We start from the raw sequence: 68,883 nt of genomic DNA on the forward strand, positions 1-68,883 counted from the left end.
ACCGGAATTTTGGTGTTCGTGTGTCGGCTGAGCAAGATGGTACATCTTGCTCCGGTTCCCGTCACTGTTACGGGCGAACAAACCGCAAGGTTGTTTGTTGATGGCGTGTTCCGCTATCACGGTCTCCCGGAGACGATTGTCTCGGACCGAGACCCGCGGTTCACTGCTGCGTTTTGGATAACGCTATTCCCTTTGTTGGGAACTCGTCTGCAGATGTCCACTGCGGACCACCCGCAGACAGACGGCCAGACCGAGCGCGTCAATCGAGTGCTTGAGGACACTCTGCGCAGTGTGTGCGCGGCTGCGCCACGTACGTGGTCGACGCAGCTTCCGGTTGTTGAGCTTGCGCTCGACAACGCGGTGCACGCGTCCGCAGGGTTCACGCCGTTCTACTTGAACGGCTTCCGTCATCCCAGAGAGCCTCTCTCACTTCGAGGAGACACTGACTCCTCTATTCTAAGTGGGGGAGAGGGTCGTAAAAACCCCTTTCCTCCCAAGTCTCCGATGTGAAACCAGTTCCGCTGCAGAAACAAGTGGAATCCTTTGTGGATACCAAGCTGAGCGCTATCAGTAGGGTCCGCGAGGCCATGGCAGCGGCCCAGGACAGACAAAATGAGTACTTGACAAACATGGAAGAGGAAAGAGGAGTGTGTTTAAGGTGGAAGACTTAGTGCTATTAGACACGAGGCACCTACCACTAGACACTGTCAGCTCCGTTGGCAGCAAAAAGCTGAAGCATCGCTTCATTAGACCATTCGCAGGCCTGGACAGGCACGGTGCGTCGTATACCATCGACCTCCCTAAGTCAATGACGACGCACCCGACGATCTATGTTGGACGCCTTAAGAGGTACGTTGATCAGCAGGGGGTTGCTGACTCGCAGACCCACCTTGGTCCAGCTCCTCGAAGCGAGGGCCGGCCACAGCCATCGACGAGGGCGTTGGAGCAGGCACCCAACCCTCGGTTTGAACAGCAAGGCTGCGGTCAAGACCGTACGCAGGAGAGGCTCCGTACGAACGGACCCCGGAGCCATACGCCGCGTACGCTGAGTACGCCGGGTACGCACCATACGCGTACGTCTGGGAGTGCGTCGAAGGCGGCTCCGGATGTGGCAACAGAGCCTCGATCCGTCGGATCATGTGGAAGGCCTCGTCCATATCGGATGAAGAGGCCCGGCGATCCACCCACAGATGCAGGCTCGCGACCTCACGCTCCAACAGGTCCAGGCGGCCCACAAGACGACCGAGCTCGCCCTGATATCCGACCTGGGCGGCAGCATCTCCGCCAGTCCTAAGACCAAGTGCAATTTTAAGCACGAGGACGCGTTGACGGAAGCGGTCACCCTCAGGGCTTTGCGTCGGATCCGCAGGAGAAGCACTCCTACGAAAGTAGCGTTCCAGGGGCGCCTCGTACTCGTACCCGTACGGGGGCACCTCCGCCCCTGCTTGACCGGAATGGAAAAGTCCACTACCACGTGGAGTGGATCCTCCAGGGGCAACGGCATCGCGGTAAGCGACAGCTCCTCGTGAAGTGGAGGGGTTATGCCCACTCCGAGAACTTGTGGGAGCCGATTGAACGGCTCCTGATCGACTGCCCGAAGGCTGTCGCAATCTGAGAACAGAAGTGGCGGCGGCTTCATAAGTAGTCCGGGGCTTCTTGCGCTAACGGGGTACGGACGTTGATCACACTCCGTACCTGCGCTCATCGTGAGCGCTAGAAGCCGCGCGCTTCAGAATGTACCTTGGCAGCATGCGCTTGCTAGCCATGTGGGCAAACCGGACACGAAGATCACGCTGGCCCAGGATGCGGGACAACAGCTGATCTTCATGGAGTTCCCGTAACTCCGAGGGTGAGTGCTTGAGAGACTCAGCCCAAGATCAAAACATGTCCTCACGTGAGCTCCAGTTGGGACAGCTCTCGTGAAGAGCCCATGGGTAGCTACAGAGAGGGTAGAGACTACCTCGGTTCTCGGGCTTCTTACGACAAGTCGTGAAGTCCTTAAGAGGGATGCGGTGTGGCGCGAGAAGCACACACCGAGCCGCCTCCAAGTTGTCAACAAACAACTGCCCCTTCTGAACAAGGGTACGTTCGTAAACGCTCCTAGAGGTGTGGTCGCCAACAAGGCCACGAGGAGTGACGAGAAGCTCCAGAAAAGGTCAGCCCCAGAGCTCTCCTCGGGAGGCCAATACCCTCATGAGTTGATGGCAGCTCCCTGGCTGACGGGTGCCACCACCGAACCCCCACGCATACGCTGTGCAGCTTGGAAATTCTCCTGCTGCTGGTCGAGGTCGTTAGCGATCTCCCTGGGCTCAGGTATAGCACCCTCTTCCTCTTTCTCCTCGTCCTCTTCATCCGAGGAGCCGAAGAGGCCCCGACGGGAGTATCCGGTCTCTTTCTCCTCGCGGAGTGGAGACTTCGAAGCCGTGCACTTCTTGGAAAGCTTGGCGCCTTCGGCTTTAGCGGCCTTAGCACGCGCAAGACCCTCGGTAAGCGAGAGACGTTTGCGAGGATTCTCCTCCTCCTCCTCGTCAGCTTTGGGGGTGCCCTTAGCCTTGATGGTCGGACTCTCAGAGCGCACAGATGCCCTCGGACTGTGATCACCGTGATTACTAGCGAGCGACTGCACGCTGTCGTCCTTGTGCGCGCTGGGCACTGGGCTGTGCCCTCCCGAAGAGCCCACAGGAGCATCGTGCGTGCTCTCGGACTCGGCTTCGTCCTCACTGCCCGAGTCGAGCACACGTTCAGCGAACGGGGGGTTTGGACGGCTGTCTGGGGAGGCCGAGGGTGACGGACTGCGGCGCTTGCTCGTACGCTTGCCCACAGCCGCGCCACCAGTTGAACGGTCGCCTCGGAGTCCACCTTAGTAGCCTCCTTGGAGTGCCAAGCCTTTGCCGTGAGGCTTGGTGCTTTTGGCTTGCGCCTTTTCGGCAGCAGCCTTGGAGCGTGTCTTTGCACCGCTCTTCGCAGTGCCACGAGCATGGTTAACGGTCGAAGTGGAAGACCTGGAAGAAGAGCGCTTAAACTGCTGCTCGAGGCTCTAACGGTGAAGTGGGCCTCCGCCGCGCTCGCGCGGCCAAGTCGATGCATTTCGACTTTGAGAATGAACGTTTGTGACGTACACCTCTTCATTTTGATTGGTCGGTAACCCGAACCTAAGTGGGGGAGGATGTAACGGGGTACGTAGCCCTAAGTGTACCACTAGTTACATGGAGTGTGACACGTCATACTTCGGGATATTTGGCACAAGGTAACAAGGTCGTCCGAGGCCAACCATTGGCTGATAACATTGCTTCTAAAGGTGAATTATAGTTTTTATATTTAGCTCAAGCTTAGCCAATCTGTAAATATACTCAGCTTACAACTTACGCTAACAGTGATCGACAGCATCGAGGACGCTTTTTTGTGTAGCTGGAGCAATTAATGACCTTATTTGATGCGGTTTTTAGGCTGGGTAAAAGTTATGCTGATTCTTGTATGTTAAAAACGGGTGGGAAATAATATAAGTAATGAGCGTATAAATTGACTTTGTAGCTTGCCTCCTAGACTTTTCCCTGTTTTAGCCAATAATATGTTTCTATTTTAGCTTTATAGGTTTATGATATCTAATATTTTATGACACATTTATATTCGAATATAAAGGTTTAATGATTTAGACTTGAATAATATGAAGAACAGTCACAGCTGTGTTTTGAAACAACTACTCGACAGATCGCACTGAAACGTATACAAATATAATCTGTAGAGCTAGAGCTTTCGATTGATGTATTTTAATGGCATGTAAATTGGTCCCTTCGCTCCCTTTTGGTAAAAGAAGACCTGTGAACTGCCGTTCACTGAGAGTTTGTATATTCTCGGAAGCCAACTTCCTCTAGCGCAAGGTGCTGTGTGACCCCGTCACAAACGTGCTGCAGTGTGTTGTGGCACGGCTTGACCAGCTTGCTCGCCGAGTTGAGGGCTGCTGGCCACTCGCTGGAATGATTAATTACGGTGCACGTCTAATTATGGCGCACGTCTAATTATGGTGCACGATTATTTGTGGTGCATGACTAATTAACCCTTCTACACCGGCATTACGGATAATCCGGAATACAATTTATGGAGGTGTTATTATTCCGGGATCTCTGCTTCGCAAAATCTGTCATGTTATTTCCGCATATAGGTATTTGTAAACATAAACTTTGGCAGGGTAAGCATCGAACCCGTGACATGATTTTTTGCGGGAAAGGGTTTGGGTTACTGTATAAGAATCCACGAGGCCATGATCCGTCCATTTCAAAATCAGCGGCCACCCAGACAGACCAACACTCTCAAGATGGAGAAGCCGTTCAAGCAAATTTGGAGAGAGCTGACCAAAAAAGGTTGGAAATCCAGACGGCCGAAGGGATTGAGCGTCGACTACACCTACGTACCATTCGAGGGAGATGCAAAGGGCGTTGAAGGTGTCGACTACTTCGTTGGTACGCTACCGACTTGTATTGCTGCGTTGAAAGTGCCTAACTGTTGCTGTGTATACAAAGGTGAAGTGAGTCTACTACGCTACTGCCGAAGCCAAGGATGGCTGGAGCTACCTCCTCTACCAGCTTCAGTGCTTCCTCTCCAGACAGCAGCTTCTCTGGAAAGTGAACTACTGACTACTGTCCCCAACACAGGAGCCGGATTGGTGACTAATCATGAAGCGACTGTTGCTACTTCTACGGTAACCCCCCCCCCAGGCCCAGACAAACCAACTGCTGCCGAGAATGATATCTCTAATTCCGGGAAGACCTCAAATGGCAAACGGAAGGCTAGCTCGACAGGAAGCAATGCATCGAGCAAGCGGCGCCGGACTGGTATGTAATCGCTGTCCTGGTCTGTCTGTTTGCTGCTAACGTATTGACGTATTACGGATTATACAGACAGCACTGTTCCGGAGAGTAATGCTCCTGTTCCGGATAACACCGTACACACTATTCCGGATATGACTGGGGCTCTTCAGGATAATGCCTCACGTGCTGTTTCGGATGGATTCGTTGATACTGCTCAATGCTCAAACGATCACTGTGAACGCCCAACTCCTGCCATTACCCTCGATGACTTTGACTCGGATGATTTCTTGGCTGCTCTTCGTCGAGACAGTCTCTTTGACAAAACCAATGATGAAGAACTCTACTTGGAGGAAGGAGACTGGTTGCTATCTCTCGACTCTGATACCTAAGAATATGAAGATAGCATTTTGTTGGACAAGGACATGTGTGATGTCGATGACGAAGCGTCAACCGGATCTTACGAGGACGATGAACTAGACGATGATGTGAACTTTGGTTTGGGTAAGGAAGTCTTGGATGATCTGCAACGTGCTGGATGGGACACGTACGATGAACACACAAATGGTCAGCTACGTTTCGATGCTTCGCCGATGTATGAAGGGCCCTTTGGACCTACCAAAGCTGCGCTAGCGTATGCAGATAGCCCCCTGGCAATGTTTTTCTTCTTTCTTCCGAAAGAATTGTGGAGGAAGATTGAAGAGGAGACGAACAAGTTTCGAGATGAGTGTGTCGAAGAGGTAGCGCTGTCGATGCGTGAACGTGCACGTCTGCGCCGTGAGAAGGCTCCGTCCACTGTAGTGCTGTCAGTGGAGGAGTATAGAACCAAGCTACAACGCAAAACCGCCATCCAACCCCATGAGCTCATTCGGTTCATAGGCTTGTTGATCGCCCGTTCACTGGAGCCACGTCGGGAGAGCCTAAGCCGCCATTGGATAACGAAAGTGGAAGGTGCTCTATGTGGAGGGACGTTTGGTCAATTTCTCAGTCGTGATCGCTTTGAAGAGATCACACGGTACATACACTTCAACGACAACTCGCAACAAGCTACCAGCAACGATCGGGCATTCAAGATCCGGCCTGTGATCCAAGCGCTCCAGAAGACGTTTTTCCGCGGGTATCGTTTAGGAGCCAAGATCGCGTTCGATGAGGGCATGATCCCCATGAGGCACAGACGAAACCCCATGCGCCAATACATGTCTGCTAAACCGAACAAATGGGGGACGAAGTTTTACTTGACGTGTTGCGCTGAGACTGCGTACTGTTCAAGGTAAGTTGCTTCATCTTCCGTTTCGTAATATGCTCAGGATGTTACTGAACATATTACGGATTCGAACTAATAACGGATAATACTGACTATGTAATGGATGGTGCGTTGTAGGTTGGATATCTATTGTGGGAAGGCCAACAAAAACGAGAAGAATGTCGCTCAAAAAGCAGTTATCAAGAATCTGACCGAGGCGTTGCGAGGTCAGCCATCTCGGCGCTTGATTTGCACGGATAACTTCTACACATCTGTCCCGCTTTCGGACATATTGCTCTCGATGGGATTCTACCATGTGGGCACTATGCGTCGAGACCGGCTGGGGTGGTGCAAGCAGATTGAGCTCACGCAGAAGACAAGACCAAAGAGTATGCAGAGAGGAACCTACCGTATTGCTCAGTGGCGAAACCGGCCTGAAATCGTGGCGTGTGTGTGGATGGACAACCAACTTGTACGCTTTCTAGCTACTGGATGCTCGACGCAACCTGATAAAGTTTCTCGGCGGGAACCGGATGGCTCTATCACAATGGTACCATGCCCGCGCTTAGTCGTGGACTACCACGAAACGATGGGTGGAGTGGAAGTCCACGACCAGTTGCGCTTGCAACGTTACTCAATCCAGCGGTCGGTTCGAATGCGAAAATATTACAAGACTATATATTTAGGCCTTGTTGACCTTGCTTTGGTAAACGCGTTCGTCGTGCACAAAATCGCCAAGCAGCGCCAAGGGAAATCCGTACCAGCACACGCTGAGTTCATGCGGCGGCTACACGCTGACCTTCTGTCGCAAACCCGTGAAGATTTTCTTCCAGAAAACAACGGCGAAGAGCTGTTAGCTGCTCCGGTGCCAAGGCAGCCACACGCCCTGCAGCAGAAGAACGGGCAAAAGAGTAGGCAGTGGCTGTGTAAGGTGTGCTCCGCGTTGGCAGGACCGGGAGTTCGGAGCTATGAGAGCAGCTACTTCTGCCGGACCTGTTCGCTTTCCAAGAAGGGCCGTGTAACCCTGTGCAACAAGGCGCGACGGCTGGAGCAGGGCAGTGAGCTTACGTGTAGCCAGGTGTGGCACCAAACGTGGCGCAACGGTACTGCCGTCCCTCCCGAGCTGCAGCACAAGATTCGCTTCGTAGCGAAGCGCCGCGTGGACGACGGCAACACCGACGAGGATTTTTTGTAGGATTGAATGAAAGTGTGTTGGCTCCATGAATGATTGTCATTTTGGCGCGAAATTCGTTTGCCCATCCGGTAACTATCTGAACATTTTTGCAGGGTTATATTAATTCAGAGAATTTTGTGCGCTCTTTGTTCACATGCCGTTTTTGTAACAGCGTTCTCAGCCAATCGTAAGCTCTCACTTGATGACGTGTCCCTGCTATTGGCTTTCAAAAAGATATTTAGTACTGATTTTTCCGTATACGTTAATTCATGTGCTAATTAATACGGATAATCCGGAACAATTTTCGGGGTAGAGGGGTTAAAGCTATGTTATTCTAAATGATCTCTTAAGTACGAAAATTTGAAGCACGACTGATTTGAGTGAAGGGTGTTTTAAAACATTTTTAGAAAGCCTTGCGTATCGCATGTTCTCTGATGCAAATTATAGCCGCACCCTCAAATTTGGCAGTTAGCTTAGGTGGTGAGCAAAGAGGACTTAGTTAGTACTGCAACTTTAAGTCAGAATACCAATGTATATAATGCGTAAGCACTATATATTTTGCACAAAAATAAATTTATTTTGAAACTAGACAAAAAGATCGATATGTACTGGTGCAAAATTATAGCCGCACTCGTAGCTACAGCAGCTAATAGCTAATTGGAGACCCACGACAAAGCAATACCTGAACGACGCGAGTAGGCATGCCTTTGACAAGTGTTCTTGGTCAATTTCATTCCAACATTTGAGGATACACTGCTTTAATTTGGCTGTTGTGTCGAATTGGCGTCCTCCAGCGTCACACGACGGGCTAGCACCCCAAAATATTTTCAATGATGTTTAAATCTGGGCTTTGAGCTGGCCAAGACATTGTAATAACTCCTTGATCTTGAAGAAAGTCCTTGGTCCGACGGGTAGAGTGGATGGACGCGTTATCATGCTGAAATATGGGTCGAGAAACCCCATGATGTGAGCGAAGGTTTTCGAAGTAGGGAAGTAGGTTTTCTTGAAGAGGCTTGACGTAGTCTATAGAGCTTTGACGACCCTCCAAAACCACTAGGTTTGTTTTACCATGCCAAGCTAGCCCCTGCCGTCATCACGCTTCCTCCACCAATTACTCGTCTTGAGTACAGCTCGAGGTCTTGACGAACAGTAAGCCAAAATTTTACCCTTCGCTTCATCAGATAGAAGTTTGCCTCTCGGCATGCTTACGTGGATCGTAATGGCGACAAAGTGTAGACGCACGTCATAAACGTGAGGTATCCATTACTGCAGAAATAGACGTATAGTTCTGAAGAAAGTTGAAAATAGACCAGTGCGGCAATGATTTTGCACCAGTACATCACAAGCCCAACTGCCTACAATTAGAACCTTAAAAACTCTACAGGCCGCACGTAGACGGCTGTTGACGTACAAATAAGTATTATAATAAACGAGCAAACGTAGGTGCGGCTATAACTTTGCACCAGACTGTACTACATGTAGCAATCACATCCATTCTGTTGGCCAGATACACCACCACCCCGTCCTAATGTATCACCCGTCAGCTGTGCCATCCGAGGATACGCTCATTTCGCTGGTGACGAAAGTCTCGCGAGCAACCGGTTGGACAATTTGTTTGTATACGAATTGATGACAAGCAGCTTCGAGCGTGTCCAAGCGAGTAGCTTTCATCAAACACTTGACACAGAGCGCCACCTTCCGCTGAGTGAGCTCCAGATCGAGTGAGATAAAACTTAGCTTCTTGTGCACTTTGCACAAGCCACACACCGCTTTAAGACACAACTTGCAAGTGCTGTCAGACTTGCCGATTCTTAATTTCGGTTTCTTTGCTCCAGCAGCCAAGCGAGCTTCTTCATCTGGCCGCAGTACGAGTACTTCACGCCTGCCATCGTGGCTTGGACCATCCCCATCATAGCCACCATCCGGATCATATCACCCTTCGGGTCCATGATACCTGTGCCACGGCAGTCTGTGCGATCAGGACCTTCTTGACGAAAGATAGCACACAACGACATGTTCCCACGCACTCGAGAAGGCAACTCATGCGTCTGTGGGAAATTCACGGAGTGCATCAAGTGGAAACCAACGCGATCGCCGTTTCTGAGACTCGTGAGGCCTGTGCTTTCAACGTAAACATAGTCGCGGTTGCGTACAGCTCCAATCGACGCTCCAGGGATGTCGATCTCCATCCATTTTACGACAGTGGACAGGAAAGGCTCGTCCACCGTTGGCTCTACAACTGTCGCCAGCACAGCCGCTGCGCTGAAGTCATTCAGGTATGACGCTTTTATCCTCATCGCTTCTAGCGTCGGATTGACGAGACCAAACATGTTCTCGTCTAGCGTCCCGGATAGTGGGGCAGTCATAAGAAGCTCATGCAAATTGGAGTCCGGATTCGAGTTCTTTCGCTCGATGTACGTCGTCGCGGCGCCCGAGGAGGAGAACCTCTTCCAGCGCACGAGGTCGATCGTCTTTGCAATATTAATATACTCTTCATACTCTTCAAGCTTGGCATGGACCAGAGTGTTCGCGATATTCACGAGCTTCGCGCGGTCTTCGGACGTGAGTGTCAACTCTCCGAAAGGATTGACGGTGAAGCGTTTATTGCTCATTTCGGTGCGCTTGACGTCACCGCGCAGGTTGCGGAATGAGCTGTGTACAGTATCATTGGCGACACTGCCACGCCAGACTCTGGCCCAGAGAGAGAGAGATGCAAATCGCGCGGTGGTGCCCAATCCATTTTCTAGTAAACCAACAAGACAACTCGGCAGAGACTACGTACACCGTTTTTTTTCTTGACTGTGTACCTGGTGCACCGTTTCGAGCCGTCTTACACAGTTTGAGCTCATAACCGGGTCAAGTGACTGGAAAGTCAACGTTGGTGCCGCCATCTGATTATCAGTTTTTCATGCATAAGCAAGTCGATTTTGGACGAAGTCGGTGCGGCTTCGTGTAGAATAGAAACACCTTACAGGAGTGAATGTCGGTGTCAAGTGAGATTTATGAACTAAAAGTCATTTCCTCTAAGTCTTGATGATGTTTGTTCCCAAGTCGAAAAGGTGCTCGCCCCGTGCCAGTTTGCTGACGTATTTTATTATGAAGGCGACTCAATTTGTAAAAGAAAGCATGCTTACATAGCAGTTATTATCTGGCTAAGATATCGGTAGCGATAGAACTGCATCGCAGGACTAATTTTTCCCTCGAGATCACTTGGCGCGAAGTCATATCCGAGAATACACAGCTCAAAAACATTAGAACGACGACACCGCAGTTGTAGCTATCCAGTTGCGTGAGCCACTAACATCGCGTGAATCGAAATCGCTTCGGAGACTCCAGTTGAGGTAACCGAGGAAGCAATTCACTCTTCAAGTACGCTCGAAGTTGCTTGAACCTATCTCCAGCTTGCTGGGGATCGTAAACCTTTACCTCATTGGAATTAAAATCCACAGTCACAGCGCACCAGTGATTAAGCCCATAGTTTATCGCCGCGAAAAAAAGGAGTCTATCCTTGTCGAGATCCATACTGGTTCTGGCATTTTCAAGGTCTTTCCAGACTGCTTGATGTTTTATAGATTCGACGTCGAAATTGGGGAAGCGAAGCACGTCGGCAGGAATACTAAAAACAATAATTTGTCGCTATTGCGCTTCACGATTGCTTTCACCGCGGTATCGAGACAAGGCCCTTCGATCATTGTTTTCCCACACAGCGATGTAGCCCAGAAAAAATCGCCAAGCACGTCCACGATCTTCAGTCCCTCACAAATATCGCCTTTTTCTAGTATTCCTTCAGCCCACAAAGCTTCACGTGGTTGCCATTGAGAATTATCAAAATCTTCCACCCATTTTATGGCTTCATCAATGATATCAAAGTGCGAGACTGCTGTATGCCACGACCGCATTGCTTTGAGCGTTTTCACATCATACGCGGTTCTTCCTGTCACCACGGTTACATCCTGTTGCGATATTCGATGTTCATGGTCGCTGAACCAACGATTCTGGAATAGGGCTACTTGAACTTTACACGCATCAATTCTTTGCCTTGGTAGCACAGTCATCACATTTTTTGTGGGGGTTGGCTGCTTTTTTTCCCGGTGAATCACCGTAATTTTTGCTCGCTTCGTTTGAATAATTGAAAGTGCTCGCATCGCAGGTGCGAATTTATATGCGGCCCCATTTGTAACAGCCTCTTCCAATATTGACAGCGAAGGTGTATCTCCATTAGCCACGGCGTCCACTAGACGATTCGTCTGACAAAGCTCTTCAAGTGTCTCCTTCTTTCGCTCTGCTCTTTTTATCTTTGGACGTCCCGACTTCTTTGCTGTTTTAGACACCTTCCAGCTTAGTTTTACACTCTCCGGTTTAGATGGATCATTATCTGGAAATGACACAGTTCGCTTCATGAATACATCATCGTTTTCTGACTGCTCCGGGAGGGTTCACAGCTTCACACAGCGTTTTGGATTGGAATAGATGATATGGCGGCACGGCGATAGTCTTGTAACACGAAAAATACACGAACATGTCCAGCCGCTGGGATTCATCATGTATTCGTCTAGCACGTTGTCTTCTTTTCCAGCAGAATATTGCATCATCACATACGGCCCCATGGGATAGTGTCGGTATTCAGTTGTCGGGAGGCGTGCGAAGTCGTACTGCTGCTTCACAAGCTCCACTGTGTGTCGAGACACGGTGTTGAGCAGTAAGTTCATCTCTGCATCGTATTCCACGTTCATATACACACCGATGCGCTTGACATTTCGGGCCCCCATCTTCTCATTTACTGTCTGCCAAAACAGAATGGAAACTACACAGTCATCCAAGGCAGTAGACCTATTGACGAGGGTCTTCAACTTCTGCCAGCTAGATTCCAGTCTATATATATATATATTGATAACAGTTAGTATCAGCAACAGTTCACAGGTAAATCAAAAGCTGACCTATTATTCGTTTGGTTTCCCATATGAGGAGTGTTGCCACGAAATATTGAGCTCCATTTCTCATTACAGGACGTCCAATTGGCATCGAAGTATTTGAACCAGAGCATGACCTTCTCATCCACCCGCAGTACCACTTTCATTGTGGAAATGATTTATCGTACGCTGTCTCGGTCGGCGCGCTGACCACCAGTTGGATTAGTCTCTTCATCTCTTTCTTGGTCCACGCGTCGAGGTTGTACGCATCTTTTGGGACCTCTTCCTGCAGAGCCTTGACTGCATGGAAATGGCAGATTAAGATCCTGACCCCAGGAAACTCCTCCTCTAACAGTGGCAGCTCCGTAAAGTCCTTGTCGATAATGATGACTGCCACCACATCATAGGATGAATTGCACTCCTTGAACTGACTACAGGCAAGCCGAAGAGTCTCTTTCCTCTCGTTTTCGACTAGGCAGTGCTACAAAATAAAAAAAGCGTTTAATAAAAATAATACTAAAGTAAGTATCAATGTTATCGTAAGCCACAGTCCCAGCATCGCACACAATCTTAGACGGTGGACCTGTCTCTGCGTAATTGCACAACCCACCTGTACATGTTGGCCCTTGCCCATGACATCATGAATCATGAAACTAAACAGTTTGTAGTTGGAGGAGTTGGTATCGTGGGTCGCGTCAATCAGCAACACTTCTGAAAAGTGTCCGAGCATGGCTCGCATGTGCACAGACTGGATGGATATACACTGTGCGACGCTCTTGGCTCATTACAAAACCTTCGAGGTTAGCGGACGTAAAACAGAGTTAGAAGACGTAGCACGTACCTCTTCGTTTAAGTAGATCCTTGCAACATTCCCACTCTGCGAAGAAAAATCCTCTAGGATGGATTGAATACGCTCCCCAATCGTTGGAAACGCGTAGCTTTCTTGCTGAAGTCGAGCTACCAGGTTGTGCACATCGTTCATCGAAGGTTCCACGGTACTATTCTCTGTTATGTATTCGAGAATACGCTTTCGACTGGCTCCAGCTCTGTGAAGCGTTCGAATAGTAGATATCACCCCACCCTCAGAGACATTGCGTGCTTCGTGGTAGGTCTGATAGATCTCGTGGCTGATGTCGTGGTTGTGCCCGGTTTTCTGTCCGGTGATGCAAACCTCCCAATTCCCAGTTTCTCGTACACATGCGTTAATCTAACCGCGAAACAAATCAGTTACAGTTATTTTTCACCTCGAAGACTTCACATACCTGGGCAGGACACCCGATGTTTCTTGAATGTTGGTTAGGGCGCGAACCTTGACCTCTGTTAGACCGTGGCTTTCTAGAATGTGTACACACGTAGGTCTTGTTGTAGAACTGCACTTCTTCTGGCAGAATGGTGCCTGGGGTTTTGCTCTTGCTGATTCTTTGGTTTCTTGTGCGAACGGGTGTATTTGTTCGAACAGAAAATATCTATCACACAACATAAATACAGAATCAGCATCAATCGACAAGAATACAATGATAAGCATTGTAATAATGTGATACAGTCTCAGACGGTGCCACAACTTGAGATTGGCACACCAACCTGGTATGTTCGGCGACCGTAGTTCCGTAAGTACGCCTCCAGTGTCTTCCAGTCATCGAACATCTTCACGTCAATCTTCGAAACGTACCGAATCATCCCGAGCGACGATACCACCATCCCCAGAGCCATGATTCGGAACGGTAGCGTTGTTTCCGCTGGTAGTGTCCGAATCAGACACACCGGAGGATTCAGAGCTGTCATTGGTGTTGATAGCGTCAGATCCAGATACGTCCGAAGACATTCCACGGCTGTGTGAGCGAGAGCGCCTCTTCCTATGGTCACGTTTTCGGCGTTTAGGCAGCTTACCCCAACTTCGGGTGCTCGGTCGTTTCTTCTTGCGCGTCGGGGCTCGCTGGCGTAGCGATGATCTAGAAGTTTCGGCAGCACTGTCACTATCGTTACTACTGGAAGCCTCACTTCCGGATGCTTCATCGCTCCGTTTTGGCGCGCGGGCGTGTCTGCGCGGCATTCCGGAGGCTAAACCCAAGCCACGTGCTCGCTGTGTGGACTGAATTTGAAATGGACGGAGGGACTCCCTCCGTCCCTCAGGGAGGGGGTCGCCGGTCAGAGTGATGGTCATGGAATGGCTCAGTCCATCTGGTCGGGGAAGGGGGACTTTCTTCGTTAAAAAAACGGTGTACGCAGCCATTCTCAAGACAACTTGACTGTACAGCTGCGTCAGACGAAGTCCCAGTTGAGACTTTCGCCGTGAGATTTGAGATAGGCAATACCGTTCGAATGAAGTACAGTTCTACACTCGTGGTTAATTTTTGCCCGAGCATCCATCAGCATGAAGTTCTTGAGTACAGTATTAGAAGCCTACGCTATTTTATTAATAGTTGCTCGAGACCAGTATGTAGATATTGTGCAAGTTTCGAAAACTACGAGCATGATTGCCATCAACTTTCTCGTCAATTTAAAATCACAGTCGAGCGGTTTTGTTATCGCTGTTATTCACAAAGCTGCAACAAGACCTCTGACGGCGGAATCGTGTGTCTTCACGTCAACTCTGCTGCAGAGTCTCAGTCCAACATTTACAGGTGTACATGCACTAATATCGGATCACCAACATTTTAAAGATCCGAATGCAGAGCGAAAAAAAACACACAACTACGCTCAAATTCTTATAAATGAAATCAAGTGACGAAAACGGAAGCACGCTCGGCAACTACATGTAGGAGTACGACAAGATCGTGCTATCAGAGCGTGTACTCTCATCCGAAAACCGCCCCGACGACCCATAGACGCTCGACGTGACGGTGTGCTTGTACACGAATTGCACACGTGCAGCTTCCTCCGTATCCATGTGGGTCGCTTCAAGCAGACACTTGGCACAGAACGTCACCTTGCGCTGCACCATCTCCAGGTCGGGGGCGATGAAGCTCCGTTTCTTGGGGATCTTACACTTTACACATATGGCACCGAAGCACAACTTGCACTTACTATTTGACCTACCGAACGTACGCTCTTTGACCTTCTTGTGGCAGGTCACACACTCAGGTTTGAAGGCCGAAGTGCCATGTTCTCTGGCTTCTGCATGCTTCTGCTCCAGGAGCCACGCGAGTTTCTTCATCTGACCGCAATACGAATAATTGAGACCAGCCATCGTTGCTTGAGCCATGCCCATAATGCCAAGAGCACGGATCATATCGCCTCCAGGGTCCATGACGCCGGTACCGCGGCAGTCGGTCTTGTCCGGGGCTTCTTGGTGGAACATCCCGCAGAACGACCTGTTGCCACGCACACGGTTCGGGAGCTCGTGTGTCTGTGGGAAGTTCACCGAGTGCAACAAGTGGTAACCCACCCGCTCACCGTTTTCTAGACGCATGATGCCCGTGCTCTCGAGGTAAATGTAGTCTCGATTCCGAACAAAGCCGATAGACGCGCCAGGGATGTCGATCTCCATCCACTTGACCACAACCGAACGGAGCGGCTCTTCTACGGTCGGTTCCACGATCGTTGCTAGCACTGCAGCAGCGTTAAAGTCTTTGAGGTACGACGATTTGATCCGCATCGACTCGAGCGTCGGGCTCACGAGTCCGAACATGTTTTCGTCGAGGGAACCGGGCAACGGACCGACCATAAGCAGCGCCGGCAACTTGGACTCCGGGTTGGACTTCTTGCGCTCTAGGTACATCATCGTGCTGCCATCCTTCTGGTATTTCTTCCAGCGAGTCTGGTAGATGTATTTCTGGTTGTTAATGTGTTCTTGGTACTCTGCGAACTTGGCGGCCACCAGCTCTTGGGCGATTTCTATGAGCTGCTCTCGGTCTTCGATGGTCAAAACTAAGTCCGGGAACGGGTTGACAGTGAAGCGACTACCGCCTGCCAATGGCAGGCTGCCATGGGTGACCCGCCTAGATGTTCCTAAGTGAGACCGTGAACGAGCCGACGTTTCCTGTCAGGACGCAGATTTCACACTGAAGCGCGTGCACTGCTCGTACGCCAGCGCATGTTCGGGAAGAAGGGGAGGTCCATTCCATCCGACGTGTCTTCAATAAAGACTCCTCATCGTGGAGGCACCATCGTTGGGACGCGTGCTATAGTAAATATCAGTTCTATTTGATGACAAAGTGTCAGAGCAAGGCGAGTCTGCCGCACGACCCCCCGCAGAAATGCCCATGCGGTGAAGAAACTAGTCACTACCGTGGTCATCTGCCCAACAGAAACATGTCGATCGGGTAAATCCGTTGCGTAGTCAATTGTTCGAGGTGCTGGTACCGGTACATGTCGGTATAAAATGTAGTCCATACTTGTACTAAAGAAATACCCGCCGACAGGAATAAAGTAAATGTATCGGTTTCCGGGGTTTAGTCTAAAATAATATTATTATATGCCTCTCTCTCGTAATTTGGAATACAGACTTTCCAAAAATGACTGTTCTGAGGTGCTTAACTATTAAAAAATGTCACGGCTGTGCATCATGTCCGAAGTAGGCAAGCAATGACCATGCTGCTTGCACTCTCCTTCCTCATTAGGTCGCATGTAGGTGCGACAGCGTAGCAGCTTCGTCGATTACGGGGTCTTTCTCGTCTGGCTCACTGTATTCACACGCATAGTAATCGAGTTGACCCATGTGTCTCCAGCACTTAGCAAATATCGAGGGTGACGTAGAATTCCAGCAGTCGAGTCACCTTGTAAAACCTGGTCGCTTTCGACATCACTTGGTCGGCTTTAAGACGATTAAGAGCGTGCTGGATCTGGCGACGCTGGTAACGCTGCTTAAATGCAGCAATTATTCCAGCGTCAAGAGGCTGGCGCTTACTGGTAGTATTTGGGTGGCATTTGATAGCATGATGCTGGCAAAATTGCAAGCTAAGCATTGGTGAGCACGATGCGGGCTGACTTAGCTTCGCTATGCCGCTAGTTTTAAAAATTGGAGACAAGGAATAAAATGGATTGGCTTCTGTAAATGTACCATTTTGAAGGTACGCCAGGCTGCAACAATACCTTAGCTAGGAATAAATTGTTGGCTCGCGGCGGGTTAGCTACAGAAAGATTCATCTGTATTGTGCTTCGCAATCTGCGAATCGCAGATGGAATGTCCATCCGTCTGTAGATCGAGCATGGTCAGAATAATAAATCCAGGCATAAAAATGAGATGGGAAGAGGCAGACATCGATTTGTTTTATTTGTGATTGAATAACCTTTTCAAAAAGGGTCTTTACAGATAATCAATGAGTCTCCATGGTAGCCCTACTTTAAGGAATATCTGTCATATCCGACACTTCGCACTTAAACTGAAGCACGGTACCCTCCTAACAAACTCTAAGGCATGTTTGTCCTTTTCGCTAATTCTAGGTAAAATCCGTCGTCTTTAATCCTTTTTTCTAGGACAAAATATGTTGGGTTAAAGGCGAGTATCTCGATAACTCTTAATGGTGGATAAGTGTCATTTTGTACGTCGTAGTATAATATACAGGGCTCCCGATAATGGCATTAATAATCAGCTTAAATTTCGAGGCTCCCATACATTATGCATTTGAATTTGAGATACCCGTCCACACATAATGGTCATTAATGAAAACCACATATGTGATGACCTTTACAACGAAAACTAGTATTAAAGTGTGAAGCAATACATTTTCTTCCCATACATTATGCATTTTCAACCGCGCTCGAGCTCCCATACATCATGCATAAAATAAATGTACATTAATTTATGTAATCATGCATTAATCGGGAGCCCTGGTAATATATGACGTTAGAGAGCGAATGCCATGAGAATGCAAATCTCCAAATTTTGTCGAACATAATTTGTAAAAAGCCATGAGCTTAATTGTGATTTGGTCCAAGAATCAAGGATAAAACACAGAAATGATCTGTTATTAGTGACAAACTCGAGTGTCCATTCTCGTACAACGGTAGACATCATAATAAGCATATCGTTTATATAAGTCGTAAGTGGCTTTATCTCCATGGAAGCAAGAGCGTGTCAGTGTTGGTTTTGCTGCCAAGCCAAGACTCTAGCTTTTGGTCCCTTTTTGCCCTTAGATGTCAGGGTGCTGGGGCTAAAGTAGACCGTTATTTTTTCGTATTTAAAAGTCTGATAAACCGAAAGCTCGAATTCGACAAACGAGCAAGGCCCAGTTAGCATGGCAGCCTATAGCCTGAGCCTCCCCCATCAAACTGCTGGGCACGAGCCGCTTCCATCCCACTGCAGTCAATCCTGGATGGATATGGCGCCCGCAGAGATCGCTCCGCGAGGGTCACACCGACAAGCTCGCTCAGCTCGGACACCTTAAAAAGAACTCGTGCGACAGGGCTTTGGTCATATTCGAAAATATGTAGCGTTGTCACAGCTGTTATGGAATTAGCCGTTTTTAGCCTGCCGTCACATTTTACGTGATTATGCTTTTTTCGAGGGTTTCAATTGTTACCGAGCTGTACCCGAATTTATTTGGCGTGGAGCAGCTCCAGTAATTCGAGATGAACGCGTCGAAGCCGGGCGTCGTGATGTGTAGGAAGACTTCAAATTGCAGACCAAGAACACAACTTTTACGTCGAAAGGTTGACAGAGTGTGGACAGACCGGCTCAAAGTGACTTGTATATTCGAGCACTTCCTCGAGCCGCTGTCACCGCCCAATTTGAATGCTGAAAGGATGTACATGATACACGACACCGTACGTATCTGATGGGTTTCGCGAAGATGCAATATATTCAGAACCTATATATCCAACAGCAAGGTGATGATGCAAAAACAGCCAAACAGTCTCGTCGAGCTCATCGAACTGAAATGGCGGTCGCCGCAAAGTCAAACCCGAATTGTCATGGCGGAAGCGACAGTGAAAGCTAAGATCTTCCAGGCAAAACGAAGAAACGCGAGGCTGTGCACCCTTTCTAACACGGTACGTAGAGTACATTAAACGCACTGGAAACAGGTTTTGTGATTGAATTATTAGCACAGGGGCACGTGATTAAGTAAGAACACGAACAGCGTAGGGACACTGACTCAAATTATGCACACGATGGGATAGAAGAAGAACACGAAGCCCGGAAGGTCACGGACGGTAAAAGAGGACTGAATCAATGAAGGAACCTAAAGCACGAGCTACGGACGAGCCCGTTACCATTAAAGCTTGGAAGGACAAGAACATGACAGGAGTGTACGGACCACAAATGAGGATGACATCCCAGCATGCTGAAAATCACCACTTACGCAGGAGCACGCAGGTGCGAGGCTACGAAAGAGCACGTAGCTGTGAGAGTACACGGAAGAGAATTTTGGCACCACAGGAGAGCGAGGATCACTGTCGACAGACCAAATGTGAAATCTCGGGAGACTATAAACGGGAGATCAGCCAACATTGGAACACGATACCAGGGTAGAACCTGAGCACATCGGGCCACGGAGCGCGATACTACGACAGAAGACTATAGCACATACAACAGACCAACCGTGACACCACGATATAAGACGATTACATGGACGGTGGCCCAATCATTAAACGTTGGGAGAGTACGCAGCCACGGGAGCTATAGACGAGAAATCACTGAGCCATGGAGCACGACACCAGTGTAGAGCACGGTAACACGGGCAACACGGATACATTATGCGAGTACGGTAGCATAGCCAGCAGAACCACACCGCGACTACAGAGAAAACCCTTGGGGACACGGGATAGCTAGCAGCCACGAAAGGGAGTCGTACAGCGGATCAGCGCGAAACCAAAACAAAACCAACACGTAACTACTACGCAGCATGAGTCTCGGGTGATTATAGAACCACGAAGTCAGGAAGAGATCGACGAATACCATTAGTACGGAGCAACAGAAACTTACGAAACTACCGGGATCGTCCGTCGCCACATGAGACTATGAAATGGTAAGCAAGTACACGAAATCACGACGTACTGGGGTGGACGAAGGCACACGCAACCGGAAAGTACAGGATCCTAAGCGAAAGGACACGATGCATTGCATTACTTAAGATTGCGGCCACCTCATCAACAAACCATGCCATTCCACCGCGTAGCGGCGGCAAACGGTCACTGCACATGTGAAATTCCCACTTAAGTACGAAGTCACAAAAACTCATTTTGTGATGCTAACATCGATCTTCTAAATAATACGGTACATGTACCGTATTACTGCTAGCTAGGTTATTAATTCTTTGAGGCAATACTGTAAGCAGCATTGCTGCTGCTGCAACAGCAGTGCAGCCTGCAACAACGGGACAATGTCAGCAGGTGTGTGGGCTCACAAAGGTTTTGTCAAAACGTGTGTGAGGCACCAGGTCAGTGATGGCGACAAAACCTTTATACCCACACACATATTGTCCGGATTTTGGGTTTAAGAGACTGGTATGCCCAAAACCCGTTGTTGAGGGCGGAGTGGCTGAACAGGGTCATACATCGCCACGATTTAGCACTCACTTTTGCGGGTGAAGGCCGAATTCCAACATGGCACCGACGTATACATGCAGTCAGAGCACTAAAATTGGCTTCACGAACAGCCACGCATCGCGTAGCTGTTCGTGACTCAAAGAAAGTGTACAAAGGAGCAATGCAGACAAAGCCTTTAAGTGTATATCGGGCTCTCACCAAGACACACTGCTACAAAGTACCATCCCTCTTGAGATCATTCCTCGTAATTAAAGGGAAAACAGCGAAAGAATGAAGGGCGGAGGGTGACGTCGAAAGTGTTGGAATATTCATGTGACTTACAGATGAAAAGAGTACTGAGAAGCTACGAGAAACAGGTCGTTGTATGAGAATGAGGGAGAGTTGGTAGGAGCTACAAAAAGTAGTTAACTATTAATAACATTATTTTATCAGCTTTTCATTTTCTCTCTTTGCTGTACTCCTGTCTTCCTGGAATGGGCTGACGTTCAAACAGTTCCGAGCCCAACTGGCGAAATTCCTCGGGGTGAAAATGGCAAAGCCTATGAAGTACACCAACGACGGAGTGCCGAAAAACTGGAATTGTAAAGATTGGTAGACGTATAAATGGGCCATAATGAATGCTGTCAAAGAAAATGGTCTCAAAGACATCGCGGTTGGTAGCCTGTCCTTGGCGATGTTGGAGACGGCTAGTGCCGAGACCAAGGAGAACTTCTCAGAGAAGCTAGTTAAGCTCACGAGGAATTTTGGTACGTCGGTGCCGCCGGACGTTCTCCTCCAGATACGCGACAAGAAAACTGGATCCGAGATGTGGACCGAGCTTCGAAATCTGTACGAAGGAAAACAGAACGAGGTGGTTAAGGCGTATACTACATATACATATACTGTATCCGTCGCTTAGAGAACGACCTTTGGGATATGAAGCTCGTATCTGGTGAAGACACAAATCTACACCTCTGTTAAAACGGAGCTTGAAGACTTGCAACACAATATTGCAGACAGCACTATGGTAGATATGCCATTGGAGAGTTTACCAGACCAGACAGAGTTTGAGTGTCTAAAAATTTCTATTCGCTATGGAGCGGACCCTAGTGTGTGCACACCAAAATGAGTCCGTGAGCTGATCCTCGCAGCGGGTGTCAGGCAGAAAGAATTTCAGGGCAAACGCGGTGGAAAGCGGAGTGGTCACAAAAATGATGGAGGAAAATAAGGCAATCAGGATGGAGGTGAGGGCCAGCAGGATAAGCAGTCATGTGGACAAAAGTCACGCACTTGTTTTATTTGCAGCAGTACGAAGCACGTATCAGCGTGCGAGGCGAGTATGGAGGCGATGGCAGGGAGTAATATACTGCAAGAGATCCTACCTCATCATTCCATAACGCTACGAATTGGAATCGACAATCAAGCCGCTCATATAATGGTAACTAGTCCTACGTACAGTCGTCGTACGCGCCACATTGAACTAAGGTGGCGCTACGCTGCAATAGTGTTGGGAATGGCGCATTGCACACATGGCACACGCGGCGACAAAAAATGCGTGTGGGATGAACGATGATGCAGGTAACCCTGAGTTGACTCGGTTGATTTCTAGGGTCAAGAAAACTATTTACCAAGTTCGAACTGTCGAAAAAAGTGGCGATCTCTTTCAAGTTCTTTGTAAAGGTCTCACAAGCACTGGCACGACATAGCTACTTGACAATGCCCCGGCTCACTTTCTTAGTCTTACTAGCTTCATTCAGTGAGTGCTCGACAAAGGGGAAGCTATTGTGGCCTGGTATCAAATGCGGCGACGCCAAGCCGAGCGCGCAGGAGTTCCTCCATCTACATTCCTTCTTGAGAACGGCCAGCTGAATTGATACACATTCTATCACTTTTGACACCAATCGCTGAAATCAAACGTGTCTGCCAAGCAGAAAAGGCAAATCAAGTGGATGTTCTTCTCAAGTTATATCTCGCTCGGTCAAATACGTTAAATGTTGACCAATCTCTGCAGCACTACATGACGGCAAAAGCGCAACCTCAGTGGATTATCGTCGGTGAATTAACTCCTCTTGCTACTTCAACGCGCAAGCGTCTTTGTGCGGCACTGGATCACCGGTTCTTCTCACGATATTTTAAGTCTGAAGCTATTCGTGGAGCAGCGTACGTGTTTGAAATGCAGCAACGTTTGCTGTATACATATAAGCGACCTGAGCGATCCTTGCACAGAGTTGTTAGATTGTGTACACTTCAGAACACCAATCCAATGCAGCAGCAAGTGGAGAACAATAAATCTATGTGAATGGCTCAACGTCAAACGGAGATTGTGTCTGACAAGATTAAAGAAAAAAATCCGTGGTGTGTTGATTGTGAGGGTTACGAATTCAAACGACTATGAAGCCCAGGAGCAGTTTCCTTCAGCATACAGCTTTTCAGATGAACTAGCTGAAACTTTTGCTCACCAGTACGTGAAGAGAACGCCTTACTGGCACCATGCAGTATGGTAACAACACAACAAATCTGTGTCAGCACCATTCGATCTGGTCACCACTGCACGGGTCTGATTAGCACAATACCCAGCACAACACGATAGGACACCAGCTGGATGCACACAAAAAGGCGCGATTAAGGTTAATCTGGTGACCAGTGTGCAGTGTGAGCCACACCATTCCAGCACAGCAATCGCGATCGAGTATGCCGCCGCGAGTTAGTTGGCGAGAGCTCGCCGTCAATGTGGACGCCGTCGGGACCGAGGTGGTGTTCGCGAAGCTAAAGTCGTTCGACATTGAAAAGTCGCAAGTCATGGGGTGTAATTTCTGCCCTGAAGGAGACCATAAGATGCGCTATCGTCTATTGGAGTGCAGCTCAGCTACATGCAAAGAGGCGAGCCCCGTGAAGTGCCCCTGGCGGGGGAAGGTGGTCACGTGCTTGGAGTCCGAGCACGCGTCCATCTACGACTCCGGAGAGCACAACACGGTCTCCTCCACCTCCTCACCGGTGCGCAAGAAGCTCACCCAGCCTCAGAAGGCCTTCGTCCGAGAGTTGGTTCAGAACCACATGAGACCCATGCGCATCAGGCACGCGCTGGCCCGCAAATTCGCTACCCCGCTGGAGGAGCTCCCCGCTCTCAAGACCGTACAAAACTTTGTAAACCACTACGCCCGCTCGCGGTTAGAGAACCATGACCGAGTCGAGGACTTAAAGAGGTGGATTCGCCAGCAAGCGTACGACCACTCGAAGGACATGACGGAGCCCTTTACGTTCACGTGAGAGCTGGACAACGAAGGTTTGCCCCTCGTCGGGAACGGCTCGGACAGAAAGCCGTTCTTGGTCGGCATCTCGACGAAGGCTCTAATGCTACGCCTAATGGTGCCGCCAGAGAGCTTCATACTGCACCTGGACGGCACCTACAAGACGAACAGGATGGACTACCCCGTGCTGGTAGTGGGGGTGTCCGACCGCTCGCGCCGCTTTCATTTGGTCGCTATGTTCATTATATCTCAAGAAACGGAGTCTATTTCCGGAATGCGCTTTTGTCGCTACGGCGCCTCTACTTTTGGATGACGAACAAGCACCTGACGGTGCAATACGCAATGGCTGACGGCGACAGAGCCCAATTTAATGCTCTGTCGTCGGTATTTGGCGATAACCCACGGTTTTGCTTCCTGATGTGCTTCTTCCATGTGATGAAGCACATCCAGGAGCGGGTTAAGATGCTTTCCTCGGACTCGCAAGCTCGTGTCCTGACGGACCTATACGACCTGCACTTTGCTCGGGACCAAGCGCACTATACGGGGATGCTGCGTGCTGTTCTCCACCGCTGGATGACCGAAGCGACCCTAACAGCATTTGTGCAGTACTTCTACGGACAATGGGTCGTAGGGCCCTTCGCGGTGTGGCAGCGCTTCGCCACGCCAAGCGGTTTCGCTTCGACGAACAACCCGGCGGAGACGTTCAATGCGCTGTTGAAGCGCGACTACACCTTGCGCCGTCGCCTAAAGATGGGAACGTTGTTGCTCGAGCTCAGTGGCTGCTGCCAGGACCAATCCAGCAGCTCCAGAGCCTTCGAGTATGCCGTGATTCCAGCACCGACCCTCGCGCGTAGGGTCTCCGAGATGGTGCGAGAGGGGTTACTAGGTCTCGCACCAGGCCAACATGTCGAGTACGTGCGCTCCGGAGAATGCTCTATCCTTCGTGTGATTTCGCTGCCTGCCCGCCGAGTTTTAGTTGCCCCAAACAAGCGCACCGAGGAAGCGATTGCTGTGTCGGCGCAGACGGGCAGCAACTACGCGCGAAAAGAGTACGAGGGGCAGCCCGTAGACGGTTCGCCCGTGAACATCCAATGGCAAAGCTGCCCGTGCGACTACTTCTTTGGTTTTGGCGCCTGTGTGCACGTGCTGTATGCACTGCGTGTGACTGCGCACGTCGATAGCAGTGGGCGTGAGGTGTTGGTAAGTCGTAGGAAGATAAAGCGTGGTGCAGTGGCTGTACTTCCCGAACTAGGGTGGCCTCGTGATGTGGGTGCTGCCCTGAGCTTCGAGTGATCCAGCGTTCACAAAGCGTCAACCTGCCGCAGAGCGAGCTTGTTAGTATAGTCTTGTTTTCTGTGGTGCAATAGGAATGTGAGCAGACAATCGAATATGCAATCCTTCTGCTTGAAGTATGCTTCAAGTACACGAAGTTGAGAATTGGAAAAGCTTCAAGCCTCTGTAGTACCCAAGCAAGACGATAAACTGAAGTTCCGTATTAGAAAATATGAAACGCTACAAAGTAAGAAATGCACGAGCCCGAGGATAAATCTTGACGTCTTAACGCCGCAGTATGATACAGTTTGGATCCGCTTTTCGTCACCGCACACTTTGCCAGGTGTCGCCGTTTGCGGGACCTTGAAACGTGCCACTGAGCCGTTCTCTTCTTGGGCTGGTGACATATATTGACGCGCGTGTAGCGGTTGGGTACAGACCGCACGTATGCTGCAGCCTCTGCCTTGGAAGACGCTCCACTCGCCTTCCCCGGGACACAGTCAATAATCTCCCTAAGCGAGGAGCTGCAAGTCACCTTCTCGCTAAGGGAGGGTTCCTTCGACACCGTAAATTCGTCAGAAGACTGCTAATCTGGAGTATCGGCCCGCGCCGGGGTGCTGGGTGCCTCCACGGAGACGACATTAGCCTGAGCCTCAGGAGAGCTGCACACGCTACTTTGTGGGGTCCCAGGGACGATCTCCTCGCGTTCATCAACAATATCCTCTCGCAAGGCATCGTATGCCGCAGCAACAGCGGATTGGAACGCGCTATTTAATACGCTAGCTTTCGTCGGGGCCGAGAAGTCCTAGAAACCAACATGAAGGTTCTCAGCTTGCGCCACTTGCTCTGGCTTGGTCCCAGGGTGGTGCCGACGTAGTCCGCCAACCTCTTCAGCATTAAGTCCTTTGGAATGACTTAGTCCACGTCGTTGCTTTCGTCCACTCGAGTGACGACGGCGCGCCAATATCCTAGCCTGTCGCCGCAGACGAAGGCTCTGCTATAATACTCGATTAGGTCCCCAGCGTGGAGTGCCTCCGGTGGCAGCTCCGACGCGCTGCAACTTCGCTCTGCGGCTGCGTAAAGATATGTATGCGCTGAGGCCCGACATGGTCTTGAAGGGGGTGCTGTGCGCCGCAGGCGACTTGCTCGTCGTAGGCTCTCGGGACTGCAGGGGATTCGAGGACTAACGGAAACTGAAGTGCACCACCCAAAGTGCCACAAACCTTCCTACCATTATGCTACTAAGTCTTAGTGTGGATAACACCACTCTCCATTCTGTTCACGTTGCGTGCTCATCCCCTCCCAGCCGAAGGCTGTGCGCAGCCGTGCACGGGGCGACCGAGTCTGTCCTGTCCGTGCGTATTGTGGTTGAAGAGGTATTGTGCTGATCAGATTCTAACCTGTGTTTGTTATATTTTCTCGTACGTGAACGACCTGTTACGAACTACATTGCAAATCGAATTGATGGTGAGATTTCTCGCTGGATGGACGATCCTGTCGAACTACGCGTTATTGAGCGAAAACAAGAGTCGGTTATGCACTTTTGGAAACGGTCACATTGAGCGAGATTTCAGTTTGGCGGGGGGTATGGTAGCCACGCAGCGCACCAGACTGTCCCCGCAAAACATTGACACGGCTATCTTCTTCAACAGGAACAGCAAGTTTGTTGACCTTTCTCAGTGCCAAGCAATTCCTTCGAGCGAGATTGAGGAGCGTGTGCCGGCAAGTATGACATTTCCGATTGAAATTGTACCCGATGAATATGGAGAAGATTCTATTATCGACCTTTTATCGAGTACTAGCCTAGATGGGCTGTGGCGATTATATCATAAACAGCTCCTAGCTTTGCGAACTCGGTGTGCGACTCGCATTCATTGCCGCGCTAACTGCACAAAAAGACACGATAATAGGCACGATAAAATGTTAGTGATGTGCTTCGGTTTTTCATAAATTAGTTCTTACCACGTAGTTGATGAGCTCGAGCGCTGTGAGCACGAGCAGCCTCTTCAGCTCTATACTTGACATCACGTTGCGCCTGAGCGATAATATCTTTTCGTACTATCGATGATGCCTCTGCACCAGAACGTCTCGACGCACTTGGGCTGCCCGCGTATGCGCTGATCTTGCATGAAGCCGCTCTTCTGCCAGCGCAATGACTTTCTGGCAAGCCGCACTGCTGTTAGTGATTGTGCGAACACTAGCGATAGTCTCTTCAGCGAGTCCTCGCAGCAAATCTTCCACCAACTCATAGGAATCACCATCTCGGCTACCATGCTGCGGTATTGACAAAAGGCACCTCTGCCACTTGTCGATTCTTCAGAGATTCAGCGCCATTCTGCTTGGAGCCATCGCGCTCGTTTTCACCATCTGTTCCTAATTTAATCTCTAGTGCTGTCAAACGAGCTTCCATTCCTTCACATTAACGTCTAGGAGCTCGCATTTACGTCCAACGGCTTTAATGGCTTCATCGTGACGCTGTAATGCTGTGTCGAGCCGTTTCGTGGTTTCTACTCCATTAGTGTGCATCACACCCTGCAATTTCTTCTCCAGTCGGAGCTCTGACTCTTATATTTCTCCGTAAATTTTAAGCCGGATACGCTGGCGCTGACTTAAGCTGCTCATCATTTCTCTGCATAAGCTCGGCTTGAGCCGACTGAACTGCCAATCGCATTTTAGCTTCAAAGTTAGTCTCCACATTCGCAGAAGCCGTGCTAACACAATGTTTTATTAGCTCATCTTGTTCATCAAGTTTTGCTTTAAGGTGCTTATTCACGGACTCGCTTGTTCGCTTCGGTTCTTTCCCCAGTCAGCCATTATCATGATATACCAAAGTGTCATGAACTAGACGCTCAATGTCCAGGTAAGTTGGTGCAGGTTGTGGAGGTAGAGCTTGTGCCAGCGACTTTGTCATAGCATCGTGCGACCCCATTATTGCAGAGTTTAACTGCGCTTCAATGCGTTTCACGTCTACGGCTTGTTCGTGAATGCCTGCGCTTGCTTGTCCAACATCATGTAGCACATCCCGACGAATGGTCTCTATTTGCTGATTCACTGTGGCTTCGAGCTACTCAGCGTGTTCCGTTTGCATTCGCTCCAGGGACTGAGCTGGCAAGTCGCGTGTCTTGTACTTCTTGCTGAAAACGAAGTGCACTTGTCTGCTGATGGCTGGCGAGTTGCTCTATTCCAACTTGTGCTGACTCCTGAGCAGCTGTTAAAGCCTCAGTCTGTGCATAAGCTTGCTGCTCTTGCTGCCACTGGCAAATTTGCGTAGCTCGTAGCTAAAGCCTCCGTACGTGTCCAAAACTGATTCACGATACTTCCAACTTGTTCTTCGTGAGTTCCCATCACATTACGTGCTGCAAGATTATCTGTCAAATTTGCATCATTATTTTCCTTTGGTGCCACAAGAGTCAACGCTAGCTCTCCATCGTGCTCCATAACCTCTGCAGCATTCTTTTGCGCCCTTGTCATAACCATTTGGCTGAACGCTATCACCGATTTAGTGTTCTAAATCGCGCACGCACAACTTAATTTCAGCGCTCAGCGTGTTCTCAAATGGCGCTGTGACCGCGTCCTCCGTGCACTTGCCCGCCGTGCCAATTAAGTCTTCGGCCACACTTGACGCTCGCCGTATTCTGGGTCACGATCTCGCCGTAGATCTCTGCAGCACCCGCTCTGTTCTGACTCACGTCCACGCTGACTTTGTTCTCAGCACTCACCAAATCGAAGCTTACACCGGCACCACACTTGCTCTCACCACTCGCCGTTCCCATGATCACGCCTACCCTGCACTTGCTCGCAGCGCTCACCGTGTCCTGGTGACGCCATATTTGCACGTGTGCCTACGCCGAACTTGTTAACTGTGCGCTATTGGCCACCTGTGGGTTTTAAATAAATCCATAAATGTCCAATCCTAAAAGTTTATTCGTATTTCATTTAAGCGAATAAGAGAGCTTGAAAACGAGCAATGTAGCTAACTCCTCCACTACAGTAAAGTCGATACCCCCCGCCCCACTGAGGTTTACTGCTCTCCTATTTTCTGCGAGAGCTGAGGCTCGTCGGATACGTGACTTGATGTTGTTCAACAACTTGTTGGCAACAAGTTGTTGCCAACAAGTTGTTGCCAACAACATCAAGTTGTCGTGTCGGAAATGCCACCTGGTAAGCTTCAAGATTTGCCATGGTTAGGTGCAGTCCAGCCACGCAGTTGAATCAACTGTCGACGCCGCTCATTTTCCAACCTCATTCCCCGATTTGAGTGGCCATTGCCCAAGGTTCAATTGGTGAGACGGAATGAGCAACAAACGATTCACTGTAAACCCATTCGGAGGCTTGACGCTGTCTAACGAAGATCGTACCAACCTTCTTGATATCGTCGACGCACTCGTTCACGCGAAGTTCGAAGAGTACGAAGAATATGTGAGCACGAACAAGCGAGTCGACCTTGGTCGTTGGAAAAAGTTTTCAGCATCAGGCGCTGCGACGACGTACATTGAACGCAAAAATTCTAATCCGGACTCCGAGCTGCCTGTGTCACTAATGGTCGGCCCACTACCTGGAACTCTAGACGAGATCATGTTCGGTCTAGTCAGTCCGACGCTCGAGTCGATGCGAATCAAGGCGTCATACTTGAATGACTTCAGTGCTGCTGCCGTTCTCGCGACGATAATAGAGCCGACAGTGGACGACCCGTTCCGATCGGTGGTGGTTAAGTGGATGGAGATCGATATACCTGGAGCGTCAATTGGGTTAGTGCGGAATCGCGATTACGTTTATGTAGAAAGCACGGGAATCCTCCGCTTGGAGAACGGAGAGCGTGTGGGTTACCACTTGATGCACTCTGTTGATTTTCCGCAAACGCATGGACTACCGAGCAGAATCCGCGGCAATATGTCTCTTTGCGCTATATTCCACCAGGAGGGGCCCGATCGAACAGACTGCCGCGGGACAGGTATCCTTGATCCGAGAGGAGATATCATCCGCACGATGGCTTTGTCAGGGATGGTGCATGCCACGATGGCAGGTCTCAAGTATTCGTATTGCGGACAGATGAAGAAGCTGACGTGGTTGCTGGAGCAGAGGCACGCCGAACTAAGAGAGTACGGTACTCCCGTTTCTAAGCCCGATTGCGTAACCTGCTCCAAGATTATCAAAAGCTCAAGGCTTCGAGGCTTCGGCAGGCCCAACTCTACATGCAAGTTGTGTTTTGGATCGTTATGCGGGTCGTGCAAAGTTTCCAAGAGGTTGAGCTTTATTTCGCCGGATCTGAAACTCACTCAAAGAAAAGTGCGTTTTTGTGTGAAGTGCTTGATGGAATCCAATCGCTTGGACACGCTCGAAGCTGCTCGACATCACTTTGTGTACGGACAACCGGCCTTCTCAAGCGCCTATGGCTCGTTAGCCTCCTCTTTTATCAGCTCGCGCTCTGATAGCGTACGCAGTCAGTCTGACGCGCCACTTTATTAATGAAAGTCGATTCATTACATTATTCGCAAGGCCTGGAATAGCGATTATCTGGATGATATCTGAATAAATGACGGATAGATTACCGATCTATATTCAATAATTTATTTCAGTGGAATATCGTTATTCCACTGGAATATATTTCTGGACGAAGAAAATTATTTTTTTCAAAGCCTGTATAATATCAGTTCTCTAATACCCGGAAGTAAGCTTAAGCTGAATGATAACGAATCACACAGTTTGTTGGGAGCTGAACCAGATGATTTTTTGCAAAAGGTCTCCCTTATCCCCAACACAATTTGCATTTAAAATGCGGACGAAATAAGATGCAAGATCGTCAAATTCCTAGGCCGTGTTCGATCTAAGCTAAAACCAGCTGTAATTGTTACTTCTCAACCAGCTTTATTCCGCAAAGAAACACATACATGTACTGAAGTATACGCTGAACGTATACATGCATATACAGTGTAGATGAGCGAAAAATGACAGAAAGGGTATTTTTCAAATGTGATTGTAGGGAAAACGTGTTTTATTGCAAAATCGTATGCGACAAAATCATCGATTCCGCCCGTCACTGACTCAGTGACTCACTCGCAATATTGACATGGGGAAGAAGGCCAAGCGGACAGTGTCTTCGCCTGTGGCACCCACGCCCCTCCACAAGCCTTTGCACATCGCGTCACCACCCGTGGTCCTCGACAAACACTCCTGCAACGCTGAGTGCAGCTACGAGTACGACAACCTGCTGGCGGGCAGTCGTATGGGCGTACGGCCCTTCCCACCAGCCCACGACCTAGAAAGTGGCGAAGATAGGAATGATGGTCAATGGCAAGTGTTGCACGCACTAGATGGCGTGCTGTGTTTAGCCACACACCACGTGCTGGAGCTCGTGCAACTTAAGCACGCAAACTTTGGTATCCGATGGCGAGATACGAACGTGGAGAGAGACGCAGATGCCTTGCCGCCGAGCTGCATGTTGGGGCCGCACTGGCACTTGATGCTGACTACGTGGTCGGTTTTCTTCTTCTTATCAACGATAGTAAACGTGCTGACGTTCGAGAAGGCGGGAGTGGTGGAGCTGGGAGCTGGCGTGATACTCTCGGGCTTGTGCTTAACGTGTTATGCGCTGGTTGGGTGCTCTAACCCGGGCATTGTCAAAAGGTGAGAGCAGTGAAAAGAATGTGCGAACTACGAAGAGCTGATTAGGTCATTTATTGCAGGATTGAGGTGCCGCTTGATGAAACATACACTTATTGTGACCATTGTGACTCGTACCGACCGGAAGGGTACGTTGTTACAGGAGTGCGGTTATGAGAAACCTGATCTAAAAGAGTTTGCTGCTTGCTTTAGAGCGTTGCATTGCATGGACTGTCGGGTGTGTATTGAGGAGTATGATCATCACTGTCCGTGGACGGGGAAGTGCGTGGGCAAGGGCAACATTCGCTATTTCTACTGGTGGCTGCTGTTCTTGGTGCTGGCGTTCGTCTACGAGGTGATCGAGTTCACGACATATTTGTTGCCCCCGGAGGGTCAAGACCTGCTGGACTCGTCGGACGACTCGCTGGAGATCGTCTTCCCAGCCATATCGCCCACCCCACGTTTGTGAAAAGGATTCGTCTTGCACGTAGGCAGCCGCGCTGGGCGAACTGCAAGTTGCAACTACCGAGATCAAGGGCTTGCTTCAAGCGCCCTCGTCGATCGCCGAGTCGACAGGATTTGCATGCAAGTGCATGGACCACCAGAAATTAGGACGATTTTCTGAAATTTGACACTTCCACGTCAGAATCCAACACGTGGGCGCTACAGTGTGTCCAACCGGTGAAGAGTGTCACTTTACTGTGAGACGTAGGCCAATTATAAGTTGTAATGCGCCATATTTATATTTACGTTTATCTTAAAAGTTGTCACGGTGTATCGATCGGCGTGATGGACTTGGTGAAGCTGGAAGCAGACACTGGAGCGGCAGTCGGTTCCAGCGCCGACTTCCTTAACGTTAGTGATGCTGGTGTCCTTGGCGCCGACAGATACGAGTGCGACAAATGTGAAGCTCCTAAATTATTCGCTGAAGTTCCCAAAGACGGCGGGGTGAGCAGATACCTCCACTTACTGGCGATACGAAGCTGCCAGATTAAGAACCCTACAAATGACAGCGACGAGATGCTCAGCGACGTCCCTGTGGACATGTAGAATTGGATCCAGGAAACTGCTCCGAGATAGAAGAAGAAGGATGCAACGCCGAAGAGCATAAACTTGTAGGCAGTCATCTGCTCTTTCTCGCACCTTGTGAGCCACCAGGAGCTGAAGGGCGAGCCCCACTCGAGCTGCGTCATATCCATGGTTCGCACACTGTCCTCGAGTGTGTGTGCCGCATAGCGCGTCACTGCTAGCTGCAAATTGGTGCACATGACGGCGCAGATGAGCATGGACACGCACACAGCAGTGCCAGAGACCGTATACAGGAACAACACGTAGGCGTGGACATTGTCCGGCACGCCGACGTTGCACATTGCGCTGACGATGAAGCCACAGAGCAGCGTGGCCTGCTCCGATACGGTGGACAGCTGCTCAGCACGAGCTTCGCACACCAAGTGCTCGCTCTGCATCTTCTCGCGCCGTAGGAAGCGCTCGGTGTCCGCTAGCCGCCACTGATGCGCACGCACGATGTCGTCGTTGAGCCACTGTATCTCCTGCTCCCGATACGCCATATCCTCGTCCCGCCATTGCTTGGCGTTGCGCAGATCATACGACCCGAACAGCGCGTTCACCACGCTGCTGGCCATCTTTAATAAGAAATTACTTTCAAAATAGTTATTTTATATAATATTAAAATATCTGATTACGCTTTTTTCAAAAATGAAACTATTTTATTTTACATGGATTGGCATCATTTTTAGCTAAAGGGTTAAAGGGAAAAAGAGTTAAAAATGGTTAAAGGGCTAATAAGAAATGGTTCAGCTAACAATTTCTTAAGAGGTTCATTGAGACCTGTACCCCAACAAGTCAAATCGAAGAACTACAGAAAATCAAACAATCGCACTTCATCCCGTATCCTCTCAAACGTTACCCTTCTCTATCGTGAACCACCCTGCTGTTCATATCAAGATCAGCATGGAAGCCAAGGGTATCTGTGAGTAGTGTGGGTCTTCAAAGTGCGACTGGGAGATCTAAGTCGGCGAGATGCGTGAGACCGTGGCACGTCTAATGCGTTCGTGCTCGCTCAAACGGCGGAGAAACCACTCTTTCCGTGCTATTCTTCGCCGCCAGTATATATATCTATATCTAAATATATATATATATATATATATATATATATGAAAACGGAGAGTATGAGTGGAGGTGTGCCCGAGTCCATGAAACGAGGCCTTCTCGAGAACTGGCCGGATACATTCAAGGTATAAAAAGACTGTGCTTTTATGCGTCTGGAAGTTTTAGATCAGCCTAGTGATCGACCTATTGACCACGTTTGCGTGTAAATGTGACAGGATCTATCGACGAGCGACAAACGGCGTCAAGAACATCACGGATAGATGTAGATCTTACTTTGAAAACGTCTTAGTAGTGGAACGCACTGAAACACTCGACATCAAAGTCCCTTTCGCACTTGGTGCATCCGTACTTCGCCTTCTTGCTGATTCCCCGAATACTACACAGATAACAAGTCAGCTTTCCGTTGATGTGTGTCGTAGCGCTCGGCGTAATGATATTAAAAGAAGAATCCGCACCAACCGCATCGTCAAGTGTTTCACGCTTCCGTGAATTTTCTCGCCGTAACTTGCGTCGTCTTACACCCTTTTCATTATTCGTCAATACGTCGTAATACGTCGTTTGAATTCGCGAAGTGCGAGAGACGGCGCCGTAGTTTTTTTCAGTAGCGCAAAAGCATTATTAATCGCCAGGTCCATTAGCCATGTAAAATGTGTCAAACGCTTCTTTCAGATGGGATTGTTGACAGTAGTTGGTCAGCACGATCGACCCCGTTCATGAATCGGTTGTACAATGCAATCACAGTAGGCACCATGAATATTTTGCGATGCAAACACGATCGTCTGTCCAGCGCTCAAAAGGAAAGAGACCATGACAGCATTATGCAGCCTCTTGGGAAGACCAGTGAAGCGTTCGCGCCGATAGCGTGGCTCTCAGGTCGTTTGAGTATGGTATGCATCTCATCGTCGTTGAATGTACGAGTTGCGTTCGCGAACGTATGTCGCGTGTAAAATTGTCAAAAGCCGTGAGCCGATAGCCGGTAGGAGAGTGTAGAACTTTCGGCTTGTGACCCACCATACTAATTCAGAGTGCCGTAGTCGACTTCGGGCAGATTTGAATCTCTGGTCGCGCCAATTTATTGTGCGGAGACTTCCTCAACACGGGAAACAGCTCGGTGTAACGATGAGCTGGTGTCTTTGACAGCGCGTTGCCTGATGCATTGTCCCAGAGTGAATGCACGTACAGTGAATCCCAGCCTACCACAGCGAAAACTCGAACCCCGTACTTGTCTGTTTTTTAAGGTCTGTAAGTACGGGCTTTTGAGCGTGCTTTGGTTGCAACTGTCATTTTGTCAATAGTACTTACTCTAATTGGGGTTGCAATAGCTGCGAAGCGCGTCTGCAAAGGATTGAGTAAAGCTCTGCACAGCGGGTCGCGTATCTTGTCAGCCGACGTGTTACTATTGACGTGAGCCTTCAATGTAGCGCGAAGTTGCTGGAATCTCGCTCTCGCCATAGTTTCTGGGGATTTACTCTGGCGTAAAAAAAAACGCTTTTTCAGACCAGTTCTCACTTATATTGCTTAATACACAGATGCTCATCGAAGTCTCCTGCCCACAGTAAGCATCGGGCTCACTCTCAGTCGGAGCATCTTGTCCACGAGCAATCATCTCAGCAGACGTCCACGAAAGTAATTTGCGACGGAATAAAGCAGTTAAAAATAACGAGAACAAATTGTAGTCTCCATTGGCTTTGTAGGCTTATGCAACTTGCGGATTTGCCACAATAGGTAGCCCGCTCTTTACATTCAGTGAGTTCATGTACGCCTTCCCCATGGATCTTGGTGTGCTGGCAACGGCAGCAACTCTCGTTACGTCTGCATCAGCACAGTGCACCGTGTCTGCGTGCACTACATCGCCACCGAATGGTACTCTAGTCGATCCAGGTGACTCGCTCTCGACACTGCGTCGGGATCCACTGGTACTGACCTGCACGCCAGCGTCACAGCTCCAGCCTCCGCACCCATCATCACTGCCTCCGAGTCCACCAACATGGAGCCCTACTTCAACAGCATGCTGCTCCATGCCATCACCACCCTGAATATTATCTCCTTCGCGACCTTCGACATCATCATTAGCCACTCTCCGCTCTGTGTCCTTGTAGGCAGCCCACGTGTCGCCTACGCCCACCTGCACGTCGTCTTCATCAGCGACAAGCCTCTCCTAGTCCTCGACGAGATCCTCTCCGGTGATGTCTTCGAATAGGTACTCATGGTGCGCCTTTAAAACTTCCCAACTAGCCATCGTCGCGGTAGCGCGGTACTCAGTGTGTGCGTGAGAAATCTGAAACCTGTTTAGCGTCTATATTGCAGCTACGAACGCGATTGAGCACGGCTGGTGGCCTGGGTAAGTGCCTTGATAGAGGTCTATGTGGACCTATAGCATGTCCTGGGCTGCACTTTCGGATGTTCGAGTTTCTTTTCGGCCAATAAGATCCTTTTTTTCCTCTTACAGGCTCATTAACCCTTTTTTACCTTTAGCTACTGAGCCTTCATAGAGTTGTTATGGGCCTAACCCAGCTGGAGCTTTTCAAACAGCTCGATTGGTATGTGAAACACCAAAATCTGATCGGTCTAGAATTCTTTAAACGAGCTGGATTTGAAATTCAGCTATTAGAGAGGTTTCGCAACGCGATTCCGTCCATTCAGACCGCAATTTACATAAAAGAGGTCCTGCTAGCGCCGATTAGGGTTGTCTGTAACGGAATGGAGTCTGGGAGTCACAGGAATGGCAAACTCAATGGAATTAAACTGCCTCGCAGATTCGATTGTTTTCACTGGCTGTAATGCGGGCGACGAAGGCTCTGGCACATGGTGAAGAAGGTGTCGTCCAAGCGGAAGAAGCTGCTGTATCTCGTGCTGCTTCAGAATGGAGAGATAGAGCGCCCTCTCATCCCTGACATTGTGTTCTCTTTGGCTGCTTTTATCGACGCTAACTGTGAGCTGGAATAATGTTTTGACATCGTAGGGCTGCAGCGCCTCTGCGTTCTGCTCCGCGTGCCCGATGTGATCATAACGGCTCACAGGGACCGTTTTGTGGCTATAGAAGCACTCTGCATCATGCTACGACGTCTGGCGTATCCACCACGTTTATACGAGCACCTTCTCCGCTTTGGACGATCCCGTAAAGCTCTTTCGCGTATATTTCTTCACATGGTTGAGCATGCTCACGACAAGTTTGCCGAGAAGATTTATTTTGCTCGCGATTTAGTGGAGAAACGAATGGAGCTTTATTGCACTACTATCCAAGACAAAGGAGACTCCATTTTTGACTTTCCCGATGGAACTAAGCTACTTTATCTGCCGCCCGTCTCCTCGTCCAAGGGCTCCTGGTGAGAGCCTACAAACGTATTGCTATAGTGGGCACAAACGCTGCCATTGCCTCAACTACCAGGCAGTCACTGCACCCGACGGCATGTGCATCCACTTTTAAGGGCAGATGGAGGGGAGACGGTATGCCAGTGCCATGCTGCGTGAGAGCAGATTGCTGAACTACTTTGAGGAGCATGAGGAACGTTTTGGCGGTCATTTTCCTTACGGCAACCGCGTATGGTGTGCAGAAGTTCATTCTAAGTGGATACAAAGGAAATGTAGGCGATCCTTTTGAGCGTGCTTTCAAAAAGTAAATGTGCAGTGTCAGAGAATCCGTCGAGGGGAATTATAAGTGTCTGAAGACGCTGTGGGCTTTTGTCGCGTATGCACCCCAGCAAAAAATTGGTCTCTCGCCTATCGGCAACTTTGTGAAGGTGGCCATGCTGCTCGCTAATTGTCACAACTGCCACTCAGGTGGTAACCAAATAAGTAGCTACTTTGGACTGCAACCGCCAACGCTAGACGAGTATCTTGTTTAGAAATCGTAGCTCTGCAATATACAGTACTTCCACCACCCGATTTGTTCAACATGATTAGCTTCAGCATTATTGCATACCTCTCGTTTTCTAGTTTTGCCAGCTCCGGCTGATGAGCCCGAGCTGCTTCTCGCTCGGTACGATCTTCTTCTCTCTCCTTGTGTCTGTCCTCACGTTCCTGCTCTCATTCTCGACGGCGCTCCTCAAGTTTCTCTCGGCGCTCGGTAGCCTTCTCTTCACGCTCCAACTCGTTGTCCTCATGAATCAAGTCGTACACAGTGTACTTAAGCTTTTTCTTCGCTGCACTACCGCCGTCTTTACCGTCCGTGCGCGTGCGCATACGCTTTACGGCTTCGTCCGCACGCTCTTGCAAATAGTCTCCTCTGCTAAAACTTTCTCCCTTTTAGATTCAGCCTTGCTTGCATCATCCCTAGCCTTTTCGTCGACTAGCAGCAGCGCCTCATCAAGTAGTTGCTTGCGCTCTTTATAATCTTCTGAAGCACCGGACAAAGATGTAGATTTGTTGTCCCAGTGACGATGGGCTTGGATTAAGGAGGTGAAATGGTCCTGAGCAGCCTTGCCCTTCAGCTCAGTCTTTGCAAACCCGTCTACCTTTCTGACTTTCACCGCCAACGCCTCCCATGCATCCATGAGAGCACCTCTCCCCGAAGCAAACGGTGTGTCTGTAACTACCTGGCGAAGCAGGATGATATCATCAGAGATGCTGAACTTCTTGCGCTTGGGCTTTGTAGCCGGCACTGGTGTCACGGCCTCTGTAGATATTTCAGGGGAGGTGGCATGCAACACTACGGAAGCAACTTCAGCCAGGCCCCCTCTTCCGCTTGTCTTTGCATCACCTCTGGTCTTCCTCCGCGCGCAAAGGTTAATGCTAAACAAAAACGTTAGTGGACGAAAGAGTTTTCACTCCAACATTTGATCCGATGAGTTACCATCTGATTGTGAATGGACTAGGCTGCGAAATCGAAGCGATCCTATTCCACACAGCTCCGAGCTGCACTGCATCTGACTGGAATAGGAATTTTAGGTTTGCGAAACCTCTCTATTGGCAAAATGCATGATTGAATCGAGCTGATTAAGAATGTCTTTTTTTAGACCGTGCTCAACTTCTAAACGCTAGTCGGGCTAGATCTGAAAAGGGCTGGATTCGCGCAAATTGGTAAACGACATTCTTATACAACTCGATTCAATCATGTATTCTGCCTACAGCTGAGCTTCGAATCCAGGCATTGTAGCCCAGTCAGATTTTGGGTGTTTTAGATATCGATCGAGCTGTTTCAAAAATTCCAGCCCAAAACAACTGAATTCGTCCTACTTTTCTTTTTGTAGATATTTAATCTAACCTGACTAATTATGGTGATAAGGTCAGAGCACAATTTTTTTGGGATTTCAGCTGCCCAAATCGGCACCTTCTGCAGGCCTGAGCCAAATCTGCCAACCTACCGTGCGAGTAGTGAAGCGAGCCCGTGGCGAGCGGAACGGAGGCAAAATACAAGGAACGATATTCATTCTTTCCCGCCGCGTAGCGGCGGCACTCGGCTAGTATCGATCAAGCAGAGGTGTGAGTGCAACACGTTACATATAATACTAATGTGTACACCATGCAACTAATTTGAGCTCTCGATCCCTAGTGTCCATTTAATCGCCCTCAGAAACTCAGCCCATACAAATTTCTTGTCAGCCAAAATGACACATGTTTTATGTTATATAGGTTTTTGTATTGGGCCGATGGTGGCCGTAAATTGTGTCCAGCCTGACAAATCTCTTTTTTGTATGTAAGCCTCCCTATAAAGTGCAAACCCGCGAGCGTTAGCACATCCTTGCTATTTTGAAGCATGTTTTGCAGCTTGTGTGAAAACCGCACCGTCAAATAATAAGAATTGACTGAGTTATGGGCACTCGACGAGGTGGCCGTATAATTGTGTCCAGGAGTGTACATCACACCTTTTACATGTACATTGATACACGGTACTACTGCTGTGGCGTACTTGTACTAATCATGTACATGTAGCGTACTGTACCGGTAGACCGCTGGAAATTGCTGCTCAATGTGACGACGAAGCGACCGTCAATGCTCAACGCTGTTATCAAAAGAAATAAGAGAAATAAACATACCGCCGTGTTCACAGTACAATAATTATTTTGCCGCCATGCATGTGTGAACACTGCTCTCCGAGCTATAAAGTATGGCAAATTTACTGAAAACCCCATTCGAAAAAACGAAGCCGATCTACTCGTATGGTGGATACGTCTCCTTGCGTCAGTGTTGCAGACATTACTTTGCCTAGTCGTCATGTTGGTTTCCGTGTCAGAAACTTGGGATTTGGGAAAGAAAAACGATTTGTACCTAAGTGCCAGATGGACATTGTTTCCTGCTGGCGCTGGAGGATCTGGCACTCTAGAATTTACGTGGTAGTCCTCGCATGTGCATGGGTGAATCGTGTTGGAATGAGTAACAAACGTTTCACAATGAATCCCTTCGGGGACTTGAAACTCACGACCGAAGACCGAGGCAAGCTTGTGGATATCGTGAATACTCTCGTGCAAACCAGGTTCGAGCAGTACGAAGAGTATCTGAACAGTAACAAGGACGTTGATACGACTCGCTGGAAAAAGTTCAAATCTTCGGGGCTCGTGACGACTTATCTCGAGCGCAAGAAATCGAGCTCGGATGCGAATTTACCGGAGATGCTTATGACCGGTCCTCTGAACGGTACCTTGGATGAGAACATGTTTGGTATGGTCAACCCGACTCTTGAGTCGATGCGAATCAAGGCGTCGTATCTCAATGACTTCAGTGCTGCCGCCGTATTGGCTAGCATTGTCGAGCCAACGGAGGACGAGCCATTCAACGCGATAGTGGTCAAGTGGATGGAGATTGACATACCCGGCGCGTCGATTGGCATCGTGCGCAATCGCGACTACGTCTACGTGGAGAGCACGGGCATCATGCATTTGAAGAATGGGGACCGCGTCGGCTATCACATACTCCACTCTGTCAACTTTCCAGAAACACACGAGTTGCCGCACAAAATTCGTGGCAATATGTCGCTGAGTGCGATTTTTCACCAAGAAGGTCCTGACCGAACAGACTGTCGCGGTGCGGGTATAATGGACCCAAAGGGTGATATGATCGGCATGATGGCGGTGACGGGGATGGTTCAAGCATGCATGGCAGGCCTGAAATACTCCTATTGTGGCCAGATGAAGAAGCTCGCGTGGATGTTAGAGCAGAGGCAAAGTGAGCTAAGGGAGCGGGGTGCTCCAGTTCTGCAACCTGTGTGTGAGACGTGCTCGAAGCCGATCAAGAGCTCGAAGCTTAGAGAGCTGGGTAAGTCGAGCACCACCTGCAAGCTGTGTTTTGGGGCACTGTGTGGTTCGTGTAAGGTTTCCAAGAAATTGAGCTTTATTTCCCCGGATCTGGAGCTCATCCGGCGGAAGGTGGCGTTTTGTGTCAAGTGTTTGCTTCAAGCAACTCGCCTGGACACTCTGAAAGCCGCTCGCCAACAGTTTGTTTACAAGGAACCTGTTTTCCCGATTGCGTATGGATCTTTCGAGATGAGCTTAAGCTCCGACACCTCTTCTTAAGTAGTGGTGTTCCAATATCACGTCACAACCCGAAATCGTTTCACACTCGTTAATTTTGGTATTATTTAGAAAAAATAACAATTTCTAGGTGCTCCATTTTTCTAATTGCATCCATCGATGCACCACCACAACCGCGGACGTCGCATCGCTATAGCGAACTGACCGTATCGTTCGATTGAGAGCTCATATAGGACGCTCCAAAAGAGCCGTAGGAGCCTTGGTAAAAGGGTTGTTTATACACAAATTGATGCCGAGCCGCCTCCAATGTATCCAGGCGAGACGCTTCCATCAAGCACTTGACACAAAAAGTTACTCGACGCTGAGCGAGCTCTAAGTCCGGTGAGATGAAGGTCAACTTCTTGGAAACCTTGCACGATCCACATAACGCCCCGAAGCACAATTTGCAAGTGCTGCTTGCTCTGCCAATCCTCATTCTCGACCCCGTGGTTGGCTTTGAGCAGGTCATGCAGACCTGTTTAACAACTGGAGCACTTCGTTCTCTCATGTCTGCATGTTTCTGTTCCAGCAACCACGCCAACTTCTTCATTTGTCCACAGTAAGAATACTTGAGGCCAGCCATCGTAGCTTGAACCATCCCTGCCACAGCCATCATTCGAATCATATCGCCCTTTGGGTCCATGACACCTGTACCAAAGCAATCTGTTCGATCTGTATCCTCTTGGTGGAAAATGGCACAGAGCGACATGTTACCGCGAACTCGGCCCGGTAGCTCACATGTTTCTGGGAAGTTGACAGAGTGGAAAAGATGATAGCCCACGCGTTCACCGTTTTGGAGATAAAGGATGCCTGAGCTCTCCACGTAAATGTAGTCGCGATTGCGGACGATTCCAACTGACGCTCCGGGAATATCGATCTCCATCCACTTGACCACCACCGACCGAAATGGCTCCTTTTCTGTTGGTTCCACCACCGTTGCCAGCACAGCTCCAGCACTGAAGTCGTTGAGGTACGACGCCTTGATCCGCATGGATTCGAGCGTCGGATTGACCAGACCAAACATGTTCTCGTCCAGAGTGCCGGGTAGCGGGCCAAGCATGCGCATTTCAAGCAAGTTGGAGTCTGGGTGCGACTTCTTCCTCTCGAGGTATGTCGTCGTCGCGCCCGAGCTCTTGAACTTTTTCCAGCGAGCAAGATCAACTCGTTTCTCGCTTTGCAGATACTCTTCGTATTCTCCAAACTTGGCGTGAACTAGGGCGTCAGTGATCTCCACAAGCTTGGTGCGGTCTTCATGCGCTAAGGTCAATTCATCGAACGGGTTAAGGGTGAAACGTCTGTTGCTCATTTCAGCAGCCTTGCAAGTTTGGCTCTCACGTTGCCTGCTTCACAAGTCGGAAAATGGTTTGTTGTAAGCTCCGATGGCGTTATCTTTCGCGCAAATCTCGAAGATGGCCAGGCGGTGTCCGCTTCCATTTTTTAACATCACCAACAAGACAACTTTGGCTGGCGAGACTCGAGTCGCCCGCGACCAAACTTTTGATACATGTAATGTATGGTGAAGGATTGCGAGTACCGATACTGAAAGCGAAACACGATATCCTCTAGCCGCGGCCCTTACGTGACAGAAGGACAGTTAGTACCTTGTCTTCATCGTCGGCGCCAAGGAGAACAGCGCACGACAAAGTTTTCCATATGTATGAGCGTAATTGCGATCTTGGAAACTGTGTTTTTCACAACAACGTACACATGTATTGTAGGCGACATTGAACATTGGGCCAGAAATTGTAACCCATACTATACAGACTGTAAAAAGTCTAATAATTGTCTGTTTGATATAAATAAAAGTGCTATAGTGTCTTGAGAGGGCGGTAGAACTCATCAATTAGCCAGAAGCATCCTTTAAGGTCAGCGAAAATGTCCGGCAAGCACGAGTTCTGCCCAGGAGAGAAGCGGATGATTGTGAACAGCTACGAGTATTTCAAAAGCCAGAAGGAACAAGGCCTCTTCAAAGGCATCAGGACACGCCAACTGGTCTCTGATTGCCTTGGTTGTGCTCCCAATACCGTTGACTCCGTGGTTAATGAGAAAAAGAATAACCCAGACACTGATTTTGAGGTATATCAATTATAACTGATATTGTACCATTTCCTTTTTAAACTAATATTTGTACAAAGCCCAGTGAAAACGACAGAGGTCGAAAGCGAGATTATGACTTGACGGATACCTTTATAATTTTTTTCACCATCCTGCTGGCAGAATTGATGCTAAATCGACAAGGGCAATCTGCGACCGGGCGGTGTCATCTTCCTTTTTGACATATGATTTTGATTCTAGACCAATCATATCTGTGTATTTGGCGCGCCTTTCCCCCGAAAATGACAGTGTTCTGAGAAGGCATTTTTAAACGACTGTAGCTCCAAAACGGCTGGGAATTGGCTAAAAACTACCACAAAATCGAAATCTAAACGCATGATTGCACCCTATATCTAAATGTCGATATAGGTTTTCCTAAATGTAGACCTCTTATGCCTCTCTAGATTCTGGCCCAATGTTTACATTGTAGGCCCTACAATAGCCCGCAGCCTGGCTGACATTCTGCGTGCACAAGCCCGGGCACCCTGCCCTGAATACATGTACAATGCGCTGCGCATTGTGTACGAACGGCGAAATGTTGAGTTGGTTGGTTGCTGTGGCTCTTAACACTGTCGTAAAAGACAGCGATGCAAATTCATAGAAATCAAAGTCGACACGTTACGTTGGCTAAGGGCCGAGTCCAACGGATTCTAAATGTTTGGTCGATACGTGGTAAGGCGTGCGGGCTTACCATATCCGATACTGGCAAACGCAGTTGGTTCTAGACAACCACGAGCGTGTGCGAGGCACCACAGACCATTCGATAAACATCACCGGCCTCTTTTAGCCACCTCACGCGTCTCTCCTGTGCTTCGGCTGTCGTTGTTCCAGCGACCGGTGATGGTTGCGAGACGCTTGAGAAAGATACCAATAACGCTCCGCTTTTAGATAAAAGCGCGTAGTTAACTTCGCCACAGGATACCGCGGTAATTTGCCCAAATAACTCGGGCTCAAGCACCAATGGGAGCGTCAGCAACATTGGCGAGAGAATAAGCGTCTCAACGTCAAGGGAAGGATCCCGTCCGCAGATATACGCCGTACCGTTTGAGAACAAGAAAATAGAGAAGTCGTTTCCTCCTGCAATGTCGATCAGTCCGCATTCTTTCGAAATAGTTGCTGAGATCGCCATCACCTGTTTCGGTTCGCTAACGTCCATGTAGCATCCATGGCCAAGCTGACCAGAATCTCCACGTCCCCATGTAAATCCTGCGCCATCACTGTTGATCGCAAGAGAATGATCCTTCCCTGCTGCAATACGGCGGACCGCATACCTGTCTCCGCTACCAATTCTCGACTTCGTTTCCATTGCCCACCCTGTCCAATCTGCATTAATATGTCTCGGTTGCTGTACACACGACACAGAATTAAAACTTCAGAAGATAAGCGCACAGCGTTTCAAAATCAGCTACTTACCACCATATCGAGCAAGCCCTCAGCAACACGACCAAGTTTCCCATATTTATTGCAGCCCCACGAAAACACGCGACCGTCAGATGATAGAGCAAGCGAATGGTACTCGCCACAGGCCACAGAGCTCATGTACACCCCTCGAAGATCCCCCACAACGGTTGGCGTCTCAACTGCTGTGGATGGGGTCCCAGGCGATAGAAATCCCAATTGACCTTTGGAATTACTTCCCCATGCAAAGACGTGCCCGTTTAAATCTGTAACCAGAGTATGAAAAGCTCCACAAGAAACTTGAATAATCGTGTGCCCTTGCAGCGCTAATACACGTTGTGGGATGCTAACTCGCCGAGAATCGCCATCGGCTATCGTGTACCCCAAACGACCGCCACTACTGTCGCCCCATGTGAGCAGATGTCCATCCTCCGTCACTGAAGCAAAGAAACGTTGGCCGCAGCTCACATGAACTATGTTGGTATCATTCGCTAAAGCCCGTTTCTCGCCGACCGCGAAGTCAACAGGATGAACAACAAGTGCACTTGTCGATAAAGCATCACTTGACATGCTTTCCGCTACATCCAGTTCTTCACTAGACGTCGACCATTCTCCAATGATAAATAATCGCTTCATGGATGTAGCATCACTAGAAACAGAATCACTGGAATCAGCAACGATTGGATGAGGACTTTTTTGTCCAGTTCCCGTCCCAGTGTCTCGTCTTGCAAGCTCCACGTTCTCCATGGCCTTAATAAGATCTCGCCGAATTCTATGAGCAGCCCGCACGCACTGTGCTTCTTCGATGACTTGTGCGCAGCGAATGCCCGCATTTCCACCTTGTAAAGCAAGTTCTGCACAATCCTTGCAGTCGTCTTCATGATCTCCACGCATTAAAAAATATTGGACAGCCACTTGGAAATTTGCAATCGTGAAGCCCAACGCCGTCGTGTTAGAGTTGATGAAGTGGTAGTCCGAAATATACTTGATCACTGCAGCGATCGGAAACAGCGAAGCTGACTCCGCATTTCCCTCTGCTGTATCTCGCAGCACTTTATTGGAAGCTAGCACCAGCACAAATAGTAGTTGATCCAGAATATCGTCTGTCGTTAATTGATATGCCTCTGCAGCAGCAGCCAGCAAATTAAAGTACAGAGACTAGCTATTTTGCAAATTCAATTCCGAGTCTTACCAAAATCCAATCTCCGCAGTTTGATGTTCCGCGCAATTGCATCGCTTACTCGATCAATACATGTCTTGAGAACGAGCAGCATGTCCAATGGCGTCTTCTTCTGTGTAATGGTGAGAAGTGTGTCACGCGCTTCTGCAGTAAAACACTAATCAAACACAAATTCAGTAACAACGTCTACAGCGGCTTTAGCTTCATATACCGGCGAACCTGGAACTCTTTTCTCAGCCCGAAATCCTCTGGAGTATAGTGCCTCATGCGATACAAAACCTGCTGTAGCTTCTTATCCTGCTCTTGGCAGCTCGCCACGATTTTTGGAAAAAGAACATCGTGCAGACTCTCCATCAAATAGCATTCCACCACCTGCTGGATCTGCAGCAGGTGACTTACTCCTCCCCCATGTCTTCTTTGCAATCTATAGTCCTCCTCGACGTCATCAAAACTGCCAGCGTGGATAAGCTCTTCCACTGCAGCTTCCCACTCCTCTCTCAAACTTGCCGGTAGCGTCTGCTCGTACCTCTCGTATACCTGCTCTTGTACACAAATCTTGTGCACTTGGCTGATAGTTTCCCCCAACTGATAAAACACCAGCTCATTCTCAGGGAACGACCTAAGAATGGCTGTATATTTTCTCAAGGTAGCAACATCAATCTCACTGGGATCTTCAGGCACCTCGAGACCGCCTTCCAGCGGTCGACTGATGTGCAGCACCGTCACCTCCTGATGATGGATCTCCCTCTTCTCGGACAACAAAATTCGAACTTGTCTGCGGTCACTGAAGCCCTTTCCAGTGTGAATATGGGAGCCCAAGACTGCCACTTGCTTTCCTAACACGAACACAAGTTGAAGTGGCCGTTGTTATACTTACAAATGAGTATACATTGAAACAATTGATAGGTACCGTTTAGCGTATCATAGGAGCCCAGCAGCCGCTCCGGTTCGTCGTCTGCAGGAGCAGCCAGGAAGTGTGTGTATAGCGCGTCTTGGGTGATATCTTCATCTGTCAGCGAGCGGGGCTGCGGGACGCAGAACAAGCAGCGCGGGGGCAACACACGCTGTGTCTCCTCCAAATCCGCACTCAGGCCAAGCAGGAAAACGTCGCCCATACTAAAGTTAATGAACGAGGAATACGAATGCGGAATTGAAAAAGGGTGTGCTCCACATGAAATGGATCCGCCAATCACAAGACGTTGAAGTTTGACAATCACTCTTTGTCTTGAAGGAACAGAAACTGAAAGACAAGACACTTGACATTACCAGTTGGGTGTTATATGCGCGACACTACTCTCTCGATACAGGCACGTGCAGGTCACTAACTACAAGCGCACATGTATATGCAGCCATGCAAGGCGCCACCCTTCCTCATCGTCCTCGTCAACTTCGTGCGTCCTCTGTTTCACAGGCGAGGCCGCAGTTACTGCTCAGTTTAACGACGCAGCATGGGGTGCTCCGGAGGACTCTCCGGCTCCCAGCGGTCATGGGTCCAGCAGTCACTCTGAATCCAGTTCACAGCGTTCTGGAAGTGCGGTGGCTGTTCGTACACGCCATAGTAGCCAAACTGCAAGCACAATCACGACACAAAAGTTAGACAATTACTCAAGCACTCTGGGCAAAGACAACCGTCACATACCTTGTTTGCAGCCTGCACAATGCAGTCCTGGAGTCCCTTCATACGGTCAAGCTTAGCTCGGGCTTCTTCCTCGAGCTTCTGCTCCTCCTTCTCCAGCAGGGAAAGCTTGTCTTGGTAGTGCTTGGCGATCCAGTCACGGAACTCATCCTTGGTCATGTACTTCGACTCTTGCTGCTCTTCGGCAATCTCCTGCTTGATCTCCATAGGCACCTCAGGCACCTCAACAGCAACGTACCCCTCGTCGGTCTTGATTTCCAGCTTCAACCCCTCAGAAGTCTCGACGGCCTTCACCTGCTCAGTCGTGACCTCGCCGTGCTCGTCAACGATTTGAACAGTCTGTTCACCGTGTTCCGGCTCACCTTCAACGATCACCTGCAACTGGTTACCCTCCGGGGTCACGACGTTCACGACCTGAGTGTCTTCCGTAACCGTACTGGCAATCTCAGCCGGAACTTCGAGTACCTCCACAAGTGTGGTGCCACCGTCACCGTCCGGGATCACCAGCTTTTCCCCATCAGAATTCTCCACGGCTTTAACCTCCTTGGTCGTGTAGCCACCTTCTTCATTCAAGATCTTGATGGTCTGCTTACCATCTTCGACCTCACCGACAATTATCACTTGCTCGTGTTCTCCATTAGCAGTAACCACATCAACAGTCTGCACGACCGGCACAGGCTCCTCTTCAGTGTACGTGTGGGCAGCTGGTACCGGTTCCGGAAGATCAACAGCGACGTAGCCCTCGCTAGTCGGGATCTCGATCTTCTTCTCGCCGCTCGAAGTCTCCTCCACACGGACCTCGGTCGTCGTCGTCTGGCCGTACTGGTCCACAATCTCGACGGTCTGCTTGCCGTGCTCCGGTTCGCCCTCAATGATCACTTGCTGCGTCTCGCCGGACGGCGTCACAATGTCCACCACCTGCGCGGTCTCACCGGACTTCTCGGCCTCGCGCACAACCTCAGCAGGCACCTCAGGTACGATCACCGGCGTGTCCACTTCAGAAAGATCAAGCTTCGTTTCACCGGACGCTGTCTCGGTCACCTTGACCTCCTCCACAGTCGTTCGGCCGCTCTCGTCAGTAATCTCAACCTTCTGCTCACCGTGTTCAGGCTCACCGATCAGGGTCACCTGCTCTTGTTCGCCCGTCGACGTGGTCACCTGGATCACCTGCTGCACAGGCTCCTCTTCAGTGTACGTGTGGGAAGCTGGTACCGGTTCCGGAAGATCAACAGCGACGTAGCCCTCGCTAGTCGGGATCTCGATCTTCTTCTCGCCGCTCGAAGTCTCCTCCACACGGACCTCGGTCGTCGTCGTCTGGCCGTACTGGTCCACAATCTCGACGGTCTGCTTGCCGTGCTCCGGTTCGCCCTCAATGATCACTTGCTGCGTCTCGCCGGACGGCGTCACAATGTCCACCACCTGCGCGGTCTCCCCGGACTTCTCGGCCTCGCGCACAACCTCAGCAGGCACCTCAGGTACGATCACCGGCGTGTCCACTTCAGGAAGATCAAGCTTCGTTTCACCGGACGCTGTCTCGGTCACCTTGACCTCCTCCACAGTCGTTCGGCCGCTCTCGTCAGTAATCTCAACCTTCTGCTCACCGTGTTCAGGCTCACCGATCAGGGTCACCTGCTCTTGTTCGCCCGTCGACGTGGTCACCTGGATCACCTGCTGCACAGGCTCCTCTTCAGTGTACGTGTGGGCAGCTGGTACCGGTTCCGGAAGATCAACAGCGACGTAGCCCTCGCTAGTCGGGATCTCGATCTTCTTCTCGCCGCTCGAAGTCTCCTCCACACGGAACCTCGGTCGTCGTCGTCTGGCCGTACTGGTCCACAATCTCGACGGTCTGCTTGCCGTGCTCCGGTTCGCCCTCAATGATCACTTGCTGCGTCTCGCCGGACGGCGTCACAATGTCCACCACCTGCGCGGTCTCCCCGGACTTCTCGGCCTCGCGCACAACCTCAGCAGGCACCTCAGGTACGATCACCGGCGTGTCCACTTCAGGAAGATCAAGCTTCGTTTCACCGGACGCTGTCTCGGTCACCTTGACCTCCTCCACAGTCGTTCGGCCGCTCTCGTCAGTAATCTCAACCTTCTGCTCACCGTGTTCAGGCTCACCGATCAGGGTCACCTGCTCCTGTTCGCCCGTCGACGTGGTCACCTGGATCACCTGCTGCACAGGCTCCTCTTCAGTGTACGGGTGACCACCGAAGTGGCCTTCGTCGATCGAAATTGGTCCTGGAACAGGGAAATGGATGATATCTCCATCCGTTGTCTCGACAACGAGCTGCTTTCCTTCAGACGTCTCGACCACCTTGGCCACCGTTTCGGTGTAGCCACCTTCGTTGTCTGGGATCTGGACAGTCTGCTTACCGTGCTCCGGTTCACCTACAATGATCACCTGCTCCGTCTCGCCAGTGGAAGTCACCACATCCACCACTTTCTTGTTTTCCGTCGTCTCGGTCACTTCGGTCGGCAACTCTGGCACCACGACGGGGGTGATGTCACCTTCGGCGTTCGGGATCAAGATCTTGTGCTCACCCGCCGGAGTCTCAATAGAGCGCACCTCCGTTGTAGTGTAGCCGCCTTCTTCATCCGGAATAGCAATGGTCTGCTTCCCGTCTTCAGGTTCCCCGATAATAATGACTTCGGTTGTACCTCCATCGGGCGTCGGGATTTCAACAGTTTGCTGGTTCTCGGTCGGAATTCCCTCCTCCAGTTGGTCCGGCGGCATGACAGCAATGGTGACTCGGGGGCAGAACACGTCCAGCAGGTAGTAGAAGATCTCGTGGTCTTCTCGAGACACGGCAACTTGGCGTTGATCCAGCGCCTGTCTGGCACAGTCGCTGTCGCTCTTGAGTTTTCCCTCCAGTAGCGCCACCACGTTCTTCTTGATGTCCTCGGGAAGATCGGAGGCCTTGACCCTGTCGACATCGACCATCTCCTTCTGGGTCAGGTCAGCGATAATCTCGTCCTTGGAAAGCTTCCCGTCGTGATCGTGGTCAATTCCATTAAAGTCCGGGTGGAAGGCGTCGCCCAGCTTGGAGATGAACGCCTTGGCCTCATTGGACATGTCGGCCTTGAGGTTGGCCGTCTTGACAGCAGAAGCCGGGCCGGTGTTCTTCAGAGCCGTGTAGCCCACACCAGCCGATGCGGCCAGCAGACCGAGCGTGGCTCCAGCGATGGCCAGACGTTTCTTCTGACGTCGCTTGTTGTTGGGGCGGTCAGGTGCCGCCACGCGCCGGATGAAGCGCGCTTCTTCATTTTCGCTCCCGTAGTTGGTCGGAGACTTCATGTCCGGTTGAAGGGTGGAGCTCACTCAGTGCTAGTAAACTCAAAGTTGGACGATGCTTCTTTGACAAAGAAAATTGAGAAGTGATTGAGATCATCGAGCTTCGACTCGGCTCATGCTAGCCATCGCTGGGCACAAAGATCCCGTCGGTACAAGGAGATCGGAGCATGAAAGTCCTGCCGGGTGACGGTGCTTGAGCCGTGATAACCGCATATCGACGATCTAAAGTGCAAAGGGTCGGGAGATCCGCATGATCCGACGCTTGAGACTAAATGGACGGACATCAGGGAAGATCGCTGGAAAAGTTGAAAAGGCACACCGTGCCACTTAGATTCGCTTGCGCCTCTCGAAAACTGATTACGACCGCACAATCTGCTGACGAGGATACGCCGTGGATCACTTGTATGAATATATACGCGACTGGCAAACGTCCCGTTGCATGATTCATGCAGCATGAATGGCTCACGTCCCAATTGCAAGGATTGGAGCTGGAGCACTTTTTCCACAATGGAACCCGCTTCAAAATGAAAAAAGAAGATTTTTTTTTTCTTTTTCCTCCAACGACTTTTGCAATAGATTTCCGAAGTGGTAATGGATACTACATGTAGTGATCATTGATCACTAGGACTCAGTGCCCAGTTCAACAGCCAAATAGCATGAATTCCAGCAGTACTTCGAAAATGGTTGCTTGAAAAAAATCGCATCTTTCTGCAACTCCGCTGATTTGTGAATCTGTTGCAGTCACCAAGACAAAGTGGGTCTTGCTTGTCACCGAATAGAAACGAGAGTCCCCACACCAACATCAGATGCCGCAAGGCATAAAAATCGCTGAAGAATGAAGTGATCTGATCGAGTTTCCCACGCAAGAAGAGCAGAATTGCAGTCGCTAAACATGCACAACGCGTTGGCTCACCAGTCAATGCGTGGCAATCAGCGGTAGCAAGCCATAAACGGCTTTCTCGATATCACAGAAGCGCAAAGTTGAAGTCGAGCATACAAACTCCGAGTCTTCGTCTACATGGTCCAGTTTTCTTATTCTCCAGACTTCATCAATTGGCAATCACCACCATGCAGTTCTCGCTCAAGAAGCTTCGTCTCCGCGACGAATGGAGCTTGCCGAGCTTCAGATCGATGTTTCCAGGCGCGTCCGGAAGTCAATCGACCTCGGAGGTCCCACCAGTTGATGCGTCGATGACATTGGGGGGACTTCCACCACTCGACGCGTCGACAAAGACGCAGCAGAACGATGTCAAGACCGAAGACATTTCCAGTGCCGACACCGGAGGTTCCAACGAAATCGTGACTGCTTTCGACAGTCTTGACGCCGAAGACGCAGAGTCGGACGCGTTGCCACCGGAGTTCCAATGTCGCTATCGACATGGGAAATGTTCCCAGCCACGCACACTGAAGAAGAACGGATCGATGCACAGCTTCTGCGAATACCATCGGCAACTCTCTGTGCGCAACCAACGAGTATTCGACCAGAAAAAGCGACTGCAACAGGAACCGGCAACCGGCAACACTGAAACCTATACCCCCATCCGCGAAGATGACCAACAAGAGGCACACGACAGCAACAAGCGACCCAGACGCAGACGCCGGACAGTCTAATCCGCTGCAGCAACATCGCAAGCATCATAACTATGCAAGCACGAAAAATCGCATTGATACTTACTCTCGCAACGGTTCTCCGTTCGCAATATCTCGACAATCCTATCAAATGTCTCGGGTCTTGCTCGTGTGCTCTCCTACGCTTTAGTCCACCACGATCGACCACGGGTGCTCGCGACGGCCGTACTGGATGTCGGACAGCTCCTTCCACACGCGTTCGGCCAGCTTGCCGGCCTTGCCGTCCGTGCCGTCCAACGGGATGGCCAGATCCTCGTTCATGTAGTTGATGGTGGACACGGGGGACACCACAGCAGCCGTGCCGGAGCCGAAGATCTCGAGGATGCGTCCTTCCTTGTTGGCCTTCTGCAGCTGCTTCATGTTGATGTTGCCCTCCGTGACCTTGAACTCGTTCCACTCGCGTGTGAGGTGCAGGATCGAGTCGCGCGTGATGCCTGGCAGAATGTCGCCACGAGTGAGCGGGGGCGTGATGAGCTCCTTCTCTCCCTGCTCGTTGATCCAGTGGATAAACAGGTTCATGGTGCCCACTTCAGTGATGTCGTGGTCGGGGCCGAAGATCCACAGGTTCTGCGAGTAGCCCTGCTCCTGGGCGTCGTACTGCGGCAGGATACCCGGCGCGTAGTTCGCTCCGACCTTGAAGCCGCCGGTGCCACCAGGCCACGCACGGATGTAGCGGTCGTTGGCGCAGAGCTTCACGGGGTTGAAGCCCTCGGGGTAGTACGGACCCACAGGCGAAAGGATGATGAAGAGCTTGGCCTTCTCACTGGCGCCCACACCGATGGAAGCCTGCGTACTGATACCCGTGGGACGGATGTACAACGAGTACCCCTCGCCCTTGGGGACCCATTCCTTGTCCAGACGGATGAGCTCTTCCAGACATTTAGTGAACTCATCACCGTCAAATTCCGGGAGCAACAAACGCTTCATCGAGTTGTTGAGACGCTTCATGTTCATGTCCGGACGGAAGAGACGGATGTGGCCATCGGCGTCAACGTACGCCTTCATGCCTTCGAAGCACTCGAGCGCGTAGTGCAGCACAGCGCTGGCAGGGTCCAACGCCATGGGGCCGTACGGGTGAATCACCGGGTTGCCCCATCCTTTGCCCAGTTCCCAGTCCACTTCGAGCATGTGGTCTGTGAACGTCTTGCCAAATTTGAGCTGCTCTTTGGGCAGCTTCGACTTGGGGGTCGAGGTACGCTCGACCTTGAGGTTGGCGAATGAGATATCGGCGCCTGTGGAGAAGGCGGCAGCACGTGAAGACGTCATGCGACCCAGAGTCTTGACGCCACGAGCGAGCATTACAAGAGGAGCTTGTACACGAAGCGGTGAATTTGGGAATGACACACGTGCAGCTGTGGCAGACTTCTGGGATACTTAGTGGAGAGGGAAAATTTGTAAGGTGGAGACGTTTGCAAGGTTGAGATTTGAGATGCGCAAACACGCTTCATCTGTGTATTGTTGATGAATAACTTGTATCAATATAGTTTGATTAGAATTCACTTGTGACGAGCGCTTCATTTGGCCCCGATGTTAATACTTACCAGCAGAAATTACACCTCCTTTGACACCTTCTCGCTGACGATCTCAGAGGAAGCAGACGGAAGCTTGCCCGTAGATGCTGAACCAGAGGGAACCTTGGGGGGGTCCTTAGGTGCCTCAGCAACGCCATCCTCTTTTGCAGCACGAAATTCCACTTTGAGAGCGTGATCTCCTTCCTTGTGTTCTTCCTCTCCTTTGTGCTCATGGTGCTCACCCTCTTTGTGGTGGCTGTGGTTTTTCTCGCCCTCTTTGTGATGAATCACGCTATCTGTGTGGTGGTGTTCTCCTTCCTTGTTGGCGTGATCTCCACCGTTGTGAGCATGTTGTTCTCCTGCCTTGTGGTGGTGCTCTTCCTTATGGCAGTGATGATCGCCATTATGGCGGTGTTCGGCCTTGTTGATCTCTCCATTATGTTCTACGTCCTTGTGAATCTCTTCCTTGTGGCCCTCGTGAGCTGATCGAGTCTCAGCAGGCGGTAGCTCTTTCGCGCCGTAATTATGGTGGGCATCTGCGGCACCAGGCGGGACGCCGTCAGTCCAGATGGACTTGAGCTTGGAAAACTTTTCAGCGTCGTTTGCAGTCGACTCCATGATGGCCTTCGACTGGAGGAACTTGTCCTCGTCGTACAGCGTGTTCTCGATCGATGCGGCTCCCCCCATAGCTATTGCGCAAGGGGCAATTGAACCAGTTCTGCGGAGGTCTGGCTAGTAAAACGACGAATGGAAATAATGTACCACGCGGTTCAATCCCATGTCAAATCGCCATCACTGCGGAGGCCACAGAAATAGGTGGCGAGCAATTCAGACCAAGCGGCGCCGACTCCACGCCCGCTAAGATTAGAGGCGCTTGCTGAAGATGACGAGTTATTTGTGCCTATGGCGAGGCTGAAGATGTAAAATATCAAGGAGTTTTGCGCCCACATTCTAAAATAGCATCTCAGTACATTAAACACCGTGTTGAGCTGTTTTTGCTCATTTGTGCATCAAACCAAATTGATGCGATGCAGTTTTGACATGTATACTTAAACGAGGTCATGTGTTTTGTGCAAGGATGTTCAAGTTTGATAAAATACCGTGCAAGTACGGATATTTGCTGCTACATTTGCCTTGCCCTTTAGTTATGCCACTGATAATGCTACATGTAGATAAATGTGCGAGCAACAGGTTCATCAGCTGCATGCAATGCAGTGATAATCATACTGTGCTGGCACGATTTCAGCAGTTGTAATCATGGTCATCGCATCCGATTGATTAGATGAGCTTGATCACTTCTTGTGGTAACTACCGGTAGCTGGAACTATTCTCATGGTCAGTAGCTGTTCCTTAAACTTTCACACGTCTAAAATATACGCTAGTAATTCGGGTGATTGCTGTCGTAATGAGATGGCAAACATCGCTGTCATTGCCGATCCGACCAACCACGTGATGGACATTGCCAAGTGGAATGTCAATGCATTTAGCGCTACAGAACTCCCACTCAAGCCCTGCACCACACGACGCAGCGTGACGTCGATGTAGATTGCAGCTGCAGCGACCACAACGTGGACGAGAATGTGGCGGTAGATGCGCAGGACGCTCAGCTTGCAAACCCCAAGTTGGTCCTGACGTTGCTCCACTTTCGTCACCAGAGCTTCACGTTGAGCTTGGAGACCGAATTCTCCTCGTTCAGCGAGATCCAGTACATCCTCGGACACTTCATCTCGTGACGTGCGTTGTCGCTCTAGTCGAGTCTCAGAGAATCGTCCTGCTGCAGCTCCCACGCTGTACACGCAGTAGATGAACCAAAGTGACAAAGCTAGTAGAAGCACCGACAGATCAGTGTTGGTGGATATCTCCAGTGTCTGATCACTCAACATCTCGGTCTTCTGCACGTAGTAGAACGTGTGCAATGCAGCTCCACCAACAGCACAGAGAAGCGCTGTGACTGCGATCGACGGGAGCAAGAACACCACACGTCGAATGAAGTTCGTGCCGCTGGTCGGGAAGGCAAACAGCAACAAATGGAACGTCACCCCTCGGAAAAGATCGAAAGTGGTCTTGGCAGCGAGTGAGACGAGCAGTTGAACTGGGTTCGAGTAGCTAGAGTGAATGGCAAAGGGGTTGATACTTAACGCTAGCTCGTCGAAGCTCAGCGTCTTGTCGTTCAGCAGACAGTAGTAATCGAACCGGTTCATCAGCGATGCATAGTTAACTAAAGTCAGGAAAGTCACGATGAGAGCCCAACCCATTGCTACTGCTAAATGCCGTCGCATAACACGCTCTTGCTGGTATTCTTTCAAGTCAATAAAACTAAACAAAGCGTTAGCTAATCACATACCAAACGTTTAAACAGCTCAACGTACTCATCTTGCAATGCTGACAGCTTTGAGCGTAGACACCGCAGCACCAAGACCGCACAAGCTGCAGTTAAGAGAGCCTTGGACACCAACAAAGCCGTGAGCCATGCTCGATCCGTTGCCACCACGTCTGAAGAGATCAACAAGAACTCCCAAGCCTCGGATGACGATGCATTTTGTAGCGCTGGATGTTGACAGAGACTCCAGTCGACCTGTTGACTGGTGTACATCGCGGTCATATGCTCTTGATTCTGCAGTAAATCTGGCGCAGTGTCTTCGTGTAGTGTCAACATTTCATCCATCTCGACCATTAATCCGAAGAAAAACCAAGCGTAGATCAGTAACTCGGCTGCTAGATTCAAGTAGTAGCCCGTGAGTTCGAGCCAAGTACTACTTAATGGGGCTGTGAATGCTGGTTTCCCATCGACCATCAGTGCGTGAGTACAAACCTCAGCGAAAACGTCATTGTTGCCTCCATTGATACGAACCGCCACCTTCTCGTCTCGATGGATCCACGCCACCTCTCCGTCCAGCTTGGACACCTCCTTACACGGACCTTCGACGATCATTTCCACTTCGGTGCCTATCCTTAGACGACGAAGAGACAAGCGAACGCGATCACTCGGTACGTTCTTCTCTTTGCGACCGTCTTCGTATCGGATCGTGTACGTCTTGTCCATCTCGTTGGAGCTGACGACTGTCCCTAGGAACACCTTGGCTCCATTCGACACTTCCACTGCGCTCCCTGCTTTAAACAAACCAGCAGGTAGTTGGATAGACGGAAGGGTTAACCCATCCAGCACCCCGTCCATCATCCCGCTAAACGGCATACGAAAGAATCGAGCTTGGATGTCGACGTTCTTGACTTCTTCTCGCTTACTGTCACCGTTCGGTCCAAAGTATTCCACGATGCAACACGCATTCGGCTTAGCCTTCATGATGACAGCATCTCTCCACACCACACGTCCTGTGTCCTTATCATCTTTTCGAAATCGAACTCTCATCCCTCTTCGAAGAATGGGGGCAGAAAATAATGTAATGCTCGGTAAGTCTGGCATCCCATTCCAGTTAGGAAGCGAGTAATCAAGCCACGGTACTGCTCGTAACTTCCCCACCGAGAGCTGCTTGATCATGGCTCCATCGAGTAGATCTTCCACATCGTACAGTGTTTTACCACTGGTCTTCGATACTTTGAGTACAATCCCTTTACGCTCCATGCCGTCTTTTGAGCGATAATACACGTGCGAGTTCAGCTGGAATGGCACGTAGTTCCGGTTCGTGCCGCTGAAGAAGCGACCAAACGCTGTAGTGGGTCGGACAACGTCGAGAGGAATGCGCTTTGATACTTTACCCGCGTCACTTTCATGCTCCACGTCGCACAGTTGTTGGTCCCGATTGAGTATTCGGATCCGTCCACGACGAATCCGCCCGCTCTTGTCTTCGAACTCGACCAGCTGATTCACTCGAAGCTGAGAGATACCAGCTCCATTCTGTCGACCTTGGCGTACAGGACCAACGCTGTCGTCACTTTCATCTTCGCTTGTGACCAGTTCGCGTTTGCTTCTGCTGCCTCTGGCTCGAGCTCTTCGTTGTCTCATTACACGCTTCTCATCTGCGTCCTCGCTGTCCTCTTCACTAGTCTTCTTCTTCTTGCTAGCTGACTTGCTGCGTCGGATACCTCGTCGCTCCACATTCTTCACCACCTCGTCTTCATCCCCTTCAAGCGCGATATCATATCTGCCATTGCTACGAGCTCTGCGGATTCGCCCGTCACACCAATCGCCCTTCTCGTTCTTGTACTGTACTACTGAATCAACTTCGAGCACCTTCTCTTCATCAATCGACTGGATGCGTTCTTTTAAGACGGTCTTCTCTATTTTCCCCGTTTCATCGTATTTCACAATGTAGTTCCCATTCCGGTGCTGGCGAACTATTGTGGCGTCCAGTAAGTCTCCGTCTTCGTCACGTACACGGACAGCTGCTCCTTCTTTGAATGCCTTGCGGTCATTCCCAGTACCGTCACCTTCCGAGTCCATGGTCTTGTCCTCGTTTCACGTTATGTGAGATTTAAAGACCATGACGTCGCTCATCGCATATCCACCAAACTCCCTTCTGTCTCTTACTATTTATGGTGAACTATTATAGAAACAACATTTATAATTTCTTAACCGCTCAACAACCAGCAGAAATAGTCACTGTGTACTGTTGTAGTCTGATACTTGAGTATTAAGATGGGGGGATTCACGTCACACGACTTGGTGGCTTACCAAGAAGGAGAAGCTTCGTCCGAGACGGACTATCGAGGGTCATTACGAATGCTGACGGATATGCTCACACGTCAACACACGGCGAAGAAACACCGGGGCAAGGTGCTTTTACTGGGTCTGGACGGGGCCGGCAAGTCAACGCTGGCGAATCACCTCTCACGGATCTCTATCGGCCAAGACATGGCTCTCTACACTTCCAAAGGTCTCGAGCTACCGTCCTACTTGTACCCGGATCCAACTCGAGCGCTACAGACTGCGAGTTATCGCGTGGATACTAGTGACAGGTACTTGCAACTTGTGGATCTACCTGGACGTCGTACATGTCGAGCGAAATGGTACAATGCAACAAGTGACACTTCGTCTCCCGGTGGTAGCAGTAACAATCTCAACAATGTTACTCCCCCCACAGTTGCCAACTTTCAAGCGTCTCTCCCCATTGTTGCTGCCCTATTCGTTGTCGACATATCAGATGCCACACGTTTCCCCATCGTCGCCACAGAACTCGTCCGATTGCTTAAGCACAAATCCAAACACAAAACCTCCACAAACACGCAACTATTTCTCATATTCAACAAGATCGACCACTTTTTGCCTCCACTTCCTGCTGAAACTCCGGGAGAACCGGAAGCCAAAGAGTATCAGCAACTTTTCAGCAACCACAAGCAGCAACAGCGTGCAGGAATACGTGAAGCCCGTCGAGAGCTCCGGAGGTGTGTCGACTATGAGTTGAGAATGGACCAACGGCGTCATCCCGTTAACGTGGGAGCTTCAAATGCAGCCTCGTCGTCTAAATCCAAGTCGCTGTTCTTCGCAGCCCCTGCAGCTGTAGCTGGTGAACTGGGACCCTCCAGTAATCAAAGAAGACGTAGTAGTAATTCCACTGGCGCTTCAACTGTCGCGAATTCCTCTGCAGTCTCCTCAATCTTCACGAATGCGGCCGAGTGCTGTGCCCAAGACCGAGACAGCGTCCGTGCGTTGAGTGGCTGGCTTAATGAAGAGCTTACAAAGCCACCTCCTCCATAATATTCCTCAATTATTCTTCATCTGATTCGTCGTAGTCATCGTCTTCTTCTTCTGGCGGAAACTTCTTGTTCTTGTCATGTTTGTTCTTTTCTTCTTCTTTCAATATTTCTTCCTCTAGAGCACGGAGAAGCTCTGTCTCTGCGTCAGGGAGAGATGCTGCGGGTGTCTTCCTTGGAGAGTTGTCTGTGCGTACTCGCTTGGGACAGTCATTGTCTTGCGTCTTCTCCTCAAGAAAGTTGCCCGAAGTGCGCTTCTTGTCGGCCATAAAATTGCAATAGTGATTGGCTACAGCGATTACCGGTATAGAATGTAACGTGGTTGAGCGAAGATACCGGTATTAATAGTGAATGGCTGGGTCTGAAAAATATTGACCGGATTGCAATACTTTTCTGAACACTTCAGTACGATACTGCAGGCGTAAAGGAAACTACAACCCATATTGTGGCTGGCGATATTGCTTTCAGAACGAAGCGCACTGAGTGATGGTCGCTCCTCGGCTACGCCGAGTGGTGACCATTGTGATGAAGGAAGTAGTCGTAACAACAGTAAGTTGCAGGGACTGAAAGTCCAGCAGGGGAGAAAACCGAGTGCTGCTGCTTGCTCTTGACGGCGCAAGTTGTCGAGTGTGTAGCAGCACACGGAAAAACCCCGGTAACATATATTGGTAGGATTAGCAGTAGGATGGGGCTGGCGGCTCGCCAGCCAATGGTCCGTCGAAGTCCGGCTTCTGGACGCGAGCATCGCGTCCTGGAGGCACCTGAGCCTCAGGTTTGAGCTGGACGCAGTCCTGGCTCTTCCTCCACACTTCACACTCCCACTTGATCTAGTCGAAGCGCGGCTTCAACATGATCACCTTGTAGAGCTCACCACGATGTCCTTGGCATCTTCTAGCTGCGCTGCAGCACGACGCTTCGTCCTTGGTAGCGCTCTTCCTCCTTCTTGTCCTTCGCATGCATGAACGGGTAGTAGTAGCTTGCATTCACGCATGGCGATGATGTTTGGCTCCCACTGAACGAGCTGAGCCTTGCTGACGGTCGATGCGCAGCACCTTCATCCCACCACGGCAATGTTCGAACTTGTCCTTCGGCAATGGCTTCGTCATCGCGTCGGCGATCATGTCGTCGGTGCCAACATGGCGAATCCGTAGCTGCTCGTCCTCCACAAGGTGGCGCACCAAGTGAAACTTGTTCATAATGTGCTTGTTCTTGCTGTGCTTGCCAGGCTTGGCAGTCAGATAGATGCACGACTTGTTGTCGCTGATAATCTCCGGAGTCGCGAACTCCTAGCATAGTTCTTCACAGAGTCCACGTAGCCACTGTAGATCTCTAGTGCCTTCATTCATGGCAATATACTCGACTTCCGCTGTGCTCTGTGCGTTAATCTCTTGCTTTCTTGATCCGTACGAAACCACGTTACCATTGACGAACGTCACGAACCCGCTAGCACTCTTTCGGTCATCAGGGTCATTAGCGTAGTCAGCATCGGTGTAACACGTCAGCTTGACGTCGTTCCCAATAACAATGTCCATCACTAAGCCGTGGTCTTGAGTACCACTCAGGTAGCGTAGCACCCTCTTTCCCATAGCGTAGTGTGTGTGGTCGAAGCAGGACAGGTACTTGCTGAGATTACGCACAGCGTGCGCAATGTCCGGCCTTGAGGCTGAGACCAGATATTGTAGTGCACCAACGAGCTCTCGGTACGGGGGCGGGGAGTCATCTTTCGCATTTGTGACCACCTCAGCGCGCAGCGCTTCCGGTGTTGCAACCGCGTTGCAACCCTCCATGTGAAATCGCTTTAGCACCTCCGTAATATGTTGCCGCTGGCAAAATACCGCATGTCGACGCTCGCTGTCGATCGGTATCTCCACGCCTAGTAGATACTTGACTGGTCCGAGAGATGTGAGTTCATACTCCTCACTGAGTTGCTTAGCAGCCTTAGCGCAAAGGTCACTAGGGCCGAGGAGCAGTAGGTCGTCGACGTACACCGTGAGCAACATGGTGACTTCTCCTCCCACTTTCCTGGCGTAGAGTCCGTAGTCAGAGTCGAGGCGCTCGAGTCCGATCTTCGTCAGGAACTTGTGCAATGTTTTGTTCCAAACGCGAGGCGCTTGCTTTAGCCCAAACAAACTCTTCTGTAGCTTGCATACGTAGCGCGTAGAGTCTTCTCCGAAGCCTGGAGGCTGCTCCATGTAGACCTCCTCGTCGAGATCACCGTACAAGAACGCGGTCTTGACGTCGAACTGCAAGATGGCCCATCCGCGTTGCAGCGCGTATACGATCACGCATCTGATCGTCTCAAATCTGATAACAGGTGCGTATGTTTCACTGTAGTCGATGCCCATGCGTTGTAGAAAACCTCTGATCACTAGTCGAGCCTTATATCGCTTGATCCGGCCCGTAGAGTCTCTCTTGAGCGCGTACACCCACTTGCACGAAATAACACGCTTGCCCTTGGCCTCCGTGCGTCGCACGAGCACCCAAGTTTCGTGCTGCTGCTGTGAGTCCATCTCAACTTGCATCGCTGCTTTCCACTCCTTCCACTTCTTTGACCTTGCCGCATGCTTGTGACTAATGGGGATCTGCACATCCTCGACGTTCTGCTTCGTCACATTCGTCACTACGTAGTCCTTGAGTCGGGCGGATGGTTGTCGCTTCCGCTTCGGTCGCGACGTAGCTGCACTGTCGTCTGGCGACGACTTCTGCGTCGTGCATGGCTCCCAGTTCTCGTCTTCGTGAGCATCACGTCGACTGTCCTTGGCCTTCGAGGCTCCCACTCGATTTGCACATGCTTTCGCTTTATTCTTGCCTTTTGTGTTCTTCCGCTTGGAACCTCCCACTGAAGCTGCTGGCTTCTTAGCGTCCTCGCTTGGTAGCTGTGGGTCATCACTTCGAGTCGCAGACTCGGCTTCAACTTCAACACCTTGGTCATGGCTCTCACCAGCAGTGGCCAGCTTCGCCATCTCCGCTGCTCGCCTTTCTGCAAGCTCTGCAGAAGGCTGCAGGTACGTAGACATTGTCGTCCGGATCGGCACGATCGGGATCTCCGCAGGTAAGTCGTAGTCTCCGTAAGCGTAGGTGTTTGCAAGAAGTTGCTCAATATACACAGTGTTTACCGTGTACTTCTCATGTGCCTTCATGTTTCCATCTCTGCACGTCGTCACTGATCCTGTGCGCAGGTTCAGCAGCTTATAGCCCTTGGTCTTCTCGCTGTAGCCAAGTAGTAAGCACAACTGCGTCCTTGGAGTGAGCTTCTCCTTTCTCTGCCGAGAATCATCAGGGATGTGCGCGTGCACCAAGCACCCCCACGTGCGCAGCACGCTGAGGTCTGGCCGCTCTCCGTACAGGGCCTCGTACGGGGACTGCTGGTCCTTCAACACCGGCGTCGGCGTCTTGTTGAGCGTCTCAATTGCATGTAGGAAGGCTTCTCCCCATAATGAAACAGGCATTTGCGTAGCTTGTAACATAGATTTGACCGGCCGCATGGCGGTCTGGTTCGTGCGCTCCACGATAGCGTTCTCCTGCGGGCTGTAGGGATTGGATGAACGCGTGTCGATGCCGAGGTCCTTGCAGAAGGTCTCGAGCTGCATGTTGACGAACTCGCCACCACCATCGGAGAACAGCGTCTTGATGGTCGCCTTCGGGAACTGGTTCTGGATCCAGCGAATCTGCTTCTGAATCAGCTCCGTGGCTTCGTCTTTGTAGGCTAATAGATATCCCCACTTGTATCTCGTAGCTTCGTCGATAATCAATAGAAACTGGTTTGATTTCGATATTGTATCCACTCCAACACTGCATAGGTCGACACAAAGCTTGTGCAAGGGCTTTGCAGAGCGAGACGGCTTGCGCTTGTAGCTCATGCGCTTCGTCTTTGACTCTAAGCATGGAATGCATTCATAGAGAGCAAAATTCTTCGACTGCATGTTGATGCCAAAGTTATAGGTTCCTGCCATAGTCTTGATAGTCTCCATGTTTACGTGGCCCATGCGGTTGTGCAGCAACGTCATGGGGTTCTCAGCTTCACTGGCCTTGACGCTCATCACGTTCTTGCTCTGACGTGGCGTCCACATGCGGTACATCCCGCGGATGTACTTGAAGCGCAGCTTCAATGTGTCCTTGACCAGCCACGTAGTCTTCTGATCATGCGAGACGCGCACCTTGAAGTTTCCTTTGAATTGCATGTAGGTCTGCGAGATCAGGTTGTAGGCAGCCGACTTGGCGTAGCTCAGGAGAGGCTTTCCCACAATCCAGTACTAGTGTACTGTCCTTTAGAAAAGGAGGTTGATTATTAATAGTACTGTGTTTTCACCTTTAGGAGGCCTGGGTCCACTCCTCGGAGGAGTAGACCCAGGCCTCCTAAATCAAGACCACATTGGATGTATCGCTGTGGTTACACAATGCCGACAAGAGCGCGAGATTAAGTCCAAGGTGGAGGAGCCCTGAGTGGAAAAGTACAGTACAGTACACAATCTCGTGAGATAAAAACTTGTGGTGACCAAGGGTTTTTAGCAAAGCATCTACTGTACTATACCGGTACAGGGATATCCTGAAAGGATGTGCAGTAGCGGTATTATAATCCTTTACTGTACTTTTCTACTCCTGCAGGAGTCCTACATTACGCCGCATCGGGTGCGTCGCTCTGGTTGCACAATGGCGAGAGCGTGAGATTAAGTCTAAGTAGAAATACAACTCCAACAATTAAAAAACTTCCATTTCTGCGAATCGTACAGTAATCTGCTTGGTGCTCCCTCTACCCTTTTGAAGGGGTTCTGCAACAAACTTTCCTCTATTAATAGTAGAGGCATTGCGAATATCAGTGATATTATATCGTTCAAACGGGGATCTTCCAGCGCCACTTACTCGTACTTCGACTGAGCCAGTAAATACAAACCTTCCGTAAATGAAGTAGTTCAAAGATCGGACGAAGCGCCTGCCCACCCAGCACACGTACAGGTTAGAGCCCCACCATCGGAGAAGTCCTCGACCAGTCGACACCCCCTTAGTAGAGCTGTCGACGTCGCGACCCTTGGCACTGATTCGACGTCGACGACGCCGGACGTCTGATCTTTTGCACTCGATGTCGCGTTGCACCACGCCGACACTCATACGATTCTCGTAGTGTGATTGGTCGAAACTATGTGAGAGAGCCCAGTCATAACCTGCCATTTTTCAGCTTGCCAACTGCCATATTTACATGCGCATGACACCCACTTCTAAGAAGATCCTCATGGATCTTGGCAAGCCACGAAGGTTTACTCCGCGCCCAGCGCATCACTCATTTTAGACCATTCAGCGCAAATTCAGTACAGTACAGCCAGATTGATTTGGCGCCAAACTTGTGCACCTGTTCCGACCAAATGACAGGAAGCACTCGTGTGCACGAAACCAGCGCGGAGCAGTAATTGATGTCTGGGCACTGCCGATATTGCCAATCCCTGCTTGCTGCTGTGCGACCTGCGCATCGGACGTTCTTTGAGGGCTTGTATCAATAGATGAATTGGGCTTCACACGGCCATGGAGCATGAGCAACAACGCCACATTTGGTGAGGTTGCTCTCCACAAACAGCAGCACCTTAATTCGAAAGAGTGACCCAAAGGTGGGTGTCGAAGGGGTGTATTTTTTACGTCGTTTGCATTTCTGGATGTCGAGGTGTAAATCTTCGAATACACCAGACGTCGACAGCTCTACCCCTTAGTGGTTGCAGGCTTACCCTTTGGATCGTGAAAAGCATCACGGTGCTGTTCGTTGGTTCTTGCAGCTCACTGACTTTACATTTACGTATGAGATCAGACCTTTAAAAATATGACCGCGGATTATCTACTGCAAGTATCCATCAAATAAATATTGAATGTCGCTCCATTGGATAATTCTGAGCCATAGGCGGCAGCCGCCGAGCTGGTCAGATCTCATACTTTACTGGTTATTACAGCGTCTGTATCAAGAAACAGATAAAAATCCAACAGCTTTCCGCTAGTAGTGTGGGCCACATGACAAGGCGTTCTCGTACGACTACCGGTAGCATTGCGTCTCTAGTATGCACGATATCGCTACCGCCTTGCTTAGAACGGCGGCGACGGCTCTTTCCAACACCATGGGATCAGCGGGCCTCTTCTCCGGCACAGTCTTTCTGGTGAGAAATAGGTCAGAGGTCAGTGTGAAACTACACATACCATACCAAAATTTATCGGACCGGATGACCTTATCGGACCAGTACCAAAGGTATGGTACATAGTAATGAAAACCCTCAAAACAAATATATAAAATTTAATGTTTATATGTTGTGGGTCACAAAGGTAAAACTTATAATAAAAAGAGTCCTGCGTGTGGACGGATGGCGGCGGCAGCAAAGGCGGCGGCGAGCGAGCGTGGAGACGGGTGCAAGGGTGGCGGTGACCAAGTGTGGTGACGGCGACGACAGTGGAAGGGTGGCGATGGAGCAGCAGCCGAGACAGCAGCGATGGCGGAAGCGAGTGGATGGCGATGAAGAGCTGGAAGAGCGACGCGGCGCTGTGACGATGATAAGATGGACGTGGTCGGCGCGTTGCTTGGCAGAGATGCGGTGTGAACGGAGCTCTGGTGCATCGTTGTGGAAGCTCACGGTTGGGACATAGGCACGTCAATGAGCGGGACGTGGAGAAGGATGCGACTACTAAAGGCAAGAAGGATGCGTGCGGAGCAGCGTGGCGTTGCTCCAGCCGGAAGTGCAGCATATAGGATGAGGATAAGGCAAGGCGGAGCGACAGGAGGTGCTTATGTGTACATGATAATACTGTGGTAATAACAAAATGTTCATGTACTGGTACCTGTACGAAGTCTGCACTGAAGTACAGCTCCGTAATACGTAGTATCTACTAGCGGTGGTACTGATACGCGGAGGCTGTTACATGTATTAATACACGTAGTACGTATTAAAATAATTACTTGATAAAATAACGCCGATCCGCCACTTTGCCGTCAACCCTCGCCGTAGAGCTGGTGTTGCCAGTGGTGACTTTACTACTTGCTACAAATTGCAGCTGATTAACCGTTTTTAGAAAGCGCTAATTTAGTCGCATGTACATGTATCGATATGGTTGCACCGGTCGGATAAAATGAAAATATGCGTGTGATACGCCGACATCATAATATTTGTAAAGGGATACACATATTTTCCGTGCCCCTCGGACCTAATACGTCCGATGTGGAGTTTAGATGACCAACCTAACCCTTGACAGATTGATTGGCCAAGACTGACACATTATTTGGATATGATTGGCTATCCAAAGCAAATAAATATATGATTGGCCATTAAAACTGATAATAAGCCTTAGTGAGGTCCGATAAGTGATGATATTCATCCATAACCGTAGGCCCCAGCAAGCCTCGGACGAATACGGGGTAGGGGAACCCAAAAAAGAATCAGATGATGCTCCTTCGAACAGAGGGAACACGAAAACCGCAAAGTTTGTGTTCTTTCCGACTAAGTACGAGAGCAACGAGCAGTTTTGGATTTTTCCACCCCCAAAGATCCTCTCGGAAATAAGTGAGAATCACGTGCTCGTTCTTAGCGCACTTGATTGGTAGATATTGACAGAATCTTTGAAGACACTGAAATATTACGAGCTGCATTCCAATTCGCGCTGTGGCCCACGTCTAGCACTGCTCCAGACACTGTATCCTCGTGAGTGAGGTCAAGCTACGGTTCATTGCAGCAAGCTTAGAACCGCACAGTCTCGTCGTGCTCGCTACTGCAATTATGGTCGACCCCCCTGCCGCAGTTCGACAGGCAGTGGAGAACTTTGAAGCGCGCGGCCCGTTTAGGGTGGTCCGGCCGCGTCCTACTGAGACTTCCTTCATTTTCAAGTGGGGTGTGCGCGTCGAATATGTGGAGAATGGGAAGAATGTACTTGCCTGGGCGTGCTTAGCTGATGAGGGCTGTCGGACATCAGGGCGCAATTTGATCAAATTACATGGTGGGAAAACTACTATGGCGTCCAAACACCTGCAGCGGCTTCACAAAATAAGCTCCCCTAAAACGGAGTCGGCGCTTGCAACCAAGCGCAAGCGTGATGCCGACATCGAGCACTTGCAATCATCGGTGCTATACTCGAGAAATCCGACCCGGTTACACTTTCTTCTGCAGACTCTACAGATAATCAACAACAACTTGCCGTTTCGATTGGGTGAATATGAAGAGACGAGGCTTATGAACGCGCTGCTGATGAAGGACGAGATGAAAGCCACGATTAATGCAAAGAGAGTGGCGGAACTGATTGCTGAGCTGTATTCGTCGACGAGAAACGAAGTAATTAATTTTCTTGAGGAAAATAAAGAATCGTATCCAAATTTTACTCTGGTCGCGGATTTTTGGACGTGCAAGACGACAGGAGAGAAGTTCCTCGGGCTGAGAGTCTACCTCGTGGACAAACAGTGGCAGTTTAAATCTGTTCTATTGGGTACAAGGAAGTTCAACCCAGCATACGGAGATCGTGACGGCGGTATCATGAAACCATTTAAAGCCTGGCTGGAGCACATGTTCGAGGACTTTGGCTTGAAAGTACGCAACTTCTATGGCGCTACTAGTGACGCTGGAGGGGACGTCAAGTCTATGCTGTGTAAGGAGTTGAACTTGAACTGGGAGTGGTGCTTCGCTCACATGGCTCACGAGGCCACAAAAGCTTCGTGTGGTGTGAATGGCGCAGCAAGCGCCGCCGAGAATCCTGCAATGGCAGACTTTGTAGCAAAAATTGCGAGAACTATATTCCAAATTAAGCACGTCTCAACAATGGGAAATTTGTTTGAGGAGCTGTGTAAGTCTAAGGTGAAGGGGGCCTCGACTCGACTCGTGGGATACTCAACGTCTCGGTTTTTGAGCCTGACTAACGTTTTGGAGAGCATACTTTTGAAATGGCCGGCCATCACTGCGTGGTATGAAGAGCGAGCTCGTCAAGCGCTTCGCGCAGGCAAAAGTCCACCGGAGTTTCCACTCGCGAACCGCCATGACGATTTAGAGCATGTCCTCTCAGTGCTGAAGCAAATTGGAGAGATAAAACGAATTTGTCAGGCTGAGCGCCCCGTGCAGGTTGAAGTGTTAGTGAAACTGTTTTTAGCTCGTATTGAAGATCTCAATCCTGATCATGCTCTACCACACTACAAGTCGACTGATGAAAACCCTCGGTGGATAGCTGCAAGTGACCTCACGCCTCTTGCAGCTAAGACACGACTTCTCCTGCGAGAAGCACTAGACCAACGTTTCTTCAGCAGATACTACAACGATACCAAGT

The 68,883-nt window shown here is 50.1% G+C and overlaps 16 protein-coding genes across 16 annotated transcripts; 5 read left to right on the forward strand and 11 right to left on the reverse strand.

The window, feature by feature from the left end:
* Nucleotides 1-9,071: 9,071 nt before the first annotated feature.
* Nucleotides 9,072-9,549, reverse strand: PITG_15436 (uncharacterized protein; the record flags this gene model as incomplete). Its single annotated transcript, XM_002898341.1, has 2 exons — nucleotides 9,072-9,093; nucleotides 9,233-9,549. 2 exons carry the CDS (start codon nucleotides 9,547-9,549, stop codon nucleotides 9,072-9,074), a joined length of 339 nt encoding a protein of 112 aa, XP_002898387.1.
* A 5,329-nt stretch (nucleotides 9,550-14,878) lies between these two features.
* On the reverse strand, nucleotides 14,879-15,793 carry PITG_15437 (uncharacterized protein; the record flags this gene model as incomplete). Its single annotated transcript, XM_002898342.1, has 2 exons — nucleotides 14,879-15,152; nucleotides 15,207-15,793. 2 exons carry the CDS (start codon nucleotides 15,791-15,793, stop codon nucleotides 14,879-14,881), a joined length of 861 nt encoding a protein of 286 aa, XP_002898388.1.
* A 7,659-nt stretch (nucleotides 15,794-23,452) lies between these two features.
* Nucleotides 23,453-23,921, reverse strand: PITG_15438 (uncharacterized protein; the record flags this gene model as incomplete). The annotated part of the gene is made up of 3 exons (XM_002898343.1): nucleotides 23,453-23,519; nucleotides 23,614-23,649; nucleotides 23,719-23,921. 3 exons carry the CDS (start codon nucleotides 23,919-23,921, stop codon nucleotides 23,453-23,455), a joined length of 306 nt encoding a protein of 101 aa, XP_002898389.1.
* A 2,973-nt stretch (nucleotides 23,922-26,894) lies between these two features.
* On the reverse strand, nucleotides 26,895-27,984 carry PITG_15439 (uncharacterized protein; the record flags this gene model as incomplete). Its single annotated transcript, XM_002898344.1, has 5 exons — nucleotides 26,895-26,941; nucleotides 27,115-27,196; nucleotides 27,352-27,446; nucleotides 27,500-27,530; nucleotides 27,883-27,984. The coding sequence occupies 5 exons, from the start codon at nucleotides 27,982-27,984 to the stop codon at nucleotides 26,895-26,897; spliced, it is 357 nt and encodes a 118-aa protein (XP_002898390.1).
* Nucleotides 27,985-28,606: 622 nt separating this feature from the next.
* On the reverse strand, nucleotides 28,607-28,828 carry PITG_15440 (uncharacterized protein; the record flags this gene model as incomplete). The annotated part of the gene is made up of 1 exon (XM_002898345.1): nucleotides 28,607-28,828. The coding sequence occupies one exon, from the start codon at nucleotides 28,826-28,828 to the stop codon at nucleotides 28,607-28,609; it is 222 nt and encodes a 73-aa protein (XP_002898391.1).
* Nucleotides 28,829-29,630: 802 nt separating this feature from the next.
* On the forward strand, nucleotides 29,631-30,357 carry PITG_15441 (uncharacterized protein; the record flags this gene model as incomplete). The annotated part of the gene is made up of 2 exons (XM_002898346.1): nucleotides 29,631-30,287; nucleotides 30,343-30,357. 2 exons carry the CDS (start codon nucleotides 29,631-29,633, stop codon nucleotides 30,355-30,357), a joined length of 672 nt encoding a protein of 223 aa, XP_002898392.1.
* Nucleotides 30,358-31,122: 765 nt separating this feature from the next.
* Nucleotides 31,123-32,404, forward strand: PITG_15442 (uncharacterized protein; the record flags this gene model as incomplete). Its single annotated transcript, XM_002898347.1, has 3 exons — nucleotides 31,123-31,679; nucleotides 31,739-31,804; nucleotides 31,869-32,404. The coding sequence occupies 3 exons, from the start codon at nucleotides 31,123-31,125 to the stop codon at nucleotides 32,122-32,124; spliced, it is 879 nt and encodes a 292-aa protein (XP_002898393.1).
* An 18-nt stretch (nucleotides 32,405-32,422) lies between these two features.
* On the reverse strand, nucleotides 32,423-33,298 carry PITG_15443 (uncharacterized protein; the record flags this gene model as incomplete). Its single annotated transcript, XM_002898348.1, has 1 exon — nucleotides 32,423-33,298. The coding sequence occupies one exon, from the start codon at nucleotides 33,296-33,298 to the stop codon at nucleotides 32,423-32,425; it is 876 nt and encodes a 291-aa protein (XP_002898394.1).
* Nucleotides 33,299-33,844: 546 nt separating this feature from the next.
* Nucleotides 33,845-36,789, forward strand: PITG_15444 (uncharacterized protein; the record flags this gene model as incomplete). Its single annotated transcript, XM_002898349.1, has 7 exons — nucleotides 33,845-33,910; nucleotides 34,610-34,672; nucleotides 35,315-35,340; nucleotides 35,515-35,666; nucleotides 35,729-35,968; nucleotides 36,093-36,126; nucleotides 36,756-36,789. 7 exons carry the CDS (start codon nucleotides 33,845-33,847, stop codon nucleotides 36,787-36,789), a joined length of 615 nt encoding a protein of 204 aa, XP_002898395.1.
* A 3,256-nt stretch (nucleotides 36,790-40,045) lies between these two features.
* PITG_15445 (uncharacterized protein) lies at nucleotides 40,046-41,233 on the forward strand (the record flags this gene model as incomplete). The annotated part of the gene is made up of 1 exon (XM_002898350.1): nucleotides 40,046-41,233. The coding sequence occupies one exon, from the start codon at nucleotides 40,115-40,117 to the stop codon at nucleotides 41,231-41,233; it is 1,119 nt and encodes a 372-aa protein (XP_002898396.1).
* Nucleotides 41,234-41,695: 462 nt separating this feature from the next.
* PITG_15446 (uncharacterized protein) lies at nucleotides 41,696-42,254 on the reverse strand (the record flags this gene model as incomplete). Its single annotated transcript, XM_002898351.1, has 3 exons — nucleotides 41,696-41,705; nucleotides 41,773-41,798; nucleotides 41,877-42,254. 3 exons carry the CDS (start codon nucleotides 42,252-42,254, stop codon nucleotides 41,696-41,698), a joined length of 414 nt encoding a protein of 137 aa, XP_002898397.1.
* Nucleotides 42,255-44,045: 1,791 nt separating this feature from the next.
* PITG_15447 (uncharacterized protein) lies at nucleotides 44,046-47,017 on the reverse strand (the record flags this gene model as incomplete). The annotated part of the gene is made up of 6 exons (XM_002898352.1): nucleotides 44,046-44,669; nucleotides 44,738-45,754; nucleotides 45,800-45,846; nucleotides 45,915-46,059; nucleotides 46,122-46,738; nucleotides 46,813-47,017. The coding sequence occupies 6 exons, from the start codon at nucleotides 47,015-47,017 to the stop codon at nucleotides 44,046-44,048; spliced, it is 2,655 nt and encodes an 884-aa protein (XP_002898398.1).
* Nucleotides 47,018-50,042: 3,025 nt separating this feature from the next.
* On the reverse strand, nucleotides 50,043-50,611 carry PITG_15448 (uncharacterized protein; the record flags this gene model as incomplete). The annotated part of the gene is made up of 2 exons (XM_002898353.1): nucleotides 50,043-50,068; nucleotides 50,197-50,611. The coding sequence occupies 2 exons, from the start codon at nucleotides 50,609-50,611 to the stop codon at nucleotides 50,043-50,045; spliced, it is 441 nt and encodes a 146-aa protein (XP_002898399.1).
* A 1,861-nt stretch (nucleotides 50,612-52,472) lies between these two features.
* On the reverse strand, nucleotides 52,473-53,784 carry PITG_15449 (branched-chain-amino-acid aminotransferase; the record flags this gene model as incomplete). The annotated part of the gene is made up of 1 exon (XM_002898354.1): nucleotides 52,473-53,784. One exon carries the CDS (start codon nucleotides 53,756-53,758, stop codon nucleotides 52,586-52,588), a length of 1,173 nt encoding a protein of 390 aa, XP_002898400.1.
* A 1,544-nt stretch (nucleotides 53,785-55,328) lies between these two features.
* PITG_15450 (uncharacterized protein) lies at nucleotides 55,329-58,369 on the reverse strand (the record flags this gene model as incomplete). Its single annotated transcript, XM_002898355.1, has 3 exons — nucleotides 55,329-56,286; nucleotides 56,340-57,795; nucleotides 57,862-58,369. The coding sequence occupies 3 exons, from the start codon at nucleotides 58,367-58,369 to the stop codon at nucleotides 55,329-55,331; spliced, it is 2,922 nt and encodes a 973-aa protein (XP_002898401.1).
* A 195-nt stretch (nucleotides 58,370-58,564) lies between these two features.
* PITG_15451 (uncharacterized protein) lies at nucleotides 58,565-59,623 on the forward strand (the record flags this gene model as incomplete). The annotated part of the gene is made up of 1 exon (XM_002898356.1): nucleotides 58,565-59,623. The coding sequence occupies one exon, from the start codon at nucleotides 58,565-58,567 to the stop codon at nucleotides 59,621-59,623; it is 1,059 nt and encodes a 352-aa protein (XP_002898402.1).
* Nucleotides 59,624-68,883: the final 9,260 nt, after the last annotated feature.

The sequence above is a fragment of the Phytophthora infestans genome, genomic scaffold (assembly GCF_000142945.1).
Source record: "Phytophthora infestans T30-4 supercont1.37 genomic scaffold, whole genome shotgun sequence".
Taxonomy (NCBI): domain Eukaryota; phylum Oomycota; class Peronosporomycetes; order Peronosporales; family Peronosporaceae; genus Phytophthora; species Phytophthora infestans.